The sequence below is a fragment of the Neltuma alba genome, unplaced genomic scaffold (assembly GCF_004799145.2).
Source record: "Neltuma alba isolate B1F8T4 unplaced genomic scaffold, ASM479914v2 tig00011574_pilon, whole genome shotgun sequence".
Lineage (NCBI taxonomy): Eukaryota > Viridiplantae > Streptophyta > Magnoliopsida > Fabales > Fabaceae > Neltuma > Neltuma alba.
Genome location: NW_021636228.1, coordinates 396,013 through 452,750, shown reverse-complemented (window position 1 = coordinate 452,750; position 56,738 = coordinate 396,013). Strand labels below are relative to the sequence as shown.

At 33.5% G+C, this 56,738-nt stretch overlaps 4 protein-coding genes and 1 pseudogene across 4 annotated transcripts; 4 read left to right on the top strand and 1 right to left on the bottom strand.

Moving 5' to 3' along the window:
- Window positions 1–3,096: 3,096 nt before the first annotated feature.
- Window positions 3,097–7,571, top strand: LOC114715061 (WAT1-related protein At3g30340-like). Its single transcript, XM_028899873.1, has 6 exons — window positions 3,097–3,345; window positions 3,498–3,560; window positions 3,662–3,778; window positions 4,398–4,830; window positions 5,635–5,786; window positions 7,233–7,571. Exons 1-6 carry the CDS (start codon window positions 3,164–3,166, stop codon window positions 7,396–7,398), a joined length of 1,113 nt encoding a protein of 370 aa, XP_028755706.1. The 5' UTR covers window positions 3,097–3,163; the 3' UTR covers window positions 7,399–7,571.
- Window positions 7,572–11,567: 3,996 nt separating this feature from the next.
- Window positions 11,568–12,483, bottom strand: LOC114715059 (uncharacterized). Its single transcript, XM_028899871.1, has one exon. It carries the CDS (start codon window positions 12,330–12,332, stop codon window positions 11,841–11,843), a length of 492 nt encoding a protein of 163 aa, XP_028755704.1. The 5' UTR covers window positions 12,333–12,483; the 3' UTR covers window positions 11,568–11,840.
- Window positions 12,484–17,793: 5,310 nt separating this feature from the next.
- LOC114715060 (uncharacterized) lies at window positions 17,794–18,448 on the top strand. Its single transcript, XM_028899872.1, has one exon. It carries the CDS (start codon window positions 17,904–17,906, stop codon window positions 18,078–18,080), a length of 177 nt encoding a protein of 58 aa, XP_028755705.1. The 5' UTR covers window positions 17,794–17,903; the 3' UTR covers window positions 18,081–18,448.
- A 6,793-nt stretch (window positions 18,449–25,241) lies between these two features.
- LOC114715093 (cellulose synthase A catalytic subunit 8 [UDP-forming]-like) lies at window positions 25,242–44,055 on the top strand (annotated as a pseudogene).
- A 2,925-nt stretch (window positions 44,056–46,980) lies between these two features.
- Window positions 46,981–52,457, top strand: LOC114715092 (receptor-like protein 51). Its single transcript, XM_028899896.1, has 2 exons — window positions 46,981–48,169; window positions 52,363–52,457. Exons 1-2 carry the CDS (start codon window positions 46,981–46,983, stop codon window positions 52,455–52,457), a joined length of 1,284 nt encoding a protein of 427 aa, XP_028755729.1.
- The last annotated feature ends 4,281 nt before the right edge of the window (window positions 52,458–56,738 follow it).

Sequence of the window (56,738 nt, the reverse complement as noted above, 5' to 3'; positions counted from 1 at the left end):
CTGTGGCAATAGAATATAATGATTATAGTTTGAATCATTTTGGTTTCAACTTTACTCGAACTCAAAATTCAACACTTGCGATTATTATAAACAAAGAATATTGATGAACACTTCTATGGCTCTAAACAGTAGGTCCCACTTCAAATGCATAAATCTAAAAGTGGGGTGGAGGAATATGATTGCACTGCCAAAAATACCAAAACGTCTCTGGAAGATGCTTCACTTTACTATTTATTCCAAAGTAGAACATCCTAGATTTAGACAAATTTCTTGTCCACGAATTCATGTAATTGGTCCCCACACGTACACCAATTGATTTCTCAAAAGAAACTTGCTTTGGCTGTCTGGCTTTGGGTGAGATGTGACAAGATCTTTGAGGAAATAGGATGGGGTTAAAGGCCAATTAATAAAGTGGTGGGAGTGTATTTCTAGGACATATAGGGTCCATCAAGACAAATTTTATGAGAGGCACAATCTATGGTCACAATGGGGGAGACTTTTGTGCATGGTCGAACTTACTTTATTTCATCTATATTTCATTGGATCATGAAAATTCAAATATAACATTGAATATAGTTGCTTTGGAAGAAAGGGTAAAGCTAATTCCCTTCTACAAAATCTTATTGTTGGCCTGATCTTACGGTTAAGATTGTGATTGAGCTAACGATCCTGCAATACAATACATATTCCAGTTATTGGATCAAGCTCTACCGATTTCAATCACGGGAAAAAGTTTCTTGAGGCTTGTAAGAGAATTTAACACCCAATACTGTAGTCTAATAGTTTTTCATTGTCCTTAATTAGTCTTTTGTATATATTTGAATTATTCCTTTGTTCTTTATCCTTTTCTATTCCACTTGTATTTTACTGTTCTTGCTATTCAAGCAAAAAATTGAAGTTCTTTGCTGGCATGATTGTATTGGTTCGATTATAACGATTCTCTTATTATATATGGAATGAGATTTTCATGTCTTTGTAATTAGTTATGCTTTCATAATTAGAGTCTAAGAAATGGTATTAGAGTGAGGCTTTGTTAAAAACATTGGATAAAGATGAAAACTCAAACTAAAATCTACATGTGTATCCACTTGAAGAAAAGAGAAATTTTCCAAGTGGGGTGCGAGATTTTGCACTCGTCAGGTGTGCTCATGTGAAGAAAAAGAAAAATGGACAATGACAACCAAGAACCTCACAAGAAAGTTGATCAAGACCTCATCATGACGGAGTACTTCTAGAGGGAAGCTGTCTAGTGTTCGATGCTCTATCCCCAACAAAGCTAGTGGACTATATTATATGGGAAAATATTGTATGCTTTTTCATGAAGGATGATTTGTTTTGTGTAAGAAGTTAGATTTGAATTCTACTCGATTTCAGGTTTTCGATCTCCCTTTTAATTTCTCCTCAAATATATATCGTATTCATTCAGTTTTGTGTCTACAAGATGAATAAGATTTCTATTTTATTGGATCACGAGAATCAAAATTGCACCCAAGCTATCAAATGCTTTGGAAGGCAAAAGAAAGCTAGTTTATTTATAACGCTGATATTAGTCAAGTTAAGAATGAATGGTTCTGGTTTTTCATAAGAACTCATAAATATTCAAAAAGAATAATGCAATTAATAGTTGATGTGTTGGTGGTAATAAGTGAATGAATTGCAGTGCAAGTATAGTTGAAGAAAAAGCTGGGAAGTTAGGAACCTGTGCCAAAAAGCCAAGGACATAGACGGTTAATATGTCAATCTTGAGCTTAAAATGCAAAAAGTTGCAGAATTTGTGCCTTTAATTCTCAATCAAGATATCTTCCATAGCATCGTTTCTGAGCACAAGGACACATGTAGGCCAGGCCATGGCTTCATAATCTCTGGCCAACTTTATGCATTCAAATCATTTAGGTTTAACGTTAATTTTGGAGTGAAAGAAAGAAACAACCCACTACTTAAAAATCACTTGAGTTACTAAGGATTGAACTCTTCGAAATCAGCAATTCAAATCTCGATGGACGACACCTTAAAAAATCTCACGGATGATTATTAATAATTGTCATTTGTCTTTATTAGAACTTGTACTAAGAACAACTATCGTTAGTACAAGTCCTAAGACGATTATTAAACCATCGGTAAACATATTTGATTACTATGGTTATTCATCGTTACTGTTAGGATTCTACGATAGTTTACATAATCAATGTTATATATATAAGTAGTCTTGAGGATTATTTCACCAATTGTCATGAAAACCGCGGCTTGGGTCTTCATGATTTATAATTATAATTTTCCCCAGATGAACTAAAACTATGGGATTTCTCAGTAGGACGTCTACAAAATAATCACCTTGCTGGTATTTCTTAGGGCTCAAGTTTTACAACTCCGAAATTCTAGGGCTATAGGGTAACCCCATGTGTTGAAAAGAAGAACTTTTCAATACTTCGCATCACTAAATTCTCTCGTTAATTTCTCTCGTCCTTGTTTCTCAAACTTTTTATCAAATTGCGGTTAGATTTGATACTTTGTTCTGGCTTTTCAGGTATCAGATCAGATATGTGAGGTTGCAGCTAGCTATATCCCTCACTCTGCTTCAAAAGATATGAAGTATTAGATTCCATGCACACGACAGGAAGAGAAGCACAATTTCTTCTCTATAATTCCACTCAAAAGATGCCTCTCACCCATCACAAAAAAACTTATTTTCCCCTCGATGGGAATAATTAATCAGGAACAAAACATGAAGAACATAACCATATTCCAGCCTATATGATTTCTTAAAATAGAACTCGTGGCCTAAAATATCAGACCAAGAATTAGTTAAATTTCATTAAAACGTATATATTCTTTATGGGAGAAACTATTCTGGAATAGTCTGCTTCTGTTGAACAGGATATATCAGTCAAAAGAAAGCAAAAGAAAAGAGCATAACCATTAAACTAATGTCAAAGCTGGTTGCTTAAAGCGGCTTGATGTGATTTGCAGAATTTAATCTTGCTTTCTTGGCACTTATTCTAGAATATTATTTATATATGCCTAAGCCTAGCTCTGTGTTCTACTGCAAACATAAGAGCTTTATGTTTTTTCTTTCTGAGAAAAACAAAAGGGGTTTGAAGCTCTTCACACTTCTTCCCCAGCTCTAAGAATTCTTCTGAGCTTAATTTCATCATTTGCTGAAATCATGAGCAGCTCTGATGAATGGAAGCCTTTTCTAGCAATGATAGCTATCGATTTTGCTTTTGCAGTAGTGAATATTCTGCTCAAGAAATCCCTTCAAGAGGGAATGAATCATTTGGTTTTCATCACTTACAGGTTGATTACTTCTAGTATTTTTCTGGCACCGATCGGCTACTTTTGGGAAAGGTATATATGTAGGCCCTTTCAATCCTAGATGTGGTAGCCTTTGTTTCTAATTTTAGAACTCCGAATTATATAGTTATAGGAACTTTCCATTTATGATGAATGATCATATGACAGATCTTATAACTTTTAACCATTTTTGTTCACTGTTGCAGAAATGGCAGGCCAAGGCTCACATTTAGAATTTTATGTTACCTCTTTCTCAGTGCCATTGTTGGGTTCGTTATTTTTAATCCCAAGTTTTGTTTCGTCCTTTGATTTCTCTTTTAACCCTATCTTCTGGAATTACACATGAATATTGAGGTTGATATTATTGTAGGACATCAGTTACACAATATTTTTTCCTCCTGGGAATACAATATACTTCTGCTACCTTTGCTTGTGCCTTTATCAACATGGTTCCTGTGATCACATTCCTCATGGCATTGCCATTTGGGTATGTATATACAAATTTGATAGGTGTTTTTTCATATGGACAAAGATAAAATATGTGTAGAACCACTTCAGATTTCTAACTTCCACAAAAAGAAAATCCATATGGTGCATTCATAGAGTACAAACATGTCTTAGAATGCATGAATGTAGAAAATCGAATTTAGTGTAGGATCCGTGCACATTGAAGAATTCATCAATTAAATGAATTCGGCCATTAATTTCTTAAAAATCAAGATTATGTGTAGAATCACTTCAGATTTCTAACTTCCACAAAAAGAAAATCCACATAGTGCATCCATAGAGTACAAACATGTCTCGGAATGCATGAATGTAGAAAATCAAATTTAGTGTAGCACCTGTGCACATTGAAGAATTCATCAATAAAATAAATTCGGCCATTAATTTCTTAAAAATCAAGATTCAAATTCTAATAAACATACATGGCACGACAGACAGAATATCGTCATGTCACATCGAACACATATAACACTCCATTCTCCAAAGTATCGATGCTTGACAAGTAACCACCACCTAAATGCAGAATATCAACCTGGTTATCTGCTGTGTTGCTGATGGTATATATAAATATATATATATATATATATATATGTATTCCACAGGTTGGAGAGTGTGGACATAAAATGCAACAGTGGGAGAGCAAAGATCCTAGGAACAGTGGTGTGCATTGGAGGAGCACTGATGTTGACACTGTACAAAGGGAAGCCATTGTTCAGTTTTGATTCTCACTATGATTCTTCTGCATCATCAGCACCAATATCAACGAGTTCTGCGGTAAAGTTGGTTGCTTCATCTGTGAGCCCTGGGAAATGGACCCTTGGTGTTATAGCTTTGATCCTGGGAACACTGTTTTGGTCTTCATGGTTTATTGTGCAATCAAAAATAAGCAAAAGGTTCCCTTGTCAGTATTCTAGTACAGCCATAATGACCTTCTTTGGGGCCATTCAATCTGCTGTTCTTAGCTTAGCCACTGGAAGGAACTTGTCCATGTGGGTTCTCAAGGGAAAGATGCAAATCGTCACTGTTCTGTTTTCTGTAAGTTCTTCTCTATCCTATGTATATCTGAAGACCCATGTTAAATATCAATTCAAATCATTTGAATTCATAGAAGAAAATATAGATTTTGCATTTGAAAGGAATTTAAAGGGGAACAAAAGATAAGATGAGAAATCCCACTTACATTTATGCTTTTTTTTCCCCGTTATCTTGTTTCTGAGTGCCTGAATGTAAATAGCTGAGAGAAAACTGATATTCTAGTTTGTGGTTGAGAAATGAAGAACATGAATCCGGTACACAGTCTACAGGACCATCAACTGATAAATAAAATATTTGAATTATAAAATAAGAAAGAATGAAATTTAAATAGTCTGAAATAAATTTAAACAATATCCAAAGAAAATAATTATAACTCACATGATGGCTGGTGGCTTAAAAATAGGGATGGAACTTTTTAAGGCTGCAGGCTGCTGTTGTTCTGATTTTGAGAATCTTGCAAGGAAAAGGAAAAGGAAAGGGAAAGGGAAAAAGAAAATAAAGAAAGAATAACAAGCATCTCACAAGGATCTTGGGAAATGAAGCGACAGGAATTTAGTAACATGAATAAGATTTCATTAGGACCAAATGTGCAGTGAAGTGAGATATCTATGTGTCACAGATTCTTGCTTTTTTTCTTCATGAATCTCATCGGAACATAATTTCTGGACCAAAAGCTCTGTTTTCTTCCATCATTTGCAGAAGGACCAATTTGAAAGTTGACCCCTAAGAAATATTTTTATTTCACTTTGATCCTTCAAAATCTGTGCAATCTAGTTCCTAAGACAAGTCTGAAAATGCATGCAGGGAATGGTAGGATCAGGATTGTGCTTCGTGGGAATGTCATGGTGTGTGAAGAAAAGGGGTCCAGTCTTCACTGCAGCTTTCAGCCCTCTTGTGCAGATTATGGCTGCCATGATCGATGTCCCTCTCTTGCATGAACAGCTTCATCTTGGAAGGTAACTTCTATGCTTTCATGCATATAAACATTCAAAACGTGTACATTCTACCATTCTCTCTGACCTCAGTTGGAGTGTTCACGGGACGGGATGGGACGAGATCGGGATAGGGTCGTCCCGGTCCTGTCCCAGTGAACAAGGACGGGACAGGGATTCGTGTCCTGTCCTGTCCCGGTTCTGGACAAGGACGGGATCGGAACGTCCCGCTTCCTTTTCTTTTAAAAAACAATACTATAATTTTTTATATGAATTTTTTTATGTTATAATATTTATTTTTTATTGGGCTTCTAAAGATAAAAACATTATAAAAAAAATATTATGTAGAAAGCTCAATTATATAGCATAAAAAAAAGTGTAAAAACAATACTGTAAAAAAAATACCATAAAAAAAACACTATATAATGACTTTATGAATTATTTTATTGAGGAAGGAGATTTTATTGAGATAATACTACAACTTAAGAGCTACAAATCACCATAAAAATAAAAGTTATTATTAATAAGTAAATTGAATAATCTAATAATAATTATTAATAAATAATTTTTGAAAGGGAAAAAAAACCTCGGGACAGGACGGGACGAGACGACCCCGTCCTGCATCCCGTCTCATCCCGTCCTGTTTTTGTCCCGTCCTGAACTCACTGGGACCGAGACGGGATGATTAGGACGGAACAAATTGAACACTCCTAGAGCTTAGAACAACCTATGACACAAATAAATAGAAGACCTCAATTAATTTTGTGTCTAATATTACACAAAAGTATTTCAAGGAGATCATGTCACATTTCTTATAATTACCTAGTTTATCTAACTTCCATAATTATCCAAATCAACTAACTCTTATATTAAAATAGGCGGAAGTAATTCTTTTGTCATCATTTAAGGTTTAGAGATCATTAATTAATGCAAAACATTACTCCATATGAACTAAAATACCATGCAATTGTTTAGAAACAGAATGAAACATATGATAGAGAGTTTGAATGAGGATATGGGTGAAGGGAATAAATCCAATACTCCATCCAGCCCTAATAGAAGAGCTACTTAATTAATTTGAATAAATTGAGAAAGTCAAATAAATTAGTTAATTGTAACAAATGTGATATCATTTCCCTCAAACACCCCCGTATAACATTTATATCAATTTATAAGTTAAATAAATTAGCTTTAAAATAATAATAAATATGAGAGAGAGAGAGAGTATGAGTTGAAATTTTATATTTAAAATCAAATTTGACCCTCCAATTAGCTCTTAACGAACGGAGCATTAGAACTCTAAAATAACAATTTTTTTTTTAACAGAAATAGAGTTGTTGATAAAAGCAAGTGAGAAATTAAGTTTTGTACGTGTAGGCTATTTAGTGATCATTTTGTTGATCTGATCAAACAGTGATGAATATAAAGACTTAGTGGGGTGTAGTCATCGTGATAATTATATACATGCAGTGTATTGGGATCCATTCTGGTGATGCTGGGGTTATATATTCTTCTGTGGGGAAAGCACAAGGAGATGCAGAATAAGAAGACGAAGCTGGTCGTCGTCCAAGAAGCTGAAGAAATCAAAGAACAAGACCCACCAATTCAACAACAAATCACTGTTTCCTGTGACTGACGTTGTTCTTAATGTTCATTGAATTTAATGTGTTCCATTTCATCAATATCATAAAAACTTTGAAGCCTCCTCATTTAGTGTTTAAATTGAGAATCAATAATGGCAACACGGTTTCATCCGTCTGCGTCTTCCTTCTCAATTATTTTTTCATAAATATTATTGTTGTAAACGGAATCACACACACACACACACACACACATATATATTTACTCGGTTCAACAGTAAGATATATGTACGTGTGTTTATTTTGGAATGTAATTTCAGTTTTGTATTGGTGATTGGTATCAACGTTGAAAAGTTGCATAATAATTCTAGTTTTCGAATCTGTCTTACGCAAACCTTTATTTAAATTTTAGATTGGCCAAAGTGACTTTAGAGTCTATTCATGATGCGTTTGGTTAGTGACAAGGAAAGGAACCCAAAAAAAAAAGAGGAGAAAGAAGATAGTGTGATTCGTGCTGGGAAAAAAAAATAGTACACCTTACTAACAAGAAGTTGTTAGTTGATATAGTAAGCCGTCTCACCCTCGTAAAGAAAAAAAAATGAGTTCAAATCCCAAAAAAATATTTGCTGGGAGGATTTTAACTTTAATGCCCTATGCGCAATAGAATTAGTCTCAAGTCTAAAATAACTTGAGCTATAAGTTCCAAAAAAAAAATAGTACAACTTGTTCAAAATTTTTATTAACATTTTGATATATTGGCGACATATTATTTTTATACATCTATTTAAATATCGATCTATATTAATTGGTATTATAATATAAAATATAAAATACATAAAATGATGCATTATTCAACAGTCGTGGAAAGGCAATGTGTTTTTAATTCTTATTTTCATTCTAGTTCGTGCTTGGGTCTTTTTCTACTGACGTAGGTAGGCTATCTATGGTTCTATGATGTTTATTTGGCTTCTTAAATGTTCTGAAACGGCATTATTATTATTAATAGGTCTCAAAGAATTTGAAAATAATATGAAATTACCCAAAGACCCTTTGATCATTTTCAACAATACAAATGTCAACTTGTGACTGGTTGGCAATGATGGTTAAACCAGTGACGAGGGGGAGGATTAATATGGCCAAAGGACGTTTGAGTAGTTTCACATCTTTTTTAAAAAAAAAAAAATTGCTCTCAAATCCCTTGTGAACTATTAGTAATATCTTAAATTTAAAGAACTTATTGGTAATTAATTTCTTGATTTAAGACTTCTATATATTTTTCTTAGATCTCATTCACATACTGGATTTCCAATCATCTTTCCTCTCCATGAGAAGTTTCTTTTTTAGCAAACTTCTCTGGAGCTCTCTCACCGGTAAATTCAGCATCAACTTCAATTTTTATTTCAAATCTCTCCTTATACTAAATATGTAGAAATTCTCCAATTTTTGATATAAAACCTAATTAAATAGTTTGAATAGATTAAAGATGTTAGTTAAATTAGTTAATATGATTTTTTTAAAAAAATACCCTAAGCATCTTCCTTAATTCCCTTCATCCCTCTCTTACCTGATTATTGTTATGAGAATATCAATAGGACTAATTTGAAAAGAATAATTGATAAAAATGTGAAATAAGTCTTATATGTAGGGCAAATATCAACTCCCTAGTTAGTTCTTATATAAAGGATCGGAAAAGTATTTACTATTTTTCCTTTTTCTATGCACTTCTTGGAGACAAGTGCTGCATTAATTCAAAGGGAGACTTAGAAGCAAAGCGAATATTGCCTCAACCTAGATAAGTCAGTCAATTAAAAGGCAGAAGCAACTTCTGATGGCCGCTTCATGGCATAAAAACTTTCCTGCAAGTTAAAAGATAGACACAGGTCCAATATCAATTGTAATATAATTTCAGACAGTTAGTACCTGTCCCTCTAATTTTATTTTTTCAAAAAAAAGTACAAACAACCTATGACAATTTCATAAGAAATGAAAATGACAATTGGACTTTTTTTTCCCCCTCAAGAAATTAGGATTTTTGCCTTGTATCTCATCTGAGCTTATGTGTATCGAGCTTCTCATGAACAAGGATCTCATATGAGTTTTTGGAGGGTCTCCAACAATGTTGAAACAAAGGATACAAACTAATTGAACAAATGACTTCCAATTATTGGAGTTCTTCGTTTGATTAATGTGCGTTTGGTTTTGTGTTAGAGCTTGGTCAAAATGTTATTTTAATCAAAACAATATAAAAATAATTGGTTAAAGCGTAATTTTGGTGAAAACTAATAAATATCTCCAAAGAGAGATTTTAATTAATGCATGACAACACTATAACCCACCAGCATATCTTCAATGAAGCCAAAAATATACTTGCCACGTGCATTGTGTGAAAAACGATTCCTTCTTGATGGATTCATTACAAAAAAACAGACTTTAGGCAACGACTTTCGACGGCGACAAAAAAAGTCACCGCTGAAAGTCCACTTTCAACGGCGACACCAAAAAGTCGCCACTGAAACTAAGACTTTCAGCGGCGACTTTTTTAGTCGCCGCTGAAAGTTCGCCATTGAAACCAAGACTTTCAGTGGCGATTTTTTTTGTCGCCGTCAAAAGTGGACTTTCAGCGGCGACTTTTTTAGTCGCCGCTAAAAGTTCGCCATTGAAACTAAGACTTTCAGCAGTGACAAAAGTATTTTTATATTTTCAGCACTGAAAGACTTTTTGGCGGCGACAAATGTCGCCGCTGAAAGTGTTTTCGGCGGCAACACTAGTCGCCGCTGAAACTTCTAAAAGTCGCCTCTGAAAGTATCTTTCAGCGGCGACCTTTTTAGTCGCCATTGAAAGTTTTCAGCCACGGCTGCTACGGCAACGACTTTTCAGCGGCGACTTGTCGCCGCAAAAAACTTTCGGCGGCGACTTTTGTACTTTCAGCGGCGACAAAAGTCAATTTTTTTGTAGTGATTCTCATCCTAAACACTGTAGGAAAATTTTTTGTGGGCTCACACACACACACACAACAAACACAACAACAACAACAAAAAAGCCTTTTGTGGATTGTGATAATTATTTGATGCATTATTCTCATGATTCGTCGTTGGCATGTATGAAGTCCCAAAATGACCATAATTGGGTTGATCTGTTACCTTTAGCAGTGGGAATTAGTGCAAGAGACGGCAAATGGCCAGAAATGCAAAGATACCTAATTCAAAATAATATATATAATACATGTGTTAGGTATAAAGTGAAAAGTGATTTTATAAAGTCAAAAGTATATATATTCATGATAACACAACCAACATGGAATGGGAATATAATCTTTAATTTGTCATCTGTATATGACAATGTAATAATGCTGACGTGTTAATTAGCACTAATTTCATCCTAATTATTTCGTAAGATATAGATATCACTCTTTTTAGTTTTTAATATAGAAGTTAGTTTGGGTGTTTGTTTTGGTCTTAAATATAAGACCTTAATCTACTTTATTTCTCAAATTTATAATTTTTTTTCAAACTATCTTCATTAATTACATATATGAAAATGAAAGGCAGTTTCGATCAATGAGATAATAACCAAAGGAAGTATTTTAGAAAAACCAATGTATATTTATTACCATCTTATATTCAGGATGTGAGGGAGTATAATTTCTCATGAGGCTTTTTGAATACATAAGGAACTTCACTTTTTTACTTTTCAGCTCAGAGAAAAGAGTGTTCCTTATTCTAAGTCACCAAAGATATTCATTATATTTTTTTTTCAAAATTATTACTCCGATTTAAAGTTTGATGCAATTTTCTTTAATTTTTTCATTTCCCAATGTGTAATTTGTGTTTTAAATAAGAATAAATATGAATTTTTTTTAATTTTATTTTCAAATGAATGTATTATATAACCACCTTTTGTTGATTCTAATGAAGTGGTCGGAGATGCCTTACAACAAGAGCGGATCGATGTACTTAGTTTTTTGGGTTTATAACTAAAGTTCGACCAAATACACGGGGCTATGGCTCCCCACGAATTAAAGTACTCATGTGCTTCGTTCTAATAAGCACAATATGAGCCATCCCATTTCATCATTGATTAAAGCTAATGGCAACTCCTCCTCCATATTAATTATACGTATATAGAATCAAAATTATCCGTGTGTGTGTGTGTGTGTGTGTGTGAATTTTATACATAAAAAGAATAAAGACTTCTGGGGATAACATCAATGATACAAACAAGAATATAGGAATACATTATGACAATGATATTACAATTTTTACCTTCGATATAATATTCTTGATATGGTGTTCAATCACAATCATGCTTAACATCGATGAAAACCTCACTCGCATCTTAAAATGTATGCATAAACAATCACCCACAAGCCATTTTTTCTGATTGGATCCTAAAGTAATATAATGCGTTCAAAAATTTAATCAAACAAAAGGACATATAGTAGTAATTATTAATACTTTGACACTCCACTTTCCCTTAGGTGATGAATTAGACTTGTATCTCAATCAGAATGTCCAGAATGATGATCACTGTCACTTTTGGATCCTTCTTTTTCTTTCTTCTTCTTCCCCTTCTTACCGTGCTTCTCGGCCTTATGGTGGCCGGCCGGCTCGGTAAAATCCGAGATCTCGATGTTCACACCGGGATCATGGGCTTGGTAGCTTCCACTAAACATGATTGAATTGTTGACGGCCTGAAAATTGCTGTTCACATAAGTGCTCAATTCCTCCTCTTCTGTCTGCTTCCCCGAGTGATGGCTGGCCATCGGAATATTGTTGTCAACTTCGGTTTTGAAGGTGGCGCCGTCGTTGGTGCCGGCAAGGGTTATGATCCTAACACCATCATCATCATCTTCTTCTTCTTTATAATGACCTGATTTGTGAAAGTTAGCAACACGGCTGGTGATGGAAGTGACCATCTCTCTAATATCTTTATCAAGCTGTTTATGCTTCTCAGCTTCTGGGTTGAGACTTGATGATTGTGATGAAGGCATATTTAATTGTAAGGAATGAGAATTTTGTTCTTCTTCTCTATAACTGGGTTTTGAGGTGAAATTCAAATGAATGTGTGTGACAGTACATTAAATAAGTGGCTGGGAATAAAGTTGATGATGGAATTACTTCTATGTCAATTCAAGGATCGATCTGTGATTTATTCCAAAGAAGGAAAAAGGGTCCAGGAATTGCTTGAGGAAGAGTTTAACTCATATTCTTTTGTGACTCTTATGCTTGTCGAAGTAATAAATAATTTAAAAAAAAGAGCATTAATTGGTGAAATAAATATTAAATTCTTCTTCATCGTCCTTTTTTCCCATAACTTCTTCATCATCGTTTCTAATCATTATTAAATATTATCAAAATTAATCTCATGTAAGGATATAATTTATCCCTAATCTGTTCATGACCTCCTCCAATAAAGTAGAGACATATTCTACATGATTGAGGCTCCTCCAATAATGTAATTAAATCTTAGAAATCAAAGAATCAAGATATTAGATTAAGTATTTAAGTGTTAACTACTAAAACCAATAATTGTACATAACGCTTGATTATTGCGTAAATCTTTTAGTTTAATCTCACCCGGCCAGTTCCAATTAATGTTATTTTAATTTTAACTTCCAGTTAATTCAATATATATACTTGAGCGTTTGCCATGTGACAATTATTGTGGTCTCTCTTTTCTTTAATCATTGGTGTGCTAAAAATTAATTTAATTACAGAGAAACTCCAACTTTTTTTGAAATTAATATGCATGTTTTGCAACTTATTTAGAGTTTGGGAAGTAACCTATTTTATTCATGGCTTGTGAGTAATTTGCTTAATATATTGATATCAAATTGAAGTTGAAGACAGAGAACCTCATTTGGTACGATTTCTTTTTCTTCCACCCTTGTCCTTCTAATTATAGCTAATAATGGCCCATTTAATTGGAAGAATCTGTTCGAAAAAATAAAAAGGAAAGGAAAGAAGAGAAATACTGAACAGGAAGTCCTAGCTGATACAGAATAAACATAAAGAGTGTTTAATTTGACAGGTGAATTAATCTTTGGTTGGATAAAATGATGAAAAAGAAACTAGAGTAAAATATTACTATAATCTCAATTTAAAAATTATAAAATAATTTATTATAATTGCTAAAATGGGTCTAAACGACTTATTTTAAACAATCGTTATTAATGAAATATAATAAAGCAATTTTAGTCAAAAAATTATCATGGAAACGAGCTTTAATAAGATAAAGAGAAACTTAGATAACCAAAAATAAATTATAACAAATTAAAATTTTTGAGGTTTAGCCCAAACGGAGAAGTAACAAGAGTATTAGTCATCAAGAAGACAATGCTTTGAAATCCCTCCATTTTTTCCTGCTTTGGCAGGCTCCTGTAAATTAATTTTACTCCTATCACTCTACCAACCATGAGATAAATCTGACGGCTAAGATGAAGACACTTCCCAGGCCCCGCACCCAGAGCTGTGGAGGTGATCTGAGCTGATTCCACTCACTATCACGTTAGACACGTTATAGGTGCATGATTAGAATAATGATGACAGAGACATGCATTATGGGAATTAATTAATAATAACTTCAAATGACTCAACAAGATAACATAGCTGGCAAAAAAAAAAAAAGATAACATCGGAATCATTCAAATTAAATAAACACACTTTTTCTAATGCAAAATTAAACACACCAAAAGTAATGGTTTTTACACTTATTAAGTTATCATTGTACTATATCTGTGTGTGTGTGTGTGAATCTTGATCAAATGATAGCACCACATGTTGCTCTCCCAGTATGAATGATTGCAATTTGCATGCTCATCATCAAATAATTAAGGCCTTGTACTAATTATTAGTTATAAATTGATAACAACAATTTGTATGAATAATTAATAGGGATAAATTATTATAAAATATTAAAATAATCATAAACTATAAACAGTGAAGTCTTTGTGTAAAGCATAAATCCATAATTTATGAAATATAAAATCTATAGAAATTATGTTATTCAATATTCATATAATTCATATACTTCATTTAAGATTTGTGTACATGCACTGGCCTTCATTAATTAATATATTATTGCCTCCGGTGTTTAATATAAGACCTTATTTGACTTTTATTTTGGTCTTAAATATAAGATTTTAATCCACTTTGTCTCTCATATTTATATATTTTCTCCTAAGATAGTCCTTCTAATAATAGTAGTTCTAGCCAATATACTTAATTTGCAAGGATATTTTAGGAAAGATAATACCTATTTATTATAAATAACTAACTTAACTTACTTTTTTTTTTCCGTTACAAGGGAGGGGATCGAACCCCTACACACACCCCACACACACCCACCCATACCACTAAACCAAACAGTTCGGTAACTTAACTTATTTTTTTAATCTCCTCAAATTAGTCAACTAAGTCTTATAATTAGGATCCAAAGTAATATTACACTGCCTCCTATCTTTTTTTTTTCCCTAATAAAATTTTAGGAAGGGGGACATCCCTAGGCACCATGACAATCTCAAGAATTGAACCTCTCTTTTTGGTGAGTGTTCAACCTTTTAACTACTAAACCCATGGTACGATGTGTTATCTCTTGTCTTTAATATAAAAGTGAATTGGATATTTGAATTTGATTCTAAATATAAGGCATCAATTTATTTTGCCTTCCAAATATATAATTTTTTTTTCAAAATATCCCTATTAATTGTAAAGAGTTCCTGTACTAAAAAGTATTTCCGATGTATATGATTAAACATGATTTTTTAACACACATTTGTTACAAATAATTAACTTAACTAGTTACCTGAATACTACTAGATTAGTTATCTAATTGTTATATTAAGGACCAAAAAATAGTATAATGTTTATTAGTACATAAATTACATAGAAAGACAAAATAATGGTTTATTTTGTGGGTAGTGCGATTTGATTATTTGGGATTAACGATTTGAATACTTGATCTGGTTTCATTTTTTCGAAATTAAATTTGATTTAGTAAATTCAATTTTGAGTGCACTATTATATCATAGTTTTTTTTTTATTTGGTAATGTATTTCGATCAATGTACTATAGATATGCATTTCAAGTTTAATTAGATTAGATTCTTAACAAAATAAAAAGTGAATAATACCAAAAAAAAATGTACCAGGTGCATTATTTCACTCAATTCTCCTTTTATTTCACTTTTATTTTGAAATTAATTTACATGATTTCAATTTCAAAGAATCATCGCATAAGAATAAAAGAAGAGGCCACTCATACACATGTAGGCTCCACCTAAAATTTTTTGCATCACTTTTCCATAAGAATCTTTATCCAAATTAAAGGGAAGTACTTTTTTGCTTTCTTGCAGAAGAGAGGCATTTTTGCATGGATTCCAACAATTTAATTTTTAATTTCATGTTTAAACTACTCTTCCCGTCTTTAACATAAAATTTATTTAACTAATTTGATTAAATTAAAAAATAAATAAATTAGTTAATTATAATATATATGATATGTTTTTTCTAAAATATTCTAATAATCTTTCTTAATATTTTTCTTACATCTCCTATTCAATTATAGCTGAGGAAGTATCAATGAAATAATTTTAAAAAATTAATAAATATAAAAAAATACATCTTACACTTATTACTAAACACTAACTTCATAAGTAGGTTTTATATTAAACAGGGAAGAAGTATTATCTTTTTATATATAATTGTGAAATATCATTCTACGCACTAAACTGAAAGCTTTTGTCCCTTTCATTCAAATAACTTGCCGAAACCACTGAGTTTACACAAATAATTATTATCTAGTTACTATCATTTTACACCGTTTTCTAATGGGTAAATTGAGTTATGGAAATAAAAAACTTTCTGTGAAAGATATGATAAAGGTGTGAACTATGAAAAAAAAAAGAGAGGATAAAGATGTTTAATTACGTACAGTGATATTTTAGCGTCAGTTGTAATTTTTCATAATCTTTTTTACTATACTCTCCGCCCTTTTATCCATGCCATAAATCAAGCTAGATGTTCAACCGCATTAAGGTCCCTTTTTCCATGGGTGATATACAAACTCTAAAAGAGTTTTTTGCCAACAAATTCCAAAACATATTAGTAAGCGATCGTACATAAATTTTGTCCATTCAACAATATTAACTATTCCCTCAATTCTTTTTTATAAGAAACAATCTTTCTCGTAACGGTGACTTTATATTTAAAAAATAAATCTTTTTTATCGAGAACTTTAAATTAATCTTTTCACTTTTATTCTCATTAAATATATGTCATTTATTATTTATTTATAATAAATTTTTACTCATTATCTCTCGTATACTTTCTTTGCAAGCAAGAATATAATTAAAAAAATATGTATATATTTTAGATATTTATTATTTTTAACTAACATGTTAAACCATTGTTTCTTAAAGTTCACCAATTTATGTTGGGAATTCTTCGCCTTTTGTGCTTGTGCTACAATAAAAATAATCTCAAATCTATTTCTTATTACTCCTTCGATTTTAAATATAAGATCTTTATATATACTAGTATAAAGATTTTATATTTAACACCGGAGAAGTACTCAATTATAATAAATATTCTTATTATGATTTCCTTCTCATTCGGTAAGAATTAAAATCAGCAACCTTAATTGAAGAGATTTTGTCTCATTCGATGTAACTGCCTTTAGTACTCTATCTTATATTTAAATTTTAACAATTCCTGGATAACGTCCAAATCATCATCTGGCCCACGGATCACTATCATCATCATTCATTCCTTCACAAGCGAACATGCTAGAAAGTCAAATAGCCCATGCATATCTATCCCCACCGTCGCAACGCGGCACAACCAAACAACCAACATTAAAAATTATCCAATTTTCTGAAGATTATTACATAATATATTTGACTACATAAATCATTTTAACTAATTATTATTAACTCATTTAAATCTGTTTCCAATTATTTTTTTTCCAATTTTACCCAAACTAAATAAGATTATAAAGGAATAGAAAAATATAAAGAATTATATCCAAATATATATATAATTGCAGGAACAATATTAATAAAAAATATAAATTATTTTTTAAGTAACTTGTATTTTGAACCAAATGAGTTTTAGAAACGATATGGATTGAAGTACTAATTCACTAACATCTATGAATATTTAAACATTAAAGTAAATTAAATATCTTGCAAGAAGATAACCCCGGAACCAGAAAACTACGTACGCAGTCCAAGAATCAAATTTATTAAATTTTGGTTTCAGAAGCATTAAATTAGGTTTCAGCACACTGAAATCTGCAATACCAGCTTCATTTGCACGGTTTCACAATATTGCGACTCTATGGTGGCGCCGCTGGTAGGCGGAGACACAGCAAGTTGAGAAGTAAGACGTGTGGTCGGATCGGGTCAAGATTCTATAAATTTGAACCTCATCTTCCTCATTGCTTGTGACTCGTCTCTGATTGAGTGTTCAGTTTCTCCAGTTTCTGGCTGTGCCGGCTTCGATTTGTACCCGAACTGTCTCGTGTTTTTTGGATTAGCATTTTCTGAGAGGTAATCGGAAGAGATGATACTGGTGGCGATCGTGGCGGAGGTGCTAGAGGAGTACACGGCGGTGCTGGCGAGGGTCGTTGAGCAAGTATTCCGCTCTGCCCCTGTTCCTCGGCGGGTTCGTTTCCTCATCCTCCATAGTCTTCCATTTACTTCTTCTCGCCCTGGGCTTCTGGCTCCTGCGCCGCACTGACTCGATTCTTTCTTTGAATTCGATGTAGAGCTTCTAAATTTTGTTTTGTTGAAGCGTGTTTGACAATATCGTGTCGCTTGTTCGTGCTTTTTTCTTCTCGATTTTCTCCTCCATTTTTCTTTCTTTTTTCTTTTGCTTGATTTTTTTCGAGTTTCTCTTTTCGATCTGTGTATATTGTCCCTCCCCTGGTTTGTATAAATATGTTGGTTTTGGCCTCGATCACAGATGCTCTTTGGTTAAGATTTTCAGTGATTCTACAGTAACTCTGTTCTGTTCATTCCCCTGCCCTTGTTTGCGATGAATTGGACCTAGAATCTGAAGCAGCTTCTTGATAATTTTCTGGTGATGCGAAGATGATTAATTGATAACTTCAATGTAGATTAGTAGTTTCTGGTTTTGATTCTGGGCTTCTTGGATTTTTGAACTGAACTCTGAGTCGTGATTCAGCTGAAGCGGAAAGTGAACAGTGAATACGGGGTGTTGGTGGTTGCTGGAAGAATGTAGAAACTCGTGCTGTCTATTATTTTATGTTATCCTTAAGTAAAAGAGGCTTGGGTATCGATTCATGACTAAAGTTGTAAATGAAGGCGTACAGTTAACCGTAGAGTATTTTTCTGCGTATTAAAAGTACCATGAATGTTGAAAACGGTGTAAAAATAGTGTAAAAACATGAGGATGGTCAAGTCAACTGGGCAAACTCGCCAATGAAAAAAGAGTGACGCAAACGTGTTCGGAAAGTTTTTATTGCACTGGCTATTTAAAAATATTTTTATAATAAATTTGTCTTAAAAACTTAAAATCACAGTAATATTGTCATTTGGCGTTAAAAATATCATTAGTTAGGATCATTATTTTAATAATTAACATTATTTTTTTATATATTTGATGATAGGAGGATAAAATTGTTACAATTTTAAATTTTTGAAACAAAATAACTTGTAAAAAAATTTCAACTCTTGGAATTTCTGAATAAAAATTTTTGAGATAAATTTATATACTACTTCCTGTCCTTAATATAAGACCCCATTGACTTTTTGTTTGATCCTAATTATAAGACCCCAATTAATTTTTATCTCTTATATTTATGTATTTTTTCCAAGATAGTCCTTCTAATAATGATAGTTCTAGCCAATACACTTAATTTACAAGGATATTTTAGAAATGATAATACTTATTTATTATAAATAACTAATTTAACTTACTTCTTTAATCTCCTTAAATAAATCAATCGAGTTTTATAATTAAGATCGAGGTAGTATTAACCAAAAAAAACAAAAGTGCACGCCAAGGTTTTGAAATAGTACCAAAACACTGTGATAACAATTAATTGATGTTGACTGTTTAGCAACGAATCTCCACATGCATTGTATAATGATTTTGCCCATAGTATCCCCGTGTACCGCTGCAGGGTCTTCCGCACGACATAAGAGCCATACCTCTTTGATGTCAGAGTCGCCCCTTCCTCAATTATTGTCATTTTCCTTGTGCCTGTTTGGCATTACTTATTTTGAGTTTATAAATAACTTATAAGCTCTATAAGTTCGATTGATATAATAGGTCTGTTTGGTTGGGTTTTTTTACAATCGGGCTTTTGTTTGAAAAACTACAATAAACTATAAGCTAAAATTAACAGCTTATGGCTTATGGCTTATGGCTTTTGAAATATGGAGAGAAAGAAAGTTAAGAAATTTATTACCTCTTTTGGTTTTTATTATAAGCCTCAAATAACTAATTTGTAGATAATAAAAAATCAGTTAAAATTAGTTGAAAGTAATGAATAAGTTAGAAATATATTTTTATTTTTAAATATGCTCCTAAAAATATACTTTTATTTTTTCATGTTTCACTTTATATTTAAAATATTTTTTATGACTTCTTCATATTAAATTATTTTAATTTCATTGTATTATGTGAAATTATTTTTTTAATCATGTTTCATAGTAAAACTCGTATCTATTTTGATCATTTTACAATTGAAGTTACTTTTACTCAATCACAATCCAAACAACCTTTTACCAATCTCACTTTTGCAATCTAACTTTTCTGAACTCTAATCCAAACACAATTCAGCTTATCCAATTTAGCTTTTATCCAATTTCACTTATTTATAAACTATTTTTTTAATAAGCTACTTTTCCAATCGCTGATCCAAACGGATCCATCGTTTATCAATAAGTTACTTTTCCAGTCGCTTATCAATAAGCTACTTTTCCGGTTTTTTTTTTTTGGCTTTTGATGGTTTTGTTTTGCAGTTAGCGAGTTCCAAATTAAGGACACCACTTTCGGCCCAAAAAAAAAAGGACACCACTATTATAAACTAGCCATGTGCTGAAAGAAAATGAAAAAGGCGGATGACATCAAGGAGGCCGGGAGAGAAGCAGCTTCGACAACGAGCAGGTGCAACCACTACATCAATCCCATGGTGAAAGACACGCTAGCTTGCGTTTGGTAAGAAGTATTAAAAGTGAGAGATTGAGATTATAATTGAAAAAATATATTAAAAGAGTGTTTAGTATAAGAGATTGCTTGATATATAAGATTAGCTAAACTTATATATATAAGATTAGAGAATACTATGAAGAGAAGTGATATTTCCCAATCCCATCTCTATGGGTTTGTCTAATCTCATATAATAAGCAATTACTCATGTTAAATATTATTTTATTGATTTTTTTCAATTATAATGTCAATCCCAATCTCTCATTTTCAATGCTTTGTATCAAACGAAACCAAAGAGTAAAAATGCTATTCAACACACATAGAGATTATTTGTTGAGCAGTTCTTTTTTTGAGCGAAATATTTGTCGAATAGTTAATGTTGGTTGAGTCAATGGTTATGACATTTTTACATTATTTTAGAGGCTTTATGTATACTTTTGTACCATTTTCTTGAATAACATGTTTGTTAAATTATCAATATATAATAGTCCTGATATTTTTTGTATTGTTTTGAAACTTTCAAGTGTTTTTTTTTTCACTCAAAAAAACTTTATGATGTTAGCTGCATATGAAGAATACTTTAAGAGTAGATTTGCACAATCGCTTTGATTATTTACATTAATTAAAAAATTATGAATGGAGATATTAATTTTGAGATAATTATAATGAAAGCTAGTCTAACTTATCAGGGAGATATTTTGCTTCCCTAGCATTAGGGAGATCATTGTGAGTTACGAGAGTGAGTTTTATTTTTTCTAAGGCACTTTGAAAATATATACCAATAAGCACTCAAATTTGAAATTTGTTTTTCCCTTCTAAAATGTCCTGAAAATTTATTTTTGTAACAGAAGTGTCCTGGCATCAGCAGAGGTTAATTTTCACCGTTAAATTTTTCTTTTTGACCTGCTTATCCTGACATGGGTGGTGAGTTGGGAAAAAAATTAAGACACGTGGCTACTTGTTCACACATCATCATCTCCTTCCTCTTTTACGCCCCGCGGGGGTGTCTCGTCCTAAACGCTCTCACCTGTATCAGCTAACCCCACCTTGTTCTTCTGCGATTCACATCCCAGCAACCCCATGTCACCGTCGTCGCCGCTACTTTGCCTCACTGATAGACCCACAAAATTTTGACTGTTCATGTGCCTCTATACGTTCGAATCACACCCAAGTCCTTCAAGCTCCACATCCCATATTCATCATTGAACAGAGAGATTGTGCACACCTGTTGCCCTCTGATTTTCGAGGTAATTAGCGGAGTCTGAAGCTCAGTGTGGGTTCTTGTCAAGTTTTGGTTTTTCCCAGAAATTATTTGTGAATTGGAAAATTTATGAGTTCTTGGTGCTCCGAATTGTTTGGGGCATGCTATTTGCTTCCTAATATGAAATCAAATCACAGTGCAGGGTGCCTCTATGGAAGGAGAAAGAAGAAGAATGGAAGTGTGATTGATAGTTAGAGAGAGTTTGAGAACCATAATGTGATGACGAATCTCATCACTTTCATTTCTTCTCTGCTAAAAAGGGTCTCTGAATCAAATGACGCTAACAATAATCTTCAACCTCAGAGAATCTGTCTTCCCTGGCTTATCAAGATCCACTATCTGGAGAGAATATTCAAGTACACTAACTATAATCCTTCTTCTTTCATTGTCGCCTTATGTTTATCTCAATCGTTTCACCTAGACACAAACTTCTTTACCTTCAATGTCCATCGTCTCCTCATTACCAGCGTCATGGTGATGAAATATAATGAAGTTCGGTAAATTTCACATTTCTAATGTTCCCATCCGTGACTGACAACATATAAGAAGGAAAACTCAAACCATAATCTTTAATTTCTTGTTCTTAGTCAATATCGAATTGTGTGTGTGTGAATTTTAAAGTGTTCTTATGCCCAAATCAATGTTGAATTATGGGTTTGGGAGGGAGAGAAGGGATCGGGAAAGAATTTTCAGGGAGAGAGAATGAGGCAGTGAGGATGATGACAGGTAGCCACCTGTCTAAATTTTCTCCCAACTCACCAGCCATGTCAGCATAAGCACGTCAAGTAGAAAAATTTAACAGTCAGAATTAATTAGGATATTTTAGAAATTTTTTTTAACTGCTAAATGCTTTTCACTTTTCAGTGTATACTTTCAGAATATTTTAGCACTTTATTCTTATTTTTAATACAATTTAAATATACCAATGCATGTAAGCATTTTAATGCTAGACTAAAATTTGAATTCTAGGTGGTGTTATTATTAGAAAAATTTGCAGTTAATGTGAGGTTACTCTAACAATGCATTAAACTAATTTTATTTAAGGAAAAAATTAGTTGCTATCATGAACAAAATTCAACTCGCAACTTCTTACTAAAAAAAGAATTAATTACATGTCAGTAAGCTATAGGCAGCTTAAGATTGAAAATAATTTTTTTTTTTTTGGATAAGCTGGAAAAGAAAACAGAAAAGACGGATGATTGAAAATAATTTAAAATCGAGAGTATATGTATTTCAAATTTTTCTTCATCATGAATAATAACATCTTAAAGATATTTAACCAGAATAATTTTAAAACAATGTGATATGTTATTTTTATTTAAAAGTGCTAAATATAATTAAAAAGGGTAATCAGCGGGTTGCTGGTGAAAAAAGAAAATGTTTCCAGGAATTGGGCAGGTATGAATTTTGAAAATTTAAATATAATAACATAACTTCCATATTTCAAAATTTTGTTTGGAAAGCATCCAAACATAATCAAGGAAAAAAATTTGAAAAGGGAGGACCAGAGGAATCAAAAAAATCATTATATTATTATATGCGAAAGTTGTTGAGTGATATTGAGTAGACATTACGAGAGTTGGTAACGGGAAATGATTTGCCCAACTGAAATCATATTGAAGAATATAGGCAAGAATGATAATGATGATTTTTTTTTCCTGATTCTTAAATATCCTTCTGGTATAGATAATCTTATTCAAGACACTATGAGTACCTTTCCCGGCAAAAATTTAAATCTTGATTCATTACCTAATGAGATATTAGTCCTTTTTATTATATTTAATGCCGTTGATATGACAATGGTTGTCTTACCATAGCCGTAGTAAATTCTTTGCTTTTGATAATTAGTAACGCCATTTGTGGGCAAAAGGAAAAAAAAAAAAAAAACATAACATTGTGTGATTTCTAAAACCAGTGAAGCATCCATGCCTGCGTCCTTTTTGTTGAGAAAAAAGGAATCTTAAAACTTGATTAGAGCTAAGATAGATTTTACAATTCAAAAAATGCTAAAAGAAACAAAAAATTGTCTTGAAAGTTTTCTAACACGTGCAGTTGGTATCATTGAATTTTGGCTGACATTACATTTTTATTGAAGTTTTAAAAATGGTCAAACGGGTCTTGTATTAACATTTTATCAACATTGACCGCTATCAGCTAAACAATTTTAATTAGGACTAAATGACCACTTTTCCTAAAAAAATTTCTACATCTGGAGTAGGAACCCTAAACTGCCGATCAGATTTATCTTTAGATTATCGATGTTCAGATTAGACAAATGATCCAAGAACATTTCGTCAACATTAAAACATGATTTGTATTTCCGAATTATGTGGCTATGATTAAGGCTCAAGAATTGGGGGTAACTTTATTAGAAAAGAATCGTGTAAAACCCGAAAATTTTAATTTTTTGGGATTTTTTTTAAAAAAATTTTAACAAGTTTTTGGGAGAACTTGTAGGAAGCCTCTATTCGAAAATTATATTTGTCAAAATTTTATATGCTTTTATATACAGGAAATACGGATACTCTATAGGATTTCAAATACTCTACTGTATTTAGATTTTTCAAAATACCCAAAAATTAAAAGCACCTCAATCAAATAACCTAATTAACTGATTTGAGTAGATTAAAGATATTAGTTAAATTAGTTAGTATGATACATTTTTCTCTCTCTAAAATACCGTTATCATTTTTCTTAATTCTTTCTCCTTTTCTTTTACTTGATTATTATTAGGAGAATATCAATAAAGTTAATTTAAAAAAAATTATAACATGTGAAGTAAGTCTTATATATAGGATTAACATTAACTTCCTAATTAGCTTCTATATTAAAGATCCGAAGAGTGCAAAAAATACCAATATTTGATTCAGATGCTTTTAACTAATAAAATTTCCTTTTTTTTTTTGGGATAAATGCTCACTTTTTGCCTTAATCTTATTTCTTAGGTGCACCTAGTATCCTAATCTTTTTAGTGATGCAATTTTACTCATGCTTTTACTTTTTTTTATTGTTTTTATCACTCTAATGTTATTTATATAGTGTATTTTATGTTAGAATGCTGGAAGTAACTAAAAAAATAATATCAAATGCATTTAGAAAATAAGATGAGAATATTAATGTGGCTTTACCTTTTTTTTTTTTTGTGGGTACCAAAGAATGCTAAATCCTGGAAAAAAAAAAAAGAACAAAACCAAGGGGATTGCAATCCCATACTATCCTTTTGGATCAAGAGCAAATTTGAGACTTTTTACTTATTCTTCTTCCCAAGACTGTCAGAGCACAATTTTTTCGGCCTCGACCGTAAGAGCATAATTGAGCTTACAACCCACAGAGATCCTCACAGACCCTATCCTATTCAAACCCAAGAGTGAAGTTTATATCGTGGGCTAGCCTGCTCAATATGGTGAAGGCCCAGTAGAGCCCACGCTTCGAGGCTGAATATTTGATCGGACTCGCCGGTGAGCGGCGGGGGCCGTGTATGCATGATCATACCGTGGCGCCGACAGTTGTGAAGTGTCGGGATTGAGGGGAGAGATGTCCACGGAGAAGACTAAACCGAGACGACTGAGGGGTCACAAGGACACTGCTACATGCTGTATCGCTTCAGGCTCCCGACCAGATGTCGTCGTCACTTCAGGCGATGTACTTTCTCTCTTAACTTACCCTTAACTTTATCTTCCATTTACTCTAATTCCAGGAGTCTTAGAATGGGTATATATTTTATTCTGGGATGTTTTGAAATATTTTGTTTCTATGGGCAAGCTAAAACGGGAAAAACTCGTTACTGGTTCCTTGATGTTCGATATCAAGTTTATTGTATGAAGCTTTGCGTGATTTAATATTTTTGATGTCTCTTTTGTCACTTATTGAGGCTAGCTAAATACAGGATTTTGTGGGAGTTAAATGCTTAGCTTTGTTATTATGAGAATCTTTATGTGGTTTACATTTGACTGTCCGTAATAAATTAAAGCCAAGCTACTTGCCGCCTTTATATTCTTTTTGTGTATTGAACAAAATGCTGCTTCTAATATGCTATCTGTCGCATATCCTGAGGATTGCTTTGCTGCTCTATATATGAATTGTAGTATTTTCTTTCTTTCTTTTTTTTTTTTTTTAAATTATACTTGTTTCTCATATAACAGGATGGTCGACTTTGCTGGTTTGATATGCGATGCAGAGAAGCCCAGCTGGTTATGGATGTCAGCGAGGAACCCATTTCATCCATATGTTTCAGGCCAGGTGAATCTCTTTGATCTGTTTGTGCATCCATCAAGCCTTTTTAGTTTGAGAAACCATGATTCTGAATTTATCCCTGGAAAGCATGTTTATTGATCTTCAGTTGAGTGAATAGTGCTAGCAAAAACTAGTTATGCTGATCTTAGCCTGTACTGCTATAGATTATTCCTTATCAGTGGCAAGAAAGATCATCTTACGTCTTAGGTACACCATGTCACATTGGCTGATGTGGTGTTATGGAACAATAATAAGTGAATAACAAACATGACAGAATGGGTAGAGGGTAGTTATAAGAATGTGAGACAGTTAGAAGTCTTATGGCCTGTAAATAGATGTAAACTCATTTGTAATACCCTGACTATGAATGATATGGATTAGTTTGTTTGCTCTGTTTTTCTCACGTAGCTTCTCTATTTCTCTCATCTTTCCTCTTTATTTTGCTGTTTCCCTCCCTCAGATCCTCTCTTCCCTGTTTCTCTCTCTCTTCCTCTCTCGTTCTTATTCCAATATCATAACATATAGTTACTATAATTTTCAAATCTTGCAAAATCGATTACTTAATTGACTCAGCACCTAATTCAAAAGGGGAAAATTCTAATACAACTAACCATAGTCATATTCTAATATTCATGTTGCATGTGGTTACATTTAATGAAAATTGCTGTGAAGCTCTCTCAAATTTTCAATCTGTTAGCGCTAAAGTCAACAATCAATTTGGTACTGTTATATTTTATGTGGTGATTACGCATGTGGATATTTTTCTGCCTCATTCCAAACCGTGCTATCTTCACATAGCATTCTTCATGATTCTTCATGCACTCCTACTGCTCAACAAAATGGAGTGAATGAGAAGAAATATCGGAATCTTATTAAGACTGCTCACAATCATCTTGTGCATTGTAAGAGGGAGAATCATCTTACGTATTCACCCAAACACTTCAACAAACACAATCCCATGGCTTTTGCATTGGTATTGTCATTTGGTGCAGTGTGGTGCAACCAACATGGACAAAAATGAAAGTTGCTTCTTTTGAGGATTTTTTAGATCCTATTTGCACAGTCTAGCCCCAGTGGTTCAATCACTTTGTTATTTCTTACAGATTTTGCACAAGTTAGGTTCTTCTTCTCTTCTCCCTCATCATTATTCATTAATTATAACTTAGAAGAACATGCTGAACAAAGAGCTCACTATGCCATGTTCTATCAACCACTACACATCTAAATGGTATCACACAAAGGTGTTAGTTCAGTTTTGGTATGATTTTTGCGGGGTGTATCATATATAAGTCCATGCAGTGTATTAAGTTTTTGATGGATTGTTGACACATGGTAATATTTCTTAGATCTTATGAAAACGCCTTTTGCTCATGTTAGGGAATGAAGATATCATTTATGTCTCCTCAGGAAAGGAAGTCAAGTGTTTTGATGTGAATCTGGTAACTACTTCATGGGAATTGCATCATCTTTGAGTTTCTGCAATTCTAATTCTATTTTCCATATAGAAAATGTGTGCAAAATTTTTGGATTATCATGGACTTTTTCCTTTCTTGAATTCCGTTCATATTTCAAGGTTTTCTTACTTAAATGGTCTACTTATCATGTAATTATGCATATATTTTTTGAAGGCCACCTCATGGAAGCCTTTGCAGAGCTATAATTACAATAAAGAGGATATAAATCAGGTAGATGTTAAATGTTATTGCTTGTATTTCAGTTTGGTGTTATGACAATGTCCTGCATTTACCGGATTAGTTGAATTTTGTCCTGTTTATGGGTATACTAGAAAGTGGTTCACACACATCTGTCTGTGCATTTGCCAGATTATTTGACATTAACTTGTATACTTTTTTTCTGGCCCAAAAAAAAAAAAAAACTTGTATACATTTTTTAGCTCTATACGCTTTTTGTAAACTAAAGAAAAATATTTCAACTGGTGTAAAGGTTTTTCCTGAAGCTATTGGGACAAAGAGTGAAGACGTTAAACTGTGAACATCTTTCCTTTATTGATGTTGCAGATGAAAACAAGGTTCAAGTTCTATCAATTTAGTACTTATCAGTAATTGTAATAATAATGGCTTGAATTTCAGGGATAATACCTGTAAGAAGACTTTTCTTCTGCTTTTCTTGGCTTTCTAATAATTTGTTTTCTTTTCGCAAGTAAATTTAAGAACGTTAAGCTTTTAGCTTTAAGAGATTGTCTCGTTATCAATTTGTTTGGAAGAAACTTATCTGTCTTCGTAGTTCCACATATAATAAATATTGGAATTTACAACCATTCTCTTTCTGATTTTTTATTTTCTTATTAGTGTCTGTGTTAGTTCATTTCCTAACATTTTGTTGATGTTATCATTTGTCCCTTTGACAGTCAATAAATTCTTTTACTTTTGTATTGATTTTGATATTTATGTTTATTCACTCTCAAGGAAATATCGTTGAAATTTATGCAATAATCTTGATGAATCATTATTGAGAATCCTGTTTCCTGACTTCATAGATGGGGTTTAGATAAATTTCTGAAAATTATGCACTGATCCATGCATCAATCTGTCAACAACCATCTCTTTGGATAAATTAAATCAGTTCACGAATGTTTGTTTTTGGGGAAGTTCTTGAAATAAAAGCATTTTTACATTTACAAAATCGGCAAATTGTTCTCACCAAATGTGTAGTCTTTGACTTGAACTCTAAACAATGGCTGATTTTTTTTTTTTTGGTAAAAATAATTGTTTGAAGGACCTAAGCATGACAGTGTGACTTCAATGATTCAGTAGTCTACTATTTTTCTATGGTATTTCAACTTTTCATACTTAATTGCTTGTTCAATACCAGAGCTTTATTTTGTGTCAGTCTATAATACTAATTTCTGTCTACTTACCAACTTTTCCCATCTTTCTAATTGAATAATTTTTGTGTCTGCGCAGATTGTATGCAACTCAAAGTCTTCCTTTCTTGCTGCTGCAGATGATAGCGGTGAAGTGAAAGTATCTAATTTTTATTCATCTTTTTCCTTTTCTTTTGGTTTTCAAGAAATATCCTTTTCACTTATCATTCTTGCTTTGAATTAAATATGGAAGAGTTACAATTTTGGAATTTATGGCAAAAAAAAAAAAAAAAGGAAAAAAAGTATCCCGTTTGGGGACAATTAGATATCCAAGTGGATATGGTGTTTCATTAACCACCATAAATCTAGCAATGCATTCTGCAAATCTCATTGACTACATGGCTTCATCGTTGTGCCATCAGATATGGAAACAAAAATGGGCATAACATAAGTGAAGTATCTGGAGTATTTGTTTCAAGGCTTTTCAATACAAATATAATATGAGGAAGAATTTCTAGAATCAATCTTATACTGTTGAACTGTAAAAGTTCTTAGCGCGTCATGTTTTTATTACAGAGTACATGATATCAGATATTTAATTTAAATTGAGTTCTGTACAGCAAACTATTTGATTATGTGGTATGTGATGCCAAAACAGTGACTCAACTGAAGAATATTAATTTGATTTCTTAATTAGCTGTAGTATATTACTTATGCACGCAGCCTTTCGTCCCTTGTTTAGCGTAAACACTCTCTCTTCTGATAGTAATTATATCTGAAGAAAGTTTCGATCTAGTCAATATCTTGTTTTTGAGTAATTGAGTTCGGGGAGTTTTCTCTGATCTCCATTAGTTGTGACTTTAAATCAGAGCTGAATTGCTCGCTTGCTTTTAAATTTATGGAAAGCTGAGTTGCACCGTGTTTCACGTTTTAACTGTTACTTGATATCTCTTGGGCAGATAATTGATATTCACCAACAATGCTTGTATAAAACACTGCGATCTGGCCATACAAGCGTATCCTTTTTTTTTACTTGCTTGTACAATACAACCTTGTCCTTTTCCGTTGCTTCCCTAGATGGAACTAAGCATGAACATGGGGGGAAAAAAATGCTTTCGCTAGTGTAGTCTTTCGCTGCCATTTTTTGGGTGACATTGAATAGGGTCAAAGCAAGTGCTAGAGGTTGGATCAGCGTTTACTCTTTGAAATCTTTGATAATCACAACTGATATGCTAGGGTTCAATCTAAACTGAATAGAAACTAAATGTAAGTAGGAAACAAGTATTAAATCACATTACTGGCTTTAACCCAATTTTTAAAGGTCGAACATGTTCTGTGGGCCATTGATTCATTTGCACCTCTTCTCTTTTGTTCCCATTTTTTAATTTTCTTTAATTTCAACACTTGCTTTTATTTTCATCTTTTATTTTCATTTTAATTTTTTTAACATTTTATAATGTTACCTTGACCGTTTGCTGCTAGATTTGCAGCAGTGTGCAATTTCTTCCTTGGAGATCTTGGGAAGGTTTCTATAATCCTATTTATATATGTTTGTTTACAACCAAATCTTATACATGCCGCATGGTGCACTTTATCAATTGTCATCGTGGATGAAGTTAACTAATTATAGCGGGTCTGTCCATTATGCCATCATGCTTTCAGTTACTGGTTAAATATCTATTCCAGTTTTTGACCCGCGCAAAAATCTATTCGAGTTGAAAATGGCCCTTGAAGTTCGTATCAAACACTATGTTAAGCTCTTCTCTTTTATAGTTGCACATAGACCATTGCAAAAATGTGTCATTCTCATAGCCTAAGTACAATCTACCCAACCCGACCCCCTCAGGCCTAGATCCATTGACTAACTCCTCTAATCCATTAACTAACTAACTAACTCTAACCAGCTCTCTCTCCCTTGTTACTGATATATCATAATGCTTTTGACCTGATTCCTTTTTTTTTGGGTGCTTCTTTAGTTATCAGTGGAGGTCTTGATTCTAAGCTTCTAATGTGGGACTTCTCCAAAGGGCGCTCATGCGAAGTTATGGATTTTGGTAACTTCTTTCTCTGTAAATAGGCCTGCACAGATATACTATTGCATGCCTTTAGGAAAAGGAAAGTTTAAATTATTGTTTTGGTCCTTAACGTTTCCCTCAATGTTTAGTTTGGTTGTTGAAGTTTAAAAATTTCATTAGGTCTTTATATCTCCATTTTTAGTTTGGCCGGTTATTGCTATTTTGACAATTCAAAAAAGTGTGATTGAAGGAAACTCATACAAGTCACTTGTATAATTAGCATCATATATCAACTGAGTTGATTTAATTTTATTATTCACTTGTATCCTTTCTTCTTCAACTCATGCATATTATGAGGGGTATGACGGCATGTGGTGGCTGCAGTAGCAAAATGTAGAGCGGACCACTGATGAAAGCTTCAGGGCATATAGACTAAATTAAACATATCGTAACAAGAGCCAGCTGCACTATTAACAAATTATGAACAATACAGCTCATTCCCTAGGTTTCGGGCAACACACTATATAGTTTTAAGGTATAAGCGAGTGGATTATATATTTTTAAATTATACGGATCAATTTGAAGAACGATAGGGACTAAACAATAATTTTAACTAAAGTTATGATGCAAGTGGGTAAATAAAAGAGAGGTAAAATAGATAACTGACTTTGCAATTGTGCCTTTTCTTTACTGCAGGTTTGCCCGACGTAACAAGTTCTAGCAGCCTTGGCCAGTGTTTAAATCCTGCTTTCGTTCATGCAGTGGCTGTTCCAGAGGTTGACATGCTCGATAAACTAGACAAGGTATGTGCTGTTGCAAGGGGTGATGGTTCTGTAAGTGTGACAAGTATTGAATCAGGCCTCGCAGCTCCAAAATCAAAAGGCTCCTTGAAACCCGGAAAGGATCTCAGTCAAAATCAAAAGATGGCAGTTCAACTACAAGTGTGGATGATCAACGTGGAAAGATGCTGCATCTGGATTCCTCAATGGGTGGCCATTCGGCAGCTGTTTCTTGCGTGTAAGCAAATCACTGATGTGACTGGTAATAAAGACTGATTCATTGTGCTAACAACTAGAAAATTCAGGGCCTTTTCTTTATTTGGAGAGAAAGGGAAGTACATAATATCAGGTGGAAACGACTGCTCGGTGAAGTTATGGAACTGTTCTAGTTATTTTCATGCTGGATCAAGCAGCAGCAATAGCGATTTCCTATATCTGAACATCATTCTGCCTGAAAAAGTGAGTTTTTTTATGCCACCTCTGGTCCTTAATATAAGATTTAGATAATTAAATTGCGGATATTAAGGTTGTGACACATATATTTTGATTTTCCTAAGCTACCCCTCTTAATCATATACATTGGAGCTAACTCTTGATTGGGAACCCCCTTAATATGTGCAATTAATATGGTTACTTTGGACAAAAAATTATAAATTTTTAGGGCAAAGTAAATCAGGGTCTTATATTTAAGATCAAAGCAAACTCCCTACCTCTTATATTTAAGACCGGAGGTAGTATTTTCATTGGAATTTCTTGGAAACTGTTTTCTTATTCCTCCTTGTGGCTATTATGCACTTATTTTATTTATATTTGGCAGGTCAATTGGCTGTGCACCCGACCAGCTGAAACGAACAACCTTATTGTGTGCGACACATCAAAAGTAGTAAAGGTTTACTCTGTAACATAGCTAAATCCAGGATGATCATGGTTCTCCGAATCTCGGGAAGAAATAAAACTTTGTTGTGACAGTTTGTGACGATGTTGTACTTATTCTGAGGATAGCTTGGTGCTTCCTAACCTGGAGTTAACATTGCGAGTGCGGCTTAAATTATAGGGATTTTAGTTGGCCTATTTTTAGCTTACTGCTTAAGGGTTCTCTAGCTGTGTCAATGATGTATAGGAGATTATCAGTGATTGGTGGTTGTCTTGTTTGTACAGGATATGATAGATGACAATGATGAATTTTTCAGCTTTTATATTTATTTTGCATTACCTTGTGTACCAATGACTGAAGATATCCTCACGTTGAGGATTATTAAGTGCTGTATTATGGTTCTTTGCTCCCATAATTTGGTTATATTTTTTATTTGTTTCTTTTAGATTTTTTTTCAAAATTATATTTACGACATTGTGGTGGAAATTTTTTTAATTAACATGCTGATGCGGCCAAACTGTGCTATTTTGATATTTTGAAAATGTACGATTGAAGTAAAAAATTTGGTGCGTGAGGATGGCATGGTTTTGGGAAGCAAGTTTATTAAAACATGACCAATTTATAGAACCACATGGTGTTTGAAAGAACATGGCTGTTGTAAACAATAGGCGAAGTGGAGAAATATTAGAGAGAGATAATACAAAGACAAGCAATACAAACAATAGAACAAGAGGAAAAAAAATTAAAAAAAATTGGAAGCGTAGAATGAGAGAGAGCTCTATTATATAACTTCCGGTTTTTAATATAAGAGTTAGCAGAGGATTAAATTTGATTCTAAATATAAGACTTTCATTTATTTTATCTCCATTTTATTTATGCAAACCAACCCTATTGATTGCACATATTAAAAGAGTTTGTATCAAAGGATAGTTTTAATCCAAATAGCTTGAAAGGTTATTTTGGAAAAACCAACACATATTTTTAACAAATAATTAATTTAGTTATTTTTTTTAATCTATTCAAATTAGTTAAGTGAAATAGATTTTATATCAACGACGGGGCTAGTATTTTGATGCCTTGAGAGCTTTGTTAGGTGAACACAACGTGCTAAAATATGCCATCATGATGGACAATGGAGAAGGGGGGGTAAGCTGAAGCATACATTTTGGAGAGACCTCATGAAACAAGGAGGGAGAAATGTGCAAAGAGAAGTTCAACGAAGGTGGACATGAACGAATGAACGAGAGAGCAAGCCATTTTTCCCTGCCACAGTAAAATGAATCTGAAGTCGGCTCCGTAGATCAGCTCCACATATTGAGTTATTGAGTTTTATAGTATGATATGATGATGAAGTAGAATTTTTTTTTTTTGGATTTTGTAAAACAGTTAGCCCGTGAATATCGATCTTGCATGGATTTGTCAGCATAGATGAACCCCACCCAACTGAACCAGTTGCTTCACCTTCCCGCAAAATTCCCAACATTTCTGTCCCAAGTCCTTTTTCTTCCCTCCTCTTTGAATTATAGGACAAACACTAACATACATTTTTATAAATAGCATCCAGCTCACGACTTTTCACTTACCAGGAAGCTTACATGTCAGAATCTGTTGTTTTCTGCCAAAATAAGAAAGAAGAGAAATCACTATATTCCAGGAAAATAATATAATAAAAAAATTCCAATAATGAATTGGCAGGATGAATCTTATTAATTTTTGTTTTGAAATTTACTAGTCATTTGTTAAGGGACTTTTGGATAATTATATACTCGTCCGATTTTAAATATAAAACTCATTTTATAGTGTAAATATACTATTATACTGTAAAATAGGTTTTATATTTAACACGGGAGGAGTATTTCTTTGGTATCACACGCTAATTTTTCCTAAGAAAAACGCTGCTTGTGCTCACTCTACTGCTTCTCCTCTCTCCTCCCTTGTGATTGTGAGTGCGAGGTGGTGAGGTACGTAATGACTTCAACCTTTCAACCTCTGGAAAACAGCCTCCCACCACTACCACCACCCGACTCTTCACCCTTCACACTGATTATCTCATCATCTTCAATGGGCGTTTTCCACAATCATATAAACTCATTACAGATTTATTCCTCCAAGAAGCGACGAAAGCTCCGAGAGATCATCAGGTTCTCTGCGTGTTTGATCAGCTTAACCTAAAATACAATGGCGGAATCTGGTGGGGTTCCCCTCTGCAATACTTGTGGGGAACAAGTTGGGGTTGATGCCAACGGAGAGCTGTTCGTGGCTTGTCATCACTGTGAATTCCCAATTTGCAAGACTTGTTATGATTATGATGTCAATGAGGGGCGAAGTGAGTGTTTGAGGTGTGGCACTCCCTTTGAAGGTTGGTTCCATATTTCTCTGATCAAATTATTGTCTAGTTGCCAGTATGTTGTTCAATCATTTTTATTTATTTATGTTAAGAAAATGTATTTTATTTTTTCAGAAATGTTCTTATTTTATTTATGGAGAGAGGAAGAGTGGATTAGAGGGAGTGACATATTCCATGCTCATCACAATAATGAGTATGGAGTACTCATCGCAATTTGGACCATCCAAATCGATTTTAGATGGTTCAGATTGAATTTAAATTTATTATATATTTTAATTAAATTTTTTTAATATATATAAATTAAAATAAAATAATATATAATAACACATCTTTAAAAAATAAATTTATGATTAAAAAAATTGTATATTAAAAATTTTAAATCTGAACCTTCATATTAGATTTTGAATGGTTTACATTGTATTATAGTGATAAGCACATGGTATTCATTGTTGTGATGGGCATTGAATGAAGACTTGTGAAAGAGTGCGTAAAATAATTAAAGCAATGATATAATTAATATGTAATTAATAAGGGTAAAAATAAAAAAGTCGGCTAAATTTCAAATATTCTTTAATATATCCTATAAATAGGATCATAGCTATTCAAAAATTGTATCCTACATGTGGGATCGGAGGGACCATGTATGTGATTAATCATAACAATAAAATATAACCAAATTATTATTTTTTTGGGAAGTTCCCATTACAATTTGAGGGACGAAATTAAAATTTGGCTGAAATTCTTGAGTTTAATGTTGTAATTTAGTCTAATTATTTTTAGCTGAACAATCCATATTTCACTATGGATTTGGATCCCCTCTCTCAATGACACTTCAATTGTGATTTAATTATGTCGTTAAAGAGAATCAATCAAACACAGTAATAGACTAACCGTTAATCTGTTGATCAAAAGGAGAATAAATAAATAAATAAATAACCGTTCATCTATATTCGATATGTTGATATGTTGGTAGAAAGCAAGCTAGAATCTTTGACAATATTCCATTTTCGTACATTCATTATTTTACAGCAGTTAATACTGTTATGCTTTTTTTCCTTGGGGTTCAAGAAATGGTTGCTTTATTTTTTTCCAATGTATGTCTTCTTTCTTACATATTATCTAATTTTGTGAGATATCCTAATGTATGTCCTTTTTTTTTTCTTTGGAAAATCAGAAAAAATAACGGAAAACAATGATGCAGAGGCTTCTGTAAATCAATCCACAATTGCTGCTGAGTTCAGTAATCCTCAGGTATTGAACCCTAGTAGATCTACATCTTATAGGTGCAAGGTGCAAGAGCTAACTTGGCTTAAATTTGGTACAATAATTTTGTGGGAAAGCAGGAAATATTTGGGGCATGTTTGATTCTATCCTCTATTTTTATTTTAGAACAATTCTGCGGAGTAGTTTTTTAGAGCAGGTTTTGGATCTGTTTGAATCATTATCTTGAAAAGCACACTTAAAATGAACTGAAGGGTTGAAGAATAGTTTGCTTTATAAGCATGATTGTTGTTAATCAAAATTACTATGTTCTCTGCTTCTTTAATTTTGTAGAACAAGAAGTAACAAAATATCGAAAAGATGTTTTGATTTTTTTTTTTTTGTTTCAGGAACAAACTTTATTTTTGTTTCTACAGAAACATATCCAAAAGCACATTTTCAAATATGTTTTGCTATTAATTTTTTTTTGTTTTCCAGAATTAAAAAACTGTTTTCAAAATAGAAAACCAAACAGATTAATACTTCTTTGGGTTTTTAATACAAGACTTAATTAACTAATTTGAGCAAATTAAGTATATTAGTTAAATTAGTTAATATGATATATTTTTTAAAACAATTTGAGCATCTTTTTAATTCCCTTCCTTCCTCTCGTGCTTAATTGATATTGAGGGAACATCAATGAAGTTAATTTGAGAAAAATTTTGATAATTATATGAAATACGTCTTATATCTAATACTGATATTAACTCTTTCATTAGGTCCTATAATAAAGACAAGCGGTGTATTATTTGGTTGTTGAGATGTTTATGATTATGATTCAGCTTACAACCGGCTTACAACCTTACCTTGATATGTGCAGGATGCTGATGTTGGTCTACATGCTAGACATGTCAGTACAGTTTCCACTGTGGACAGTGGTAAAAGAGAGAGACTTCAGCCTCACTTTTCTTGGCACAATTTATTCTATGTATAATCACTCATCATCATGAAATTGTTTCTCTTGCAGAAGCAAATGGTGAATCTGGGAATCCAATCTGGAAAAACAGAGTAGAGAGCTGGAAGTCAAAGGACAAAAAGAACAAGAAAAAAAAGGAAAAGAAAGAGAAACCTAAGGCAGAAAATGAGGCCCCAGTGCCACCAGAGCAGCAGCATATGGAAGAAATACAGTAAGTTCAATGAGAATGAGACCACTTTTCTGAGGAGGATGATTTTGAATTTTATCATAGGATCATTGTTTTGGTACGGCCACCTAGGCGAAGCTTAAATGGTAAAATGAGAGATGTTGCGGAAGAAGTATTTGGTCAATACTTTCAACAAAATGGAGGAAATTATAGAGGAAAACTGAGTACCAAAAACAGCAGATGTGGTTTAGATTCTGAAATTTTTAGTCATTTGAGAATTCCAACATTTTTCTGAGCGACACTTTCTGATCTGATGTTATAGAGAAACATCAATGAACTGAAATCTCGTTATAAACATTTTGTCCTCCTAATGGGGTAAAGGAATAAATTTCAGACAGTTCTTCAGTGTTTCAACAGCCATACAAATGCAGATCAAATTAACTGTCCCATTAGAGGCGAGTTCAGGGAATAATGTATGATCTGTCTACCATTGATTATATTCAAACCCCTTTGAGGTATTCAAATGAAAAACCAGGCAAGGTGGGAATTTGCAGCAGTAATTTTCTGGTTTAGAGGGAAGTGGGTGTTGGAGAAAGCGGGAAAAAAGGACACATCCAAATTAATTATGGAGTTACGTAGTTGCTCACCCGCGTTCTCTCATAATGCATCAGTGTTTGTTCATTCGTTTAATAAGTTTCTTTGGCAGTTTCCAAAATCGCCTTGGCTGTCTTGCTTAAGGAAAGCTTTTGCTAACTCTGGTTGTAGTTGACTTCACCAGCCACAGGATGACTTGATTATTTTCTACATCTCAAATTCTGTAATTGGGATAATCGATCATTAATGGAGGCACATTGCCATAGTTGTAGTCTTACTTATCTTTCCCTTGAATTTTTCGTTATTGAATGAAAAGAAAGCCTAGTAATAACAGGGTTCTGATGCTAACAGATGATCCTATCAAATCTCAAAAGACAGGCTTACAAAATTCATTCTGTCCTAAAGGCACTAAAACCAAGGAACAAAAAACATAGGATAATGATGCTAACTAATTACTACCTAGAAAAGGGGGGAAAAACATGTGAAAACAAAAAATACAAGAATAGGCGTTTAAACATGCATTTTCCAACATTTATAAACCATACTTTTGTACAAAAAGTAAATATCATGCATTCGTGATTTTTGATTGCTTTGCTCTAACAGATTTAAATTATATATATATATATATTCTAATTAACATGCTGATTTACTTTGCAGGCCATCAGAGGGTGCTGAGCCACTTTCGACAATTATTCCAGTCCCAAGAACCAAAATCTTGCCATACAGAATTGTGATCATTATGCGATTGATAATCCTGGGGCTTTTCTTCCATTATAGAGTTACAAATCCTGTTGATAGTGCTTATCCTCTGTGGTTGACATCTGTCATCTGTGAGATTTGGTTTGCATATTCCTGGGTGTTAGATCAGTTCCCTAAATGGTGTCCCATCAATAGGGAAACCTACCTTGACAGGCTGTCCGCCAGGTAAAATGCACAATTGTCAAATTACAGCCCATATAATGCCTAGTGTTTTAAAGATAGTTTTCTTTAACTTCAAAATCATATTGCAGAAGAATTAGTATGCTTTGGCTTTTTCGCCCTTTGACCCCTGATTTGTTAACTTCATTGCAATAATCTTCTACTATCTCTATTAGACATTAATTCTAACTTAATTGAACATATCTACTCTGCAAATGCCTCCCTCCATTAAATCATGCAAAAGTCTCTTATGTCTTTTCTCTCTTTTTGTCCATAGTGCTACTGAAGGAAAATTGTTCTTCTGGTAAAGAGGCATGTGCAACTCGTATATGTTCATCTAATTATTTAACTTAATGTCATATTGATACTATTCTCAATTTTACAATGACATGGCAGGTTTGAAAGAGAAGGTGAACCAAATGAGCTTGCTGCTGTTGATTTCTTTGTCAGTACAGTCGATCCCTTGAAAGAGCCACCGTTGATCACTGCAAATACAGTTCTTTCTATTCTTGCTGTGGACTATCCTGTAGATAAAGTTTCCTGTTACGTGTCCGACGATGGTGCTGCAATGCTGACATTTGAATCTCTTGTAGAGACAGCTGATTTTGCAAGGAAATGGGTGCCATTTTGCAAGAAGTATTCAATTGAACCACGAGCTCCTGAGTTTTACTTCTCTCAGAAGATTGATTACTTGAGGGACAAAATTCAGCCTTCTTTCGTCAAAGAACGTAGAGCAATGAAAGTAAGCATCTAGATCTACGTGTCCTTACAACTTTCAAGTATCTTAGGGTCCCTGGGTGTTATGTGGAGGGATTTGAAGGAATCATAGATGACAATCAATATAAATATAAAATTTATAATAGATCAAGTCGTATTATTCACAAGAAGTGTGGCTTGTTCTCTAGATTCTATGAAATGTACTAGGAGCTAACCTATTGGTTTGGAATTTTGAAAATAATTATCAATATAATACATAATGGGTGGTTTCTCCTTCAAAGCCCCCCACCCAACCTCGGGGAAGTTAAGGGTAAGTTGAGCATTTAGCAAAACTCTACCTAGTGAGAAAAAACTTCTTGTTGATGTTGGCGTCTGAGAGTTGGGAGGAAAAAACAAGGAAGAAATCCATAGAAAATGTAAAGGGTGAGAAGGAAGGGAAAGGATGGTTAAATGACAGCCCTCCTCGTTGCAGAGGAAACTTATAATATAAAAGGAGAGAGAAGTATGGAGAATTTAGGAAGACTAGTGGAAAATTTTTTCATACTCTACCCTTCCTTTTTACTGGCTTCCAAACAAAGAAAATGTTTCAATGAAACCTTCCCTTCTCTTTCCCTCTGTTGTATCTCGTCCAAATGCATCACAAGAGCAGCTTTTCACAAATACATTTCATTTCTGTCACAGAGGGACTATGAAGAGTTCAAAGTACGGGTTAATGCTTTGGTATCAAAGGCTCAGAAAACACCAGAAGAAGGATGGACTATGCAAGATGGAACACCGTGGCCAGGAAATAAGACTAGAGATCATCCCGGCATGATTCAGGTACCTCTTTTACGAGAGATTCATAACAAAAAATCTAATTACCTAGATGATAGCATAGAAATTGGCAACATATTCTCCGATAACTTATTTGCAATATGACAAAAATTTCAATTGGCGGTCTTTCTTCTCCACCAATCTCCTTTGTGCTTTGTGTTTCTTGTTTTTTGGATAAAAATTTTATTTCTCCTTTTAAACCTTTAGATAAGCAAATTAGATTTGTGTCATTTGAATCGTTAAAAATCTCTTAGGTTCCCATTACGAAGTAAAAAGAACTATTTGAGCAATTCTGTCTAGATACCTTATCTTTCTGTTTCAGAATACAGATGATATGTGCATGCAACATCCTAATGTCTTTTCATTGGCTCCCTTGCTTTTCGCAAAACTGAATTTTCTAGAGAAATTTCCATTTCAGGTTTTCCTTGGACGCAGTGGTGCCTATGACATAGGAGGAAATGAGCTTCCCCGGCTGGTCTATGTTTCCAGAGAGAAAAGGCCAGGCTACCAACACCACAAGAAAGCTGGTGCTGAAAACGCATTGGTATGGACCAAATTGTAGTATCAATATTTCATATAAGTGCTTTAAGATTTTGTGATGCTTGACGTTTACTTCTTTTGATACAGGTGAGGGTATCTGCGGTTCTAACAAATGCTCCTTTCATTCTCAATCTTGACTGTGACCATTATGTTAACAATAGCAAGGCCGTTCGAGAAGCAATGTGTTTTTTGATGGATCCACAAGTTGGCAGAGATGTGTGCTATGTACAGTTTCCCCAGAGATTTGATGGGATTGATCGCAGTGATCGATATGCCAATCGCAATATAGTTTTCTTTGATGTAAGTATGAAGCAAAGTAAATACTCCCTCTGATCTCAAATATAGGTCACCGTTATCCATTTCACTAAGATTAAGAAAAATATCTAGCACAGTTGAGCTCATTAAATTTGTCACAGATTAATATTGTTTTCCAAAAAATGCCCCTCATTTAATGATTAAAATACTAATATTAACTTAGCGTCATCCCTTGAGTTGAACAGTTTAGGGTCATCCCTTGAGTTGAACAGTTTAGCGTCATCCCTTGAGTTGAACAGTTTCTTTCCCTTATTTTGAAATCTGAAATTAATAGCAGAATTGTTAGTGAGGGGTATTATTGGAACAAAATTTTGATGGATGGCTTAAAATTTGGACAGTCCCCGTTGGCAAAAGAAAACAATTTCGACAATTTCAATCTTGTTTCTCATGTCTTATAGTGATAAGAGGGAGTATAGAAGAGGCTTGGTCATCTCCACGTTCTTTTTCTGCTATAACAGAAGTCCCATTGTTTTTTTGGCCAAAAAAAAAGAAAGTCCCTTTCTTCCGGATTTTAGGTGAATTTAATCAAATTTTCTTGTTCATAATATGGCTTTGCACCTTATTCATTACAACAATGGACTAAAATAGAGATATATCACAATGTTATTTTAGTAGCCTTCAGCCACTTAATTATATGAATATATCAAGAGTTTCTAAAGAGTTTATTAATTTCACATTTTAGGTTAACATGAAAGGACTTGATGGGATTCAAGGACCAGTATACGTGGGAACTGGATGTGTTTTCAATAGGCAGGCTCTTTATGGCTATAGTCCCCCTTCCATGCCCAACTTACCAAGATCTTCTTCATCCTGCTGCTGCTGTCCCTCCAAGAAGTCCACCAAAGACGCCTCAGAGTTGTTTAGAGATGCAAAGCGGGAGGAACTCGATGCTGCCATTTTTAATCTCAAAGAGATTGACAGTAAGCTTAGTTAATTTGGTCAATCAGATTTAGTTAAGGATATCGCTGAATTTTTAATATCTTATATTCTCCTTTCCTTTCCATGCAGATTATGATGAGCATGAAAGATCAATGTTGATTTCGCAGAGGAGCTTTGAGAAAACATTCGGCTTGTCATCTGTTTTTATTGAATCTACTCTAATGGAGAACGGAGGGGTTCCTGAATCTGTCAATCCCTCAACACTGATCAAAGAGGCCATTCATGTGATTAGCTGTGGGTATGAAGAGAAGACTGAATGGGGAAAAGAGGTTAGGCTTAAAATACTCTTGGTCTTGTACAAAATGCAGTGCAGAAGCAAGCCTACCAGATATAGCAAGTTGGAGATATAGGATACTTAAGGACTAAACTTGGATAAAGTTTCTTAGGTGTTTGCTTTAAATTTTCTAATAAAAGCATAACATATGAAGGAATACTCTTAAAAGAACTAGTAATGTGATAACAGATACCTGGAAATTATATTGGAATTTGGAATTCTCTTGTTTCTTTAACTGATTATTTGACTTTTTTTTTGTTCAGATTGGCTGGATTTATGGTTCAGTCACTGAGGATATCTTGACGGGGTTCAAGATGCAATGTCGAGGCTGGAGATCAATTTACTGTGTGCCAACGAGGCCTGCATTTAAAGGGTCAGCACCCATCAATCTGTCTGATCGATTGCACCAAGTTTTGCGATGGGCACTTGGATCAGTTGAGATTTTCCTTAGTAGACACTGTCCCCTTTGGTATGGTTATGGAGGTGGCCGCCTTAGATGGTTGCAAAGACTGGCTTATATCAATACCATTGTCTACCCATTCACGTCCCTTCCTCTCATTGCTTATTGTTGTTTGCCAGCAATCTGCCTTCTCACTGGAAAGTTTATCATACCAACGGTAACTTCTGATCTTTATTCTTCCATCTAACATGAAAAGCTACTGAGATATATTTGTCCTTATTCATTCATTGGTCCCTTATAAGTATTTCAACCAAGTTCCATATTACATATAAGATACTCTCAGCTACGGAAGTAAAGAAAACAATGGATAGCTAATAAATATGGTCAGAAGTTGATGGAGAATTGGTGGTAATTGAGTAACATGGGATGCTCAAGGGGATTATTTAAGTAGGTTGGTTCTCTTGCCTCAACAATTAGTTTAGGGTAGGATTCCCCATTCTGCTTAAGCACCCATTAGAAGTTAATGTAGCATCCTTTGGACATGGTGCATAAATTGTGAACCAAATTAAGACACTACACCCAGATGTCCCAAATCTCTTACATCATATTTTATCTGATGCAGCTTTCCAACCTTGCGAGTGTCCTCTTTCTTGGGCTGTTCCTCTCCATCATAGTGACCAGTGTGCTTGAGCTGCGTTGGAGTGGGGTCGGTATCGAAGATTTGTGGCGTAATGAGCAATTTTGGGTGATTGGAGGTGTTTCAGCCCATCTTTTTGCTGTCTTCCAAGGATTTCTGAAGATGTTAGCTGGTGTGGATACCAACTTTACTGTCACTGCCAAGGCTGCTGATGACACTGAGTTTGGTGAATTATATATGATCAAGTGGACAACACTCTTAATCCCCCCAACAACCCTTATTGTGGTTAACATAGTTGGTGTTGTTGCTGGGTTTTCTGATGCACTTAATGGAGGATATGAATCCTGGGGTCCACTATTTGGGAAGGTGTTCTTTGCCTTTTGGGTCATTTTTCATCTCTACCCGTTCCTTAAAGGTCTCATGGGACGACAAAATAGGACTCCAACCATTGTCGTCCTTTGGTCAGTTCTTCTTGCCTCTGTCTTCTCTCTTATATGGGTCAAGATAAATCCATTTGTGAGCAAAGTGGACAGCACAACCATCTCTCAGGAGTGTATTGCTATAGACTGCTGAAGCCAATAAAAGGATTGTGCCAAATATTTGGACTGTTTTGATTATGAGTTCCAATTAAGTCATAGATATTACTTCTTTTTTGAACTGTTCTGTAGTTTGACAATAAGGTTGAAAATTTGTATATTTGTTTTCTTTTTTTAACATTGGAGAACATCCTGTGTCATCTTGTGAAAAAATCAAGTTTCAGTGTCTCTATGTAACAATGACTGTATTTCCAATTACATATTAAAATGATTGACATGCAGGACGTTGTTCTTTTTCTTAACTTGGAATCTAATTAAGAAATTAATGAGGGTACCTATTAAACTAAAATGGATTTTGTTCAGCTATATGAGTAAAGCTTACTTCTTTTTTTTCCCTCCAAATTTTCCATCATTTTTTAATTGTAATTACTAAGTAGCTTGTGCCCAGGAGTAAGATGGAAAATTAAAAGCATAGTCAGTGTGAGAGTGCTCTTGTGGTTTACTGTGACTCAACCCATAAACCCTTATAATCCACAAATAATTACCAATTAATTAAAGAATAAAAGCTACAAACGAATCTCAAGCATGGCTAAAACTGTAAAATAACAACTCTCAAAAACTCATGCAATATAGGAAAGGAATCAAACGGTGCCATACAAATTTCAAAACCAACTTTCTTTGATTAGTTCATTTCTTTTTAATGTGTAGTTCTTCATTATTACTTCATAACTTTCATGTTTTAATTTGGTGTCAATCTCTCATCTTCCCTCATAAAGGAATCCTCTAAAACAACAATTGTTGGAGGGTGCTGGAAGCTGCATACTTTTTTATGTTTTGAGTAATTATTTTGCCCAAAAAAAGAACTTAAGAGTTCTGTACCTCACTTATCAATCTTTTTTGAGAAATCCCCAAAAGAATAGACAAACCACTTGGTGCAAATAAGTAATAAAATAAACAAAAAATGCCATGAAAAATTGGTTTAGTCTTTAGTTTTGAGTAAGCGACATACTCCACCATTTATTTCTGACTCCTTCTACTCTTTGTAATTTGAATGTAAAAGACAGAAATGTCAATTCCACCCATACATCAACTTCATACAGTAATGATTTTTGAAATAAAAAAAAAAAAGACATCATATATTCGTGTGATTTTATTTATAAATTATTTTCAACATGTTCCACGGTAATTAAGAAAAACCTTAAAACTTATTAATACTATCTTAAAATTTTTAAAAACTTTTTAACTCTATCGTTATTTATTATATAAACTTTAGAAATAACAATCTACATAATAATAAATGAAGGACAAAGTTATACATTTATGTTAAAATTTTAACAATATAACTTATAAATAAAAGAAATAAAAATCTCCCTGACTTAAAAATAACAATAGCTGCCTGCTGTTTTATGTTTTGAAATAATTACTATTCGAAAAACAAGCCCAAGAGCCCCTTACCTTACGTGACCAAAATTCGAAGAAATTCCCAGAGGAACAGACAAATTAAACCATTTCTTGCAAATGAGTAATGAAATAAAAATACCATGAAAAAGTGTTTCAGTCTTTAGTTTTGAATAAGTGGCGTATATTATGCATAGTTTATTTCAGACAACTTTTCCAGTTTACTCTTGTAATTTGTATGCAAAAGACACAAACGTCCATTCCAACGTAACTTAATGTATCATACCATGATAATAAAAGCACGACTTCAAAATTATATTTTTAATTAAATTAATTTTAATTTTAAAAAGTTTTGAAATATTATTGAATTATGCTTTTAAAATCAATAAATCTTAGATTTTTTTAATAAAAATAATGATGTCAAATTGATATTTATAATCAAACTATTCTATTGATCTAATTAACTAGATATCTTCTGGTAAAAATAAAAAACTAGATATCTTTTCATTTCATGAATTATATTTATGTAAATAACATATATATCATAACTCTTTTCTTTTGATACGAGTCATCATACTGTGAATTTTATTGCAGAATAATGAACACATTGTGTTATTATTTACTAATATTTTTGCCAACTTCATTATTATTTACTAACGTACTACTACAATCTTTAATATAACAGCTAGTTTGAGATTTAATTTGATCATAAATATAACACTTCAATTCAATTTGTCTATAATATTTATCAATTTTTTCACAAGCAATCCCTAGAGTGATTGCACATGGTAAGAGATTTTTATCAAAAGGTAACTCTAATGTATATTACTAACAAGAATATTTTAGAAAAAACAATACTTATTTATTATATCTAACTTTTTTTGGCAACTATTTATTATAATTAACTAAGTTAACTATTTTCTTAATTTTTATAAATTAACTATCTAGCTCTTATATGTATTAGAAAGACATGGGTAAGAAAGGGAAAAGAAATAAAAGAAAAGAAAACGGTTTAACACACATTTCTCTTTTTAATTTAATGAGCATTATGTGGAGAAAAAACTACACACAATTTCTTGTACATTAAACAAATATACTACCTACTGTGCTTAAAATAAAAGTTAAATAATTAATTTATAAATATTAAAAATATTTGTTAACTTAGTTATTTGTAATAAATGTATGTTGGTTTTTCTAAAATACTCTCTTTAATTATGTATATTGGTACCATTATTGAAAATATTATTAATATATGCAATCAATAGGTTTTTTGGGAAACAATTATAAATTTGAAAGGCAAAATAAATTGAGATTTTATACTTACTAAAATAAACCTCTTATCTAGTTCTAATATTTGCAAGATTTCAAGACAAGAAGTTTAACTTTTGTAGTCTTATGTATAGTACGGATTTAAATTATGAGTCAAGTAAGTATTTGTCAAACACAAAATTATCTGAGACGTTGATCAAATGTTGAGTTTCGCTACTTCGATAAAATGAAAGAGAACATTTATCTGAAATCTAAATTATTATTCACATTTGCATTCAAATGTGTAAAACTTGCTTAAAATGACAGACTTTACATACTTTGTATCATTTTAGCAATCTCCCTTCAAAATTAAAAATGAACATGTTCCAAATCCTTTTCTCATTCTTCTTCTTCCTCCTCCTTCTCCCCAGTTCCTCTCTGTCACCACTGAGCCGAAATGAGTTCACCACTTTCACTTTCATGTCTTCTCATTCTCTTCATTACTTCTCCCTCCATGAGCACACCCACTTCTTCTTCTTCAAAATCGTCTCTCGACCCGAACCAGACGAAAGCACTTGAATCCCTCAACATCCTCACCTCAACTGATCCGTGTTCTGAACCTTCCTTCCACAATGTAACTTTCTGTGACTCTGCGACACCCTTTCGTCATCTTCTTTCTCTTTCGCTCTCTAATTGTTCCTCTTATCTCACTCTCACCTTCACTGCGTTGAAGTCTCTCTCAACTCTTCAATCTCTTCACTTCCAAAACTGTCCTATCGCTCCCATCGCCTTCCCTTCCGAGCTCATTGCTTCTCTCAGATCCTTCGTCTGCATTAACAGTTTCCGTAAGCTTACTGGCGTCTGGCTCTCACGCCTTGAGAATCTCACAGACCTCACTGTGTCCAATGTGCCTGTTAATGCTTCTGGTCTTCTTGTGATAATTGGACGTATGAAGAAACTCAAGTACATCGCCATTTCTTACGCCAATCTCACTGGTTTTCTTCCAAACTTTATAGATTCTAACGTCACCCACATCGATTTCTCTGGTAATCAGCTGAAAGGAAGTATACCCACTTCATATACGAGGTTGGACAGTTTGGAATTCATGAGTCTTTCGTATAACTCGCTGGATGGTGAAATACCCACTTCCATTGGGGACTTAATATCCCTCAAAAACCTCTCTTTGGCTGCGAATTCGATTTCTGGACCCATACCCGATTCGGTTTCTGCCATTCCTGGCTTGGTTCACATGGATCTGAGCTCAAACAAACTAAATGGTTCGATTCCCAGGTTCCTCTCGCAGATGAAGAATCTCAAGCATTTGAATCTGGCGAACAATGATCTTCATGGGGTTTTGCCTTTCAATTTGAGTTTCATAGAGAGATTGGAAGTGTTCAGAGTAAGTGGGAACATTAATTTGTGCTATAATCGTTCGATTCTGTCATCAAAACTGAAACTTGGTATTGCTCCCTGTAATAAGCATGGAATGCCCATTTTGCCTCCACGAGGGAAGGATCTTTCTTGGGATGATCCAAGTGATTCAGATTATGATGACTATGAAGAGGATGATGCTAAGGAACGTCGTCATTGGCCTAACAAGGTTGTTCTTGGTGTGTCAGTAGCGCTTTCTTCTATTGGGATTCTGGGTATTTTCTCATTCCTCTGTTTGAAACGTTGTCGTTGAAGAAAATGAGATTAGCTTAGGAATATTGACAAATTTAGTTGGGTTTGTAATTATTTATTGTAAGATGCAGAACCTCAATTATATTGAAGAACGTGACTTCGTAGGCGTGAAAGAGTGGAGAAGAACCGTGGAGGGGAAAAAAATAAAAAAAACAACGACGGCCATGAGAGAGAAAAATATTATAAATTGTTATATTTTTTTCTCCAGTTATATGAATAGCAAAAGGAGAGAGAAAATGGTCAACAAATGTTGATTAATGATTTGGTGCATGATATTCTTTTTCCCATAACCCTTGCAGACCACCTAAAATACCCTTATATAACATTAAACTATATATCAATCTATAAGCGAAGTAAATTAGTTTAAAAAAATAATAAATATGAAAGGCAAAATAAATTAAGGTCTTATATGTAAAATCAAATCTAAATATATAATTAGTTCTTATATTAAAAATTAAAAATAATATTTAGTGTACAATAATTAGACAACAGATGTATAATATTCTTTTCCCATAACCCCTTGCAATCCATACGTAACTGCTATCTCCATATGCATGCAACATGACATTATCTTTCTTTCTCAGATGTTAGAATCTTATGCAACCACATTCTATTTATAGCCTCAAACAAAACAAAAGAAAACACTGTTATTTCACCTGCCCTCTATTTCCCACAGCTCAACAAAATTTCATCCATCTGTATTCACTTTGGTTTAATTAACCAAGTGAAGAGGGAAATGTAGAGGGCACCAAAGAAAGACATGGGTGAACCTCACTTTCTTCTCTTTCTCACCCATTTTAATTGAATTTTACTTTTAGAGAAGATTTATCTACTACTTGAAAGTCAAACAGAAAACGGCAGTGGTCCTTTGTTAAAAAAAAAAAAAAAAACCCAAGTAAATACATGTAAGAATCCAAAAGGTAACAAACTATTGGTAAATACGAAATAATTTCTTCATAACAAAACTCAAGAGCTCAACTTGGTTAATATCATACCAAAATTCTAGAACCAAAACCACAAGCTTCATGTATAGTGCTCTAGGATACAACTTCTTGGGACTTGTTAAGAATTACACCTGCACACTTGAAACCACTTCATTGCCTCTTCTTTAGTCACCCCATGTTGAATTCCAATTCGGGACTTGCATTTTTGGGGTCGACCAACACGAAAACCGGGGCATTATAACAAAGAAATCCATCCCATAGATCTCAGCTGAAGGATTATACCCAAGGTAGAACAACATTAGCCAGTTAGTCAAATTTACATACATGAATGCTGCTAATAAAAATTGTCAATCAAACAATAATAAATGGATCATGTTTATTGATGGTCCCTGCCAGAAAAAATGGATCACAAAATGAAAGACAGTCACAAGTTAACATGAAGAAATAAAATCTATCAAGAACAAGCATCGTTTGATGGACACAGAGTAGTTCCTGTCGCAAGGCCCACACAAATTGTTATGGTTTTGACCAAAATGCATCATTATTAAGAGAAGTTTGATTGAACCGATGCCAAAGACTTGAAGAAGTTCAGCCATAACGGAATAGACTCCAATACAAGTATCAAGAGAGGTTTCTTTAAACATTGTTTCTCCACCATTTTGCCTGATGGAAGATAGACAATTAAAGCTAAGGGAAGTTAATTAGTTTCATAGTCATAACGTGGGATATATTTTTCATAACTCTTTATTTGGTAACCATGATACTTATAACATACTTGATTCCAAGATCAATATGCTCCTGAATACCAAATCCAAAACATCTAACAGCACTGAATACCAGGGCTTGTCCACTTAATTGTTCCAACATTTAAGCATGCCACTAAAAAAAAATGATTACAGGGTAAATGAGGTGATTTTGTTTTGATCCCAGCAAAAAAGTTGCCTTCCTCATTTGGTCGTTAACAAACAAGACAATTCTCAATTTTCGTCACTTATAAATTTGCCTCCTTCATTAGGTTTTTAAGAGATAGATACTTCTCAAGGTAAGTGGCTCCCAAATAAAACTGTTATAAATAATGGTCCCTCACATATGAGTATATCTGGATTTGATAGAAAGATATGGATATTCGATAATGAACAGGTGAATAGATTTGTTTCAAGAACCAAATTGAGAAATACGTCATCTATGAGGTAAGGACTGAATTGCAAAATAAATAAGGGGAGGAATTAACGTCTATAGTGCATCCATTTTGCGAGCTTATCTTTAGGAACAGACAGCAAAATGAACTCGACAAAATATTAAACGTTTAAGAAAGGTCTAATTTTTCTATCGTCTCTTTTAATCAGGAATTCCAGATAACACGGTAAAGCATCATATGTAATACAAATGCTTCGCAGAAACATTCTGATCTCTCGAAACCCAATATTCTTCTAAAAGCTAGCAGAAATTAGAAAATGGTTACAGAGCCAACCTTAGCATTTCTAGTAACCCCGAGCTTCTGGACTTTGATTTTCCTCATTGGGTTGGAAGACTTCTTTTCCGAAGCCTACATAAGCATTCGTATTAAACAAAATCACAACTTGCCAATGGATAAAAGGAAAATCGATTTATCAGTGAGAAACCTCGATCAAGCGATAACAGAGAAGCATACCAGATGCCAGTGTACCACAGCGAATCTTGCAAAAAGACAATACTCCCGCTTTTTATTTGACTTAAAAATTAAGAAGTTCCATTGCGGGAATCGAATCCGGATCCCTCGGGTGAGAGCCGAGTATCCTAACCCACTAAACTACAACGTTTTAACGATAGAGTCTCAAATTCACCAAAGCCATTACAATTTGTCATATATTTTTATCAAAACCAATATATTATCTTCAGTCCGATTTATAAGAACTAGTTGACTAATTTAATAAAATTAAAAAAGTAAGTTTAGTTAGTTATTTGTAATAAATATGTGTTTTTTTAAAAAATATCCTTACTAATCAAGCGTGAACTTTCTTTAAAAAATAAATAAATATAAGTGACAAAGTAGATTAGAGTATTATATTTATGACCAAAATAAAAGTCAAATGAAATCTTATATTAAAGATTGGAAATAGTATATCTTAGGTGTTATACAGATTTTAAACAATAAATTGCATTGCTTATGATATATGAGAATTGTTGATTTTTAAATTTTTCTTTATACATGATAACAAATATATATTTAATCACGTCACGACTAATATCTCAATGTTTGTAATTTCATTTAATTTTTAACTAGGTTCTAACACAGCTCCTTGAGTTAGTCTATCCAGGAGACAAACTCCACTTTCAATCCGTGGGAGAGGTCCGTGGCCACTTAATAATTATATTATGAGTGTTTTAGTTTATGTCGAATTGAAGCCTTGAAATACAAAAGGAGGGTGACGCCATCTTCTTCTCCATCTTCCTTCTCCCAAAATTTTCCGCTAAAAGGCCGACAAATTTCTAGAAACCAAATATAATACAGTCATCTTCATCGCAGAAGCATAGAAACCAAACGCCATGACTTTATAATCTCAAAATAAAGGGAAGTTTAGGGCCTTTTACTTATTTTTTTTTTTCTCAAAATAATTTTATAAATTTTTTAAAACAATTTTTGGAAACAAAACACAAAAAAATCTGTTTAGATAATTATTCTAAAAATTACATTTGAAAATGAACATGTTAAGACCAGATGGTGAAATTTTGATGAGAAAACAAGTCTTCAAATAGGGGGAAAGAAAGCCAACCCATTGAGACGAAAGGGTTTCTCAATTTTTCTAAACAGAAATAAACAATGTAAAAATAAAAACAAGAAACAACTAAAAAAAATTTTAGTTCCTTTCAAAACCAGATTTCTGTTTTTTTTTTTTAAAAAAAACTTAACTAAAAATAAATTACCAAACAAGTTTTTTTTTTTGGTTTTAAAAAAAAACTGCTTTCAAAAAATAAGGAAAACAAGGCGTTAATTTTGCTGTTTGGATCTTCAAACTTCCTTCCATCGCATGACGACGCCAAATTCCAGTGAGGTTTACTTGGCACTCAGATCTGGTATAGGCAAAGAGAGCTTCAAGCAATATATAAATCTAGGAGAGATGCGAAACTAGATTCAGAGTGAAGATGTGAATCTGGGAGGACAAGGGGGCGAGAGCTTAGAATAGTGACGGTTTGCTGACGACGCTGATTAATGACGATGGTTTGGATATCAGGAGCCGCGGCGGACAAGGTGGCGAGAGCTTACAATGGAGCCGCGGACAAACGGGCAAGAGCTTACAATACTTATAAACAGGAAAAACTGATCTGATAGTCCTTATTCTTATAAAATAGAACCAAAATGAAACCACAAAAGTAGAAAGATGAAGACAAGAGAATGAGATTGCTTTTGTATTTCTTCACTTGCATTACAACACAAATGACATGCCCTATTTATAGGCATAGTCTTACAAATAGGTTACAATTGTTCTTAAATGACAAATAGTGGATAATCAATCCCATGAATGTGAATGGAGGTGAGTTACAAGAGTGAATGGGTAGTGGAGGAGTAATGGGTAGTGGAGGAGTAATGGATGGTGGAGGTAGTGGAAGTTACTTGGAGAAGATGAAGAGGAAGGGGTAAATGGACATCCACACAATATTCATAACACTCCCCCTTGGATGTCCATTATACAAATATGTGCCTCGTTAAAAAACTTCAACTAGGAAAAACCCTATGGGATAAAAACCTAGAAGAAGAAAAAGAGTACACATTTATTGATATGTTATTCAGTGCTGCCTCATTAAAAACCTTACTAGGAAAAACCCAATGGGATAAAAACCATAGTCAAGGAAAAAAGAGTACAGCATGTGTTAACTCCCCCTCTTGGTAATATCAGTTGATATCTCTGAGTCTACGACATCCGATATCATGAACAAGCTTTTCAAATGTTGTACAAGGAAGTGACTTGGTGAACAAATCTGCTAGATTTTCATTGGAACGGATTTGTCGGACGCCGATTTCACCATCCTTTTGAAGATCATGAGTGAAGAAGAATTTTGGCGAAATATGTTTTGTTCTATCTCCTTTGATGTACCCTTCCTTTAGTTGAGCAATACATGCAGTATTATCTTCATATATAATTGTCGGGATCATTTTGCTGGAAGACAAGCCACAAGTGGTTCGTATGTGATGTATTATCGATCTTAACCATACACATTCTCTACTTGCTTCATGTATTGCAAGAATTTCTGCATGATTAGATGATGTGGCTGATATGGTTTGTTTCATAGAACGCCATGAAATGGCTGTACCACCATATGTGAACAAATAGCCTGTTTGTGATCTACCGACATGTGGATCAGACAAGAATCCAGCATCTGCATAACCAATGAGGTTAGTTTTGGGTACATTTGAGTAGAACAACCCCATGTCCATAGTACCCCTGAGGTAACGAAGAACGTGCTTAACTCCATTCCAATGTCTTCGTGTTGGTGACGAGCTATACCTTGCTAGTAGGTTAACAGCAAATGATATATCAGGTCGTGTGTGACTAGCAAGATACATGAGTGCACCAATTGCACTAAGGTATGGTACTTCTGGACCAAGTAGTTCTTCATCATTTTCTTGAGGTCTAAAAGGATCCTTATCTTTCTCCAAAGACCTTACAACCATCGGAGTACATAATGGATGTGATTTATCCATATAAAAACGCTTTAAGACCTTTCTTGTATAGGTTTCTTGATACAAAAAGATCCCATTTCTTGAATATTCAATTTGCAATCCAAGACAAAATTTTGTTCTTCCCAAGTCCTTCATTTCAAATTCTTTCTTTAAGCAACCCATAGCTTTTGCAAGCTCTTCAGGAGTTCCAATGATATTTATGTCATCAACATAAACCGCAATTATCGCAAACTCATTTCCAGATCTTTTCATAAAAATACATGGGCAAATTGGATCATTCTTGTATCCCTCATCTGACAGATATTTGCTTAAACGGTTATACCACATACGCCCTGATTGCTTCAATCCATACAAAGATTTATTTAACTTAATTGAGTATTGCTCTCGAGAACTTGAATTGTATGCTTCCGGCAACTTGAATCCTTCAGGGAGTTTCATATAAATATCATTGTCAAGTGAGCCGTATAAATAGGCTGTAACAACATCCATCAGACGCAAATCGAGTCCTTCTTTTACTGCCAGACTTATTAAATATCGGAAAGTAGTTGCATCCACCACTGGTGAGTATGTTTCTTCAAAATCGATACCAGGTCTTTGTGTAAATCCTTGGGCAACAAGGCGTGCCTTATGTCTTACAATTTCACCATTTTCATTTCTTTTTCTCACAAAAACCCATTTGTATCCGACTGGTTTTACATCTGCAGGTGTATGGACTACAGGTCCAAACACTTTTCGCTTTTCCAGTGAATTCAATTCAGCCTCAATTGCATCTTTCCATTTTGGCCAATCTTTTCTTTGTTTACATTCACTAATAGACTTTGGTTCATGATCCTCATCATCATTCATCACATCAAGCGCTATATTATATGCAAAAATATCATCAACATTGACTTCATTTCGATCCCATCGTATTCCATTCATAACATAATTTATTGAGATCTCATCATTTTCGCACATTTCAGGTAGTTGATTTTCTTTTGGAATTGAGACATTAGCATTATCTAATGACTCCTCTTGAATTGCAATTCTTTCTTGATTATCCTCGACTTGGCCATCTACATTTTTAGCTCCTTTTCTCTTTCGAGGATTTTTATCTTTGGAACCAATGGGCCTGCCACGCTTCATGCGTGCTTTAGATTCATTTACAATAGCAGGTTGTCCAACAGGGACATCAATTTTGATAGGAGCATTAGCAGCTGGAACATGTGATTTGGTCACTTTCTTTGGGTCAGTAAATGCGTCTGGCAACTGATTAGCTAACCTTTGTAAATGAATTATCTTTTGAACTTCTAGTTCACATTGTTTTGTACGAGGATCAAGTTGAGATAATGAAACTTCCTTCCAACTAATCTCTTTTTCCAACTGCTTCTTTTCTCCCCCTAATGTTGGAAATTTTGATTCATCAAAATGACAATCGGCAAATCGAGCCGTAAATAAATCTCCTGTTGATGGTTCTAGATATTTTATTATAGAAGGAGATTCATATCCAACATATATTCCCATCCTTCTTTGGGGACCCATCTTAGTACGTTGTGGTGGAGCAATAGGAACATATACTGTACTCCCAAAAATTCTTAGATGGGAGATATTAGGTTCCTGACCAAAAACCAATTGTAAAGGGGAGGACTTGAGATAACTTGTTGGCCTGATACGAATTAGTGTTGCTGCATGCAAAATTGCATGTCCCCAAGCATAATTTGGGAGATTTGATCTCATCAGTAATGGTCTTGCAATTAATTGTAGTCGTTTAATTAATGATTCTGCAAGTCCATTTTGTGTATGAACATGTGCTACAGGATGTTCAATATCAATTCCAAGAGACATACAATACTCATTGAAAGCTTGTGAAGTAAATTCACCAGCATTATCCAAACGTATTCTTTTGATTGGATAATCAGGAAAATGTGCTCTTAATCTAATTAGTTGAGCAAGCAACCTTGCAAATGCTAGGTTTCGAGAGGATAATAAGCAAACATGTGACCACCTTGTTGATGCATCAATTAAAACCATGAAATATCTAAATGGTCCACATGGTGGGTGTATCGGTCCACAAATATCCCCTTGTATACGTTCTAGAAATGTGAGAGACTCACTTTCTATTTTTGCTGGTGATGGTCGAATGATTAACTTTCCTTTAGAACATGCAGCACATGAGAAAACATGTGATTGTGGAATCTGTTGACTTTTCAGTGAATGTCCACATGAATTCTCAATTATTTTTCGCATCATAATAGTCCCGGGATGGCCTAACCGGTCATGCCAAATGTTAAATTTATTCTCACTTGTAAACTTCTGGTTTACAATAGCATGTGTTTCAATTGTGCTAATACGTGTGTAGTATAAGCCTGAAGAAAAGGCAGGTAATTTTTCTAGAATGCATTTCTTATCAGAAATTAAGTTTGTGATAACCAAGTATTCTTGATTTCCTTCATTTATTGTTTCAACATGATATCCATTTCTGCGGATATCCTTGAAGCTCAATAAATTTCTATTAGACTTGGTAGAGTAAAATGCATTATCAATATGTAATTTTGTTCCTTCAGGTAGTAATACATTAGCTCTTCCAGAGCCTTCAATCAGATTTATACTTCCAGATATAGTCTGAACATTGGCTTCTCGCATTACCAGAGAAGAGAAATATTTCTCATTTCTAAGTATTGTGTGAGTTGTTGCACTATCAACGAGACACAAATCTTCATTATTGATGTCAATAATGGTCATTCTTCATGAAAAAAATAGGAAAAGATTAAAAAGAAAACATTATTAATAAAAGAAAATATAATTTTATCATGAATAAAAACTCATAATTATATTTATTTTGGGGGTAATAACCTTACAAGTACAGAATTTATTGTGGTAGGTGAAAGAGCACACTTATAAGCAAAACATGAAAATATGCTTAATTATAGAAACTCAATTACATCAAGA

Coding starts and splice junctions, on each gene's coding strand:
- LOC114715061 (XM_028899873.1), top strand. CDS start 3,164: ATGAGCAGCTCTGATGAATGGAAGCCTTTTCTAGCAATGATAGCTATC. Junction 3,561..3,661: donor TTTCTCAGTGCCATTGTTGG/GTTCGTTATTTT, acceptor ATATTATTGTAG/GACATCAGTTACACAATATT. Junction 4,831..5,634: donor TCGTCACTGTTCTGTTTTCT/GTAAGTTCTTCT, acceptor AAATGCATGCAG/GGAATGGTAGGATCAGGATT.
- LOC114715059 (XM_028899871.1), bottom strand. CDS start 12,332: ATGCCTTCATCACAATCATCAAGTCTCAACCCAGAAGCTGAGAAGCAT.
- LOC114715060 (XM_028899872.1), top strand. CDS start 17,904: ATGATACTGGTGGCGATCGTGGCGGAGGTGCTAGAGGAGTACACGGCG.
- LOC114715092 (XM_028899896.1), top strand. CDS start 46,981: ATGAGTTCACCACTTTCACTTTCATGTCTTCTCATTCTCTTCATTACT. Junction 48,170..52,362: donor TTCTTCTATTGGGATTCTGG/GTATTTTCTCAT, acceptor TTTGGATATCAG/GAGCCGCGGCGGACAAGGTG.